The sequence below is a fragment of the Marmota marmota genome, unplaced genomic scaffold (assembly GCF_001458135.2).
Source record: "Marmota marmota marmota unplaced genomic scaffold, marMar, whole genome shotgun sequence".
Taxonomy (NCBI): Eukaryota; Metazoa; Chordata; class Mammalia; order Rodentia; family Sciuridae; genus Marmota; species Marmota marmota.
The window spans coordinates 423,112-495,200 of NW_026000316.1; the positions used below are offsets into that span (position 1 = coordinate 423,112).

The 72,089-nt window shown below is 35.4% G+C and overlaps 2 pseudogenes; one reads left to right on the plus strand and one right to left on the minus strand.

Annotated features, from left to right (window-relative positions):
- Positions 1–37,315: 37,315 nt before the first annotated feature.
- LOC107156216 lies at positions 37,316–37,942 on the plus strand (annotated as a pseudogene).
- A 3,564-nt stretch (positions 37,943–41,506) lies between these two features.
- LOC107156218 lies at positions 41,507–45,778 on the minus strand (annotated as a pseudogene).
- Positions 45,779–72,089: the final 26,311 nt, after the last annotated feature.

The following is a 72,089-nucleotide window of genomic DNA, read 5'->3' on the forward strand; positions in this document are numbered from 1 at the left end:
GAACTTTAGACTTGGCCGGTCAACTTCTTTTAAAGAAAATGTCTTTTTTTTATTTGAAGAGAATAGACATCTTAAAAACAATGAGTCATCCAGTTCATGACTATGTCATTCTGTTTATTTAGATTTGTAATCTCTCAGTAATATTTAGAAATATTCAGTGTATAAGTATTATACATCAGTGGGAAGACGTTCCTAATTATTTCATACTAACTGATGCTATTATATATAATGTTTTAAATTATAATTTTATGTATTTTATTTTCACTGAGATGTCAGCAGCAAAATTTTTGACAGTAGATGTTAAGAAATCTATGATGTTAAAATTTCAGGATACTTACTCTGAAGTTGCTTGTGTCACATTTTGATGTGATTGGCAATGTATTGAAACTAGGGAGCAAAATATCCTAGAGCTAATTCAACAGACAACTTCCAAAAGAAACCATTCCTAAAAGTAGTCACTTTAATTATATATGTGTGGCCAAAACTGAATGTGTTCAATTGTGTGGTTTCTCTTCTTTATCTTCCAGCAGTCTATCTCCACAAATTCCTGGGATTTGGGGTGATGGTGGTGGTAGGAGATAACGTGTGTATGTGGGTTTGTATGCATACATGAATATGTATATGGATGATGATTTTGGGAGTGCTTATTGTGAGGGGACCTGCATGAAGTTAATTACTGTGCAATTGGTTCCTAGAACATATTATAAACAAAATCAGGGTGGTGTTTTTTTTTTCCACCTTTCCTGACTAGCATGGTGACTCAATGACTGCTATAGATTCGGTACAAACTAAGCATCCATTTATGATTCTTACCTTAATCATTTATTACAGTGAAAATAGTACTGTTATACTTTGTATAATAATTGCCTGGAACTTTTATATAAAGCTTTCACTTTCCCCTTGTTTATTTAAAAATGTGATTATTAATGTGTTTGTCAGTATGACTCAGAGATTCACATTTTTCTCAAAGAGTTACTCTTATTCTCTTTTTATAATATTATGCTAAAATTGTTATAGAATTGGCCAGTGGAAACACCTTCAAGTTGGCCTCAGTATCCATTTGATAACTCCCTAGAATTCCCTGAGAAGATACTTTGATCTCTGAGCCTAACCATCTCCAGATCTGTAGAAAGGAAGTCATGATGCTTATCTCAAAGCATTGTTTTGAAGACTAGAAAATAAAAAGTGTGAAAATAACAGCCTATGGAGTGTGGCATCTAATAAGCCTTCACCAGAATGTTAGTTCCCTATTCTAACTTTACTTCCTTCATTCTGTCAGTAAGATACCTCTCACATTAACATAATACGATGACTACAGAGAGAATACCTGTAAATATAGCTGCAAGCAATAAGAAACCCATATATCCATTATGAGTGAGCTACAGTGTCACTGCTATGTGTAAGAGGGTTGTGGGATAAAGCTGGGGAAAAAAAAACAGTAAAGATAGGCAAGACATCATTCCTCTATCCCTTGCATTTTGTGTTTTTTCTCATCATCTTACTTTCCTTTATTCCATATGCTTTTTATCCCTAGTTTAACATCAGAGAAGCATGTGTACACATCCTAGAAAGAGGAGTGCCATTAACAATTCTCTATTGCTTTTCATTTCATGTTTATTGTAGTCTCTGCAGACAGCCAACTAAAGCTGAATTTCATAAAATGTTATAAAATGGTGATGTTCTAATTCTGATTTATTCTACATTCATCAGCTGGAAATCTGTAAAAGAAACTTCCCCTCATCAACTACCAGGATATACTAAGGTATGTATACAGGAAGGGTAGGGTGGATATATAATTTTTTTCAGTATCTTCACTTTTCAAAGCAATGAATAGTTTCCCTGGGACCCCTCAAAGATAATCAGTGAGTTAGATTTGTGTTTGGATTTTGGTAGAATGTCATTATGGACACATAGATGATCATATATTCAATGTACTTTAATACCCAGTAAGAATTAACCTTTTTGCTGTTCTTTGTCCTGTGGCAGCTCTTTCAGCTTGACTTTTGAGTCTTTTTGACATATTCTTTGGTATGATATTTTGGTCCATACTCATCTAGAACAATCCAGATCCCAGACTTAGAATCAGATATTTCTGAAAGGGAACTCACTTTTTTTAAAGATGATGAAATTTTAGAGGATTCAGTCTGAGTACTAGAGTATGTCAATGCTACTTTGCTGCTCATTGTTTTATCTTTTTAAATGTATGAATCCAGTAAATACGTATTATATTTTAAGGAGAATAGACATCATCCACTTCCATCCGGAGCTACTTCTCTATTGTTATTTTAGTATGCCAATGTAAACTATAACCAAATATAATATATATTATTTCTTTCCCATGTTCATAGCTAGAGTGTTACATATTGTACACCAACACTATCCAATAGAAATTTCTGTTGACACAAAAATATTCTGAATCATCAAATAAGGTAGCCACTAGCTGGTAAAGTATGGTGAATGTTAATGAAAAGCCAAGTTTGCAATTTAAATTTGATCAGTTTGAAATTACCAACTATGGCTAGTGGCTCCTATATCAGAGAGCCACAGCTAGCACTTCCTTCTGCACTTTCTTTTTCACTGAACAATCTATCCCAGAGATCACTCCATAGCAATATAGTGAGAGAGTCTTCATTGCTTGTTATAGTTGCATAGTACTCCTGGATATAGATATACTTTACATTACTCAAACAGTTCCTACTTAGTAGTCAACTGTGATATTTCCAGTCTTCTGCTGTTCCCCTAGGAAGGATCTTGTGTTATTCCATTTTTATTTTCACACTCTTTCTATTGTATCAATTCTTAGAGGAGATAGTGCTGGTTTCTAGTATAAATGCCTACATAATTTTTCCTGTGTAGCTTTACTAGATAGTATCAAATTCCCTCTAGAGGGGTTGTTCCATTAGATATTACTCCCAACAATGTCTAAAAATGCCGACTTCCTCACAGTTTCTAAGAGGAACTGAAGGAATGTAAGAAATCTGTGAAAATTATTCCATTAAGTAAGGAGGATTAGATGTTGGGACTAAGGCCTAGTCCTGTGCTTGTTTTTGAGAATTTGACCTTTATTCTTTTCTGTCTGTGTGGCTCTAGGCCCTTACCACCAACTCAGAGAGAGGGTCTTATGTGAATCAAAACTCCATGTCCCATCAGGAGATTCAATAGGAGGAACCTCCCTCCCAGGGAAAGACAGGTAAAAATACAGTTCAGAAATCCATCACTCTTACTTAACAAAAGGTTAAAGGGAAATGGAAAACCTGTAGATCTCTACCTATGAGAAAAACAGACAGTATTGGTTCCACAGAAGAGTTACCTCATCCTTTATTCTCTGTGAGTGAGGTCCCATGGGGAGAAGGTTGGCCATTAGCACCAGGTGCTTCAATTTCCCACAGTTCCACTTTTCTTGATTCAGCCATATCATTTCCTGTTTAGATGCTGAGTTCCCAGCACTCAGGATGACTGTTGGACTAAACTTGCCTAGAATGGAGTCAGTTTGAGGTCATATAGCATGGGTTGGGCTGCAACATCTGTTTCTCCCTTTGGACATCGCCAGTTGTGCAGGTCTAGAGATTTTGAAGGGATTGTGGGATATGCATACACAATTGGACTGACAGTGCTTGGAACACAGTAATAAGTAAATTACATGTAAGTAAATTAATTACATATAGATGTGGGAGTAAGTAGGAAATGAAACTAAGTATATGACATTTCATTCTTTTTATATACATATAACTTTTTCAAAGACAGTTGTAGTTACAATGTACTTATTCTTCAGTCATCTGCTTTGAGGAAAAATTGTCTTTTGATTATAAAAATTTTGCCTTTTTATTGAAAAAAAACGTGACCTGCAGAAAATGGAGGATGATGCCACTTGGATGAAAGTTTCAACCAGGGGGCTTCATAAGGGGTAGGGGATTTGGGAGAAGTAAAGGAGATGCCTGAATTCCTTTGTATAGTCCAAAGTTTTCTGGATTTTTCTACATACTGGTGGCAATCCTACTATCTTCACGTCTACTCTGTGATCTTTCTTCCCTGGGACTGTAAGTCCAGGCTGTATGTGAACTGAATAAAAAACCAAATGAGATGATGTACGAGTACTTACTCAAAGAAGGTTGAGACACAGAAGAAACAGACACCCCCCCCCCAGACACGCTGTCAAATAACTTGTTTTGATATGCTTCTTTTAAACATAAGACTATATACCATGAACATGTTTCCAAAGCAATGAATATATGAGCATCATGTTTGTAATCAATTCACAACTAGGTTTTCAACATTTTATATAATAAAGATCCTGTATATAAAACACTAGAGAAATATACCTTCATAAAAGTAACAAATCATCAGTCAGTGCCTACATACAAAATTATTGATTTTTAATGTGCTACTTTTACAAAGAGTATATGAACATGATACTTAGTCAACAAATATTTTTCTATACTGCATTTTGTAACTCAGTTTACACATTTTTCTCATTTACAAAATTTTATCTTAATTACTTTGTCACATTATTTGTTAATTCCTTTTGTTGTTTAAAATGTAACAAACATAACAAAAATTATTTTAGAAATAAAAAAATACTCGGCTTCTTATTTTGTTATCACTATCTAATCCTCTATAATACAATCTCTTTAATTTATTGCATCTGTTCTTCAATTTATTTTCTATTATATAGCATACTAACTTATATTTAGTCACCATATATACCCACAAAAACATTTTTATTTATATATTCCTTTGTATCAAGGGATTATAGTCTATATTATAGTTTATAATTGTATGATTGACTAAATATGATTCATTTTTATTTATTTACATTATTTTTTTATGCTTCTGAGAGGTTTTCAGGATTGTTTTATGTTTATTGTCTCTTAAAAAATTGGCCAATCTGTATTGTTTAAGAGTTTTTCATAATGTATAAAATCTGATTGAGTATCTGTTAAGAATAACTTTGCCCAAATTTCCACTCTTATATATATTTTTAATGACTTTTGGTGTTTAGAGAAAGGAATTTATTTTTCTGTTGTGGTGCCACAGATTGAACTCAGGGCCTTAGGCATACAAGGTAAGTCTTCTACCACTGAACTACATCTTCTGTCCAATGACTTTTGGCATTTAAAACTTTAAAAGGTGTCTTGATGATTTTCATTGGAGAGGCAGCATTTAAAATATTGATGATTGTCATTGTAGTTTGGAATCTAGGGAAAATATATGCTGTTATACTCATTCAATATCTTGTTTTCCTTCCTGAGCCTGAGAAACATTCCTAATGCTGAAAATGAATATCTTTTCTGTGATTAGAACTGCGAATGTTTATATTTCCCCGCCATTGTATAATTTTGTGTAATTTCAACACCAGTAGGGGTGTATTATAGTTAAAAAATAAATAACATAGGAAGAGAATAAAATAATGATTCCCTAAAACAGAGTACTCACATTTAAGTCTTGATAATGTCTTTTTTTGTGTAAGATTTTTTATAGAAAATTTCTCATGCAGTTATTTGTGCAGAAATGTATGCATTTATATATTTATATTCAAGAGGTAAAGTCTTGAGCTGGGCTGTGACTCAGTGACAGAGTGCTTGCCTAGCACATGAAAGGCACTGGGGTTTGATCCTTAGCAACACAAAAAATAAACAAATAAAGGCATGCTGTCCATCTATAACTGCAAAAAATAAAAATAGAAAAGATAAAGTCTCACTCTAAATTTAGTTTTGTAACCTTTCAAATGACATTCAGTGTGAATAAACATGAATCTACATTATAGGAATAGTAAAAATACTAATGGCTAATAACAATAGAGAAAAATAAACAAAAATAGCTAAAATGTAATGTACCAAATAATTTTAAAGCATTGAGTTATTTAATGCTAACAGCAACCTTACAATACAACTAATATTGCTAATATCCATTTTATTTATTTATTTATTTGTGTTATTGATTTTATTTTTTAAATACATGACAGTGGAATGCATTACAATTCTTATTACACATATAGAGTACAATTTTTCATATCTTTGTATATAGAGTATGTTCACGCCAATTCATGCCTTTATGCATGTACTTTGTTTTTTTTTTTGCATTACAATTCGTATTACACATATACCACAATTTTTCATATCTCTGTTTGTATATAAATATATATGTGTGAATAACTGAGGTATAATAAGGACATTGCCTAAGACTGCACAGTTAGGAACAAGGACAGCTTGGATTTGAGCCATGTATGTCATGCTTCAGAGCCTGGGAAACTGTCAAAGAAAGATGTCTTGTTAAGTGAAAGAAGCAGTCTGCATAGACATGCATATTTTAGGAGGTCATTAAAAGTAATTCTCAGTATGTTTTTGATACACACAATTGGACATAGTGACAGAAAGATAGTTTATGACCTTGGAGAACACTAATGTTGCAATCCTGGGGATAGAAGCTATAGTGCAGAAGGATGACTCAGTGGTAAGTAACAAATGTTAGTAGGAAATACCTGAAACTTTTTCAGAACTTTAAATGGGAAAAGGAAGAGAGAGACAGAATATTTATCTGGTGGAAGAATGGGTAAATGGGGCCAGGAGGGATTTTTTAAAACCTTCAGTTTCTTGAAACTTGAATAAGTATAAAATTTAAGTTGAAGGAACCATCTAATCTCAGACTTAACTTTTAAAATCACCCATGTATATATGTACCTTTCTGTCCTTTCATTTCCACATTAGAGAACATGAGATGCCTCCAATGAAATAGTATGGATTTAAGCACAATCGCTATTCTAATGAAAAATGGACAAATGTGTGTAAAAGAAATGCCAGTAACAATAGGATTTTTGTCTCTGTGAAAGATAAGATGGCTGAATAATGTGATAAAGTTAGATAACACATGATCTGAGGACATTGTGACTGTGGGACATTTCAAATTTTGTTCTGAATATATTATCATATTGAGCAGTCCAGAAACAGCCATTAGGCAAACTCACCCTATGTCCCAGGTATTATCTATCATTGAGCTCACCAGATGAGTTCAGACGTACCTGTCTTCCCATCACAGGGAATTGGAATTGAATCTGCTCAGATGAGTGATATGGAACCACTTTTGTAAGGTATGAAATGCCCAAGAATATAGAACAGCTTTTGTTTCTAAAACTTTGAATTCAAGCCATCTCAGAGATTTGCTTCCACTGTCTAGCTATCTGTGTTCTTATTAGCAGAAGCAATGAGAAATGACTTCACAATGCCTAATTTAGTTAGCCCTGAGGTTCCTAGTGCTATGTCCGAACATTTTAAAGGACATTGGAGTCCTGTTCTATGCCACACTCTGGGCAAGTGTTCTTAGTTACCTTTAAGTCAGCTGTGTAAAGATGGCATGGTCAGTCCCATTTAATGGATAACCAAACCAAGGCTCACAAAGCCTAAGTCACACTAGCAAGACTGGAATGAGCTTCTATCTTTTACTCTACCTAGAGGTCACAGAGCAGCTTTTTTTTTTTTTATAAGAAGATGGGCTTCCAGGGCTTGAGACATGGTCAGATTAACTCCCCTGCTATTACATGAGCCCCATAGAACAATCCCTCTCAGTAGTGAAAAGGGGAGAGGAGATGAAATACCAATCTATGTGCCAGGAGACCTGGGTATAGGGCTACATAAGGTGGTTGATCCCTGAATTGGTGAATAGGATCAGAAAGAAGATCAGCTATTGCCATTGAAGCAAGTAACCTAGAGAGAAAATAATATGTACTAAAATGCTTCGTGCTAATGCATTTTATATTTCACTCCTTTAATCCCAACATCTATCAAGTTACCAATTATTAGCACCATTATTCAGGTTAGAGTACTAACTTTAAAGGAGTTTAAATAAACCAGAAACAATCTTGTCTCTTGATCGTCAGCTACCCTTGGAATTACTGTAAAGTTTTTTTTTTTTTGTTTTTTTTTTTTGCCAATTTTTACTTCATTCTTCCTTGACTCTGAAGTCTAATCTCTAAGGCTGCTATTAAATGTTCCCTGGGGTATTGTTAATTTTTTAGAAAAATAAGGCCTCTATAGTTTTAAAGTAACAATATTATTGGAATTTTAAAACATTCTAAAGGAAACATATACTAAGAATTGTATGAAAATGAGGTAAAATATTTGTGAACTCATATATCGATGACTTCGGAAGCACACTTACTAATAAATAAAGATCTTAGCACTTCCAATGGATAACTCACATAAGATATATACCAAAAAGAAACATTGAAATGTGTTAAAAACACTGTAACTGGTGAAATGTAAAGATAAATTATGACATTAGATGAAAAAGAATAGTTTCAATAGAAGTCAAATACTGAGGTTTTACTTTTGGAAAAGATGTGTTTGTGTGTGTGTTTGTGTGTGTGTGTAAATATATATATATATATATATATATATATATATATATATATATGTATTCATGTACACTGTTCATAGGTGGACACTATGCACAATTGTTTGAACAGCAGACATTTGGGGGGTCATGAGGTAGGAGGGAAGCTAGTGAGAGATGCTGCTTAATTTCAATTTATAAGCATGCATTTGTGTATCATTTTAAATTTTATATTGCAAGAAAAACATTTTCATAAAAATCGAACACAGAATACTTTGGGAAAAATAGACAAAAGTAATGTGCACATATATTCCTTAATTTAGAAAAGCATTCCTTGCATTCAATTTAGTGTGGAAACAGAAGTATTGCTTATAGAATGTGGAAAATTTTAAAATATTCTACTTAATACCATTAAGCCAAGCTCCAAAACTCCATCCCTCTGGCTGCTGAGGCCCCTGGACTGAGATTCTCAGAGCTGCTCTTCTTAATCTAACCAACATGTAGCATCATATCCACTTTCTTTTTTAATGAAAAGAAATAAATAGATTTTCCAGAATATCAAATATGAAATGGTTTGTTTACTAAGATAGTAATTTTCTTTGGAAAACTCCCATGTACATTAAAGATATAGTTGCTGTTGACCCCAAGTCTACATGCCATGCACTGATTTATCTCTTCTCCCTTAACATAGGTTAAGATGTCCATACTGCAGAGGGGTCCCTTCCAGAGAGCAGAGGCCTTTACCCTCCATTACCCATACTTGCAGAGGCTCTCTAGACCCCCCACCCCCTTCTCAGTTATCCCTTCTCTAGAACACTATGGGCACAACTGTCCATACCCTGCTTTGGGAGGCCCATCCACTTAGTCACCTTCCACCTGCACTGCACTGCCTGATGCACACTGATAGTTCCAAGATGCACTAGAGCTACCTGGTATTTTATTGTTTGGATACCCTATGTATGTGTTTTTACAATCCTCTTTTGCACCTTCCAGGTTTTTTTTTCAGATACAATTAAAATCATTTTGTACATAAGTTCATAAACTGGGTTTTAAGAGATGGTAGAATAGTCCCTCCTTATCCTCAGGGGATATATTTCAAGAATTTCTGTGGCTCTATGAAACTGGGGATAGCACCAAATTCTATATATACTATACATTTTGCTTTAATATATCCCTATAATACATTTTGTAAATTAGGCACAGTAAGAGATTAACAAAAATTAATTAATAATAACAACATACATATATAGAACGATAATTATAACAATATATCATTACAAAACTTACATGAGTGTGCACTCTATATACTATACATTTTACTTTAATATATCCCTATATATTACATTGCACCATTATGTATTACATTGAACTATTACAGTATTTTCAGACCCAATTTGACCATCAATTACTGAAACCTGTGAAAGCAAAACATGAATGAAGAGGGATTAACTGTATTTTTTGGCCCCTTGCATACAGTTCTTTGCAGAGATGTTAGACAATGAAAGTACATTGAGGGCTGGGGCTATGCCTCAGCGATAACGCACTTACCTGGTATGTGTGAGGCACTGGGTTCAATTCTCAGCACCACATATAAATAAATAAAATAAAGGTCTACTAATTTATTAAAAAAAAAAAGAAAAGAAAAGAAAGAAAGTACATTGATGCCACCTTGTGACAGAAGCCTGAACTTCAGCTTGAAATGCTAATCAGGAAAGCGAGAGGGAGGGGCTGTGGCCAAACCTACCAGAGCCTTCTGGAAGTCCAGGAGGAAAAGGGGGCATTTCCAGTATACAGGGATTCTGAAGGCTTCAAACATAAAGTACAGACTATCATTATGATGGGAAGAACATTCTATGTGAGATGAATTTATTTAATTTTTATTTGTATTCTTTAAGACATCCTGATAGCTAGACCTATATAAGTAAAAATGGATCTGCCAAGAGTGGTGGTGCAATCCTGCAATTCCAGCAGTTTGGGAGGCTGCAACAAGAGGTTCTCAAGTTCAAGGCCAGCCTCAGCAACTTAGGCTCTCAGCAACTTAGTGAGACCCTGTCTCAAAATAAAAACATAAGAAGGATTGGGGATATGATTCAGTGGTTAAGCACCCCTGAGTTAAATCTCCTGTGCCCCCCTCAAAAAAAAAAGAAAAGAAAAGGATCTGTGCCATTTATGAATTTTGCAACCTACTTTTCCCCTACTTATGATGACCTTTCTATGTAAATATATTTTATAATGACATTTTCTATTACTTTACAACAAAATTTCATTTGTGTTTGTTTTTTTCTATATGTTGAGCATTTTATTATATATTTGGAGGCCCAAATAAATTTCATCAGTACCATAGTAAGGAAATTTAGACCCCTTACCTTATTTTCTATTACACACAACAGTGTAATTGACAGTGTTTCTCATATATATGCAGACATTTTTATGCATTTCTTATAAGTTCCTAAAATGTTTTTCAAAACTATATAATCTGTTAACTTTTATATTAACACATTAAATTCAAAATTCTATTACCAATTTATATTCCTAATCTTGTAGTATGAAAGTGTTTCTTTTTCTATACATTGGAGATAATAGGGATGGTTGCTTGCCCATCTGATAGACAAAATATCATCTTTCATTATGTTTTTTAATTAAGCATTATATTTTAATGTTTCAGAGTAAGAAAATTACAATATTGGCATAATTTTGTTCCATTATACAAAAGTACATATTCTTGCATCACTATAAAATTGCAAAATGTAGACAGTAAGATAGGTTTTTCTACATTTATTGAAATAGTCATTTATATAAATTTTTTGGTACTGTTAGGTGACAGATGATGATGGATGAACACATGGATGCTAAAATTAAAATCATGATATTATTTCTAATTACTCATAAAATGAAATACTTAGGTGTAAATACAACAAAACCAGCATAGGATCTGTATGCTAAAAACTGAAAAATGTTGAAAAAAGAAATAAAAGAAAACCCAAAGAAAAGGAGAGAGATTTTGTGTTCATAGATTAGAAATTTCAATACAGTAAAGGTATCAAATCTACCCAAATTGATCTATAAGTTTAATGAACATTCTTTCAAAAACCCAAGGATTTTTTTAGATATTGATAAGCTCATTTCATTTTGTGTGTGTGTGTGTGTGTGTGTGTATGTGGTGTACTGGGGATTAAACCCAGGGCCCTTTGCCTGCAAGGCAAGCACTCTACCAACTGAGCTATATCCCCAGCCTGCTAAAATCATTTTTAAAAAAGAAAAACAAAGCAGAAAGAATCAGTCTACCCAACTTCGATAACTATCATATATCCACAGTAGTCAAGACAGTGTGATACTGGTGAAAGAACAACATATATATTAAAGAAATAAAATGGGAAAACCTGAAAATAGATCTACACAAATATGCTCAGCTCATTTTGGACAAAGTTTTAAAGACAATATAATGTAGGAAAAAAAGATTTTTCAATAAATTGTGATGGAACAATGTATAGCATAAGCAAAAAATAAATAAAATTTAAAAAGTTAAAGTGCTCAGCCTAATCTACACTTATTATATAAAAATTAGTTCAAAATGGAACATGGACTTTATTTGTGAAACAGTTATAAGGCTCTGAGGGAAAAAGGAGAAGAAGCTTGAGGTTAGGCAAAAGTTCGAAATTTGACACCAAAATAACATTCATATAAAGAAAAATCAATAAATAAGACTTCATCAAATTTAAATGCTTTGCTCTGTAAAAGATTCTGTGAAGATGAAAAGACAAGCTACAGACTGGGAGAAAATATTTGCAAGCCACATAACAAATAAAAGACTATTATCTAAAATATAAGAAGCTTTCTAAAAACTCAACAAAAAACCAAACCAGTTGGAAAATGGGCAAAAGACATAAAGAGACATTTTATCAAAGGATATAAAGATAGCAAATGAGTACATGAAATGAGTCTAAAATCACTAGCCCTTAGGACATGCAAATGAAGGCTGTGAGGAGAAAGCACTGTGTCATCAGAGAATTTCACAGTACCATATGTCACTGGGAAATTTCAAATTAAAACAATGAGATACCACTACAGAACTATTAAAATAGCTAAATTTAAAAAATAGTGACATTGCCAAATGATGGCGAGGATGTGGAAAAACTCGATTACTCATGCATGCATATACAGCTATTTGGGAAAATACTTTGGCAGTTTTCTATATATGATCTAGTACTGGCACTGGTGACTATTTATCCTAGAGAAATGAATGCTTATATCCACATAAATGCTGTAAATAGGGATGAGGATATAGCTCAGTTGGTAGAATGCTTGCCTCACATGCCCTGGGTTCAATCTCTATCAACACACATACACATACACACACACACACACACACACACACACAAAACCCTGTAAATAGCCAAAACCTGGAAACAACTCAGATATCTTTCAATATGTACAATGATACCGTAGAACACTACACAGCACTATAAAAGAATGAATTATTGATGCATGTAACAACTTAAACAGACCTCCCAGGGAATTATGTTGTATGATCAAATGCAGATCCCAAGAGGTTACACATGGCATGATTATATATATATATATATATATATATGATTCTTTTGAAAAAAATGACAACTAACAAATAATACTGACCAAAATTTGACAAAGTTCTTTTGAGGGCAGTTTAGTGATTGTCCCAGATGAAGAAAGGGGAGAGAGGGACAGAGGGACCTGAGGGAAGGGCTGCAACTATAAAAGAATGATAGAAGGGATTCTTGTAGTGATGAAATTCTATATCTGTCAATTTCCTGTTTGTGATATCGTACTACAGTTTTCCAAGACCTTAACCATTGGGGAAAACTGGATAAGTGGTTCCTGAGATTTTTTTCTGTATTATTTCTTACAACTGCATTTACAGTCATGATCATCTCCAAAAAAGTTTAATTTTACAAAAATACTGTGCAGGTGCCTGGGAGAAAAAAAGTGCATGATTCAAATAATTCTTTTTCCCCATATGAGCTAATAACTGCTTTTCTGTTTTCTGGATGTTTAAAGAGTATCATGACATATATTTCATAATCAGTCTCTGTATGGATACAAATGAGAGCCCCTGAAAGAAAATCAGGCTGATCCAAGGATCTGTTTTTTAAACCCTTTACATATTTTTAAAAATTTTTAATTTTTAAAATTTTTTGAGGTAGGTCTCACTATTTTACCAAGGCTAGCTTTGAACTTGTGATCCTCCTGCTTCAGCCTCCCAAGTCACTGGGATTACAGGCTTGTGTCACCACACCTGGCTCTAAATATCTATTCTGATATTTAAGCATTAACAATGCATATTCAGAACTAAAATAAGAATTCAGATAATAGTTTGTACAAAAGACAACCCACTTATTTCCCACTCCTACCCACAGTGTAGTTGAGCTTATGTCCCAGCTACATAAATTTTGTGTTTTAACAATGTGAATGAAAGGTATAATAGAAGCCATGTGACAAAGCAATCTGAATGACTCACCAATATATTATTTGTCAAAAGAATCCTGGCACCAAAGAACATACATAATAAGATGTCAGTTACGTAAAGTTCAAAATCAGGCAGAACTAACCAATGTTGTTAGATGTTTAGGATGAACCAGTGGTGAGTGAAAGGGATCAAGAATGGCTTCTTGATTTGAATACAATATTGTGTTTTGTGATCCCGTTTCTTTTTATTTATTTGTTTATTTGTTCTTCTTAGTTATATATGACAGCACAATATTTTTTGACAAGCATGGAATATATCTTTTTTTGGTGTCACATTTTCTTTGTTTATTCATCTGTTGTTGGGCACCAATGTTGATTCCATATCTTAGCCTTTGTGAATAGTCTAAATTTTTATAAATCACTCTTTTAACATTCAATTAAAATTAGTCAAAAGGTTTGTTATGTATCTTTCACATTAAATTGTGAGAATGTTAAAGGTAAAAATTCTGTCTTTAAAAAATCGTGATATAGCATAGTACCTGCCATAGATTAAAATTGGAATATATCTTATTCTAGTTAGAGTCCCATTCTTTTGGATGTACATGATGGTGGGATTCACTGTGTTGTTTTCATATGTACATGGAAAATTATGCAAATTTATTCTTTCTTTGCTTATCTTCCCTCCCTACCCACCATTCCCCATTGTCTAGTCTACTACATTTCTCTTCTTCCCATCACCACCCCCCACCATATTGTAGGTTAGCTTCACATTTATAATTACACAGATGTATTCATTTTGTGAAATATGATTGAGCCATATTACTATGATTTGATCACTTTTCTATGTGTATTTTACATGTCAATAAAATTCATTCCAAAAGACCTCTATAAAGAGATGATCTGGGGCCGAGGTTGTGGTGAGTGGTAGAGTGTTCGCCTAGCATGTGTGAAGCCCTGGGTTCAATCCTCAGCACTACATAAAAAATAAATAAAATAAAGGTATTATGTCCAACTACAACTAAAAAATATTAAAAGATAATCTAAATGTATGGAAATCTCTACTATGTTTGTGATATTTTATTGATGTGTTATTTTGTGCTGCGGATCCAAGAAACTTGATTTCAAATGGCTAACATATTGAATGACAAGCATTTTTCAATTTCTAGTAGTTGTACAGCATATGAACTAAGAGAATGAATGTGTGTAAGTTTTGGAGATACCTAAAAGGATGAAAAACCTATGCAGGAGGACACACTTGAAAAGTATTAATGTTTACCTCCTTTCCCTTTGTTTTTCTCTCCTCCTATCCCTATTCCAGTAGGAAATTTAGGAGTTTGTGGTAGGGCTAGAAGCAGAAATGCTTTTAGTTGTTAACTCATCCTTTTATCTGTTCCTCATTGAATAAATTAAGATAGGTTATCTCTGGACAGCAAGAGAAAATCTTGAACTCTCTGCAAAGATTTCCTAACCTGCAGTGTGGGATTGAAGAGTCGGGTCACATGGCCTGAAGACATTATGCTAGATAGGACAAAGTTTATCTCATTCCTAAGTTATGTGGTGAGATAACCAATAACTGCAGAGGAATTGACAGGATTTGGTGCTAGATAAAGCCATCAGTAGTGACAGATCAGCTTGACAGGAATGAGTCTCAAACAATTTCATTTTAAAGTCTTCTCTGATGTCTTCAAGCCCTATCATTTGGAAGCAAGTGTACTTACCTCCAGTTTTCCACAGCATTGCATTTTTTTTGCCATGGAAGATATATTTTATACTATGTGGCTAAGATGTATTTTCTACTCCCATGGCATGTGAATGGGTGTACACTAGTGCAAGCCTGTGTCATGCATACATTTATGTGAGTGAGAGAGAATATGTGAATTGAGTGTTTTAGATTTTATCCTTTGAGGATTTGAATAGAAAGATAAACCAATGTTTACAATTCCTATATAGATAAAATATTAGTGCATTTATATTAATAATTATATTGTTATATTAAAATGCTTATTTTATTATTACACTGGTAATAATGTATATACATTTTGTCATTCTGCTCTTATTCCTGTAGAGTATATGGCATAAAGAAGGGATTCTATACATCATATTCTGATGACTAAGAATAGTGTATCGTGTTACCCTGTTTCACAGATGAGAATATCAATGTGAGAGAGACTTACCCAAACTATGAGAGTCAGAAATGGTTCAGGCACTAATACAAAGACGTTTTGACTCCTCCTCTAGTGCTGTGACCAATAGCTCAATTATGATTGTTTCTTTCCTAAGACCCTCTCATATAGGATGTTTTTATCTTTCAGGGCTCAAAGTTATTTATAGACATGCAATTCACTCATTTTTCTGATGTTAATCAAAAGCAAAAAAACAAATCAGAAAAGCACAATAATTAAATGGTAGGATTACTCATCAAACCATCCAGGAAAATCACAAGAGTGGTTACTATTTTGGGTCCTGCCACTCTTTCAGCTGCTAATTGATTTTGCCTCTCTGAGCTTCAGATTCATTGTCTGTAAACTGAAGTTGGTGGATTGGGTAACCTCTAAGATCGTTACATCTGTTACAATAATAAAGAAGATGAAGGGAAATCTATATGCAGCAAAGTGAAATTAAGCTCCTATCTCCCACCATGCACAAAACTCAATGTGGATCAAGGACCAATTATTTGATTTTAATGTATAAAATACAAGTAGTTTGTATATAAAAAAGAAGATGAAGGATTTGGATATTAACACATTTTTGTCATCTACAAGGTAAGTGAAAATTGTCTGTAATAATAGATAGGAACCATATTCACCATGTGTTTGATGAGACATAAGGCTGACCTTATGAACTCTCACATATGGCTCCATGTTAGTCACAGACATTTTAATCATGTAGATAATAAATATAGGTGTGCCCTAATCATCCACTCAATGTTAAATAGGGTATGAGGTGAGGGAGGAACTGATATCAGCTGTATGCCCTAGGTGATAACTGCTGTATTTGGCACTTTAAATACTTGATTCCTTGGTTATCCACAATAATTCACTAATGTAAGAATCATTGCTCACACTTTAAAAATGGGGAATTGGGAACAAATAGGTTAAGGTCATTTTTAGGATAACAACTAATATAAAGGATTATAGGAATTCTAGCTCACATTTGTCTGATACCCAAGCTGAAACTGTCCTCTGTCTACCAATCTTTCTCACAGATTACATAAAACTAAAACAATTACCTGAGTGCTTTTATTCAAGATGATCATTCTGCTTTTATATGTAGAAAACACTTTATATAAAGTTTTGACTTCATCACACAGTATTAAAAGTACATATTCTCAAGTGTTGTGATCTAATAAAATGAATTGTATTTATACTGCTTCACAGAGGACATTTGCAAGGTAAACTTTTTTTTCCCTCTCTTCCTCACTTTCTTTTTTTGTCAGACTGTGCAAGTAAAGAATTTAAGTAACACTATTAAAATTTGGTGCCAAAACCTTGATTCATGCTTATGTGTCTTTTATACTCTGTTGAAACTTACATTGATAATGCAAATATGGTTGTTGTTAAAAAATCATATTGCCAATAAATTTGGCAACTTATGTCAAATGAGAAAAATCCCTGGAAAATAGAGCTATACAGATGGGTCCAAGAAGAAATAGAAAACTTGAATAGTCCCATATTTGTTAAAGAAATTAAATCCACAGTTAAAATCCTATCCAAAAACTAAATCTGCAAAACAAGATGACTTCACTAGTGAATACTTCCAAACATTTTAAGATGAAATTACACAGATAATACACAAGTTCTTTAAGATAACAGAAAACAGAAAATGATTCTCAATTTGTTTCATGAGTCAGATTATTCATTTTCTTTGTTTTCAATCAATGGAAGCTTATTTTAAGGAGAAACCCTCCCCCAGTAAAACATATTCAAGAAAGTGTGTGCTTAAAAAAAAAAAAAAAAATGGAGAGAGTTTACGGATTGCCCTATTTGGTCCACCAACTTCCCCTCATCAATAGGTAAACAAGCTCAAATTTACATCCAGGTAATTAAAATTTCCCCTTCATATTTACACACTTTTCCTCAATTATTATTCTCTTCCAGATGAAGTCACTTCCTATTTTCCATCTTAACAACCAAGCTTCTCTAAAGAGTAACCTATAGTCTAACTTTTTCACCTCCTACTCACTCCTTAGGCTACTCCATCTGCCTTCTGTCCTTGCAGCTCTACTAAACCATTCTTGACAAGATCACCAGTGATATTATTGACTTACAATTCAAAGGGATATTTTTCATCCCCATCTCTAGTCTCAGCCTGTGATTATTTCTTCCTGATTATACTATATGCTTCTTTTTTAAAAAACTAAAAATATTTGGAATAGCAAATGATGTCTTTTTAGCTCTCTACTTCCAGAAATCAACATTGTTAACAATTCTTTGTATATAGGTATATTTTAATATAATTGATGAAATGATTATGCTTTAAAAATGTGTCATAATAGATATAATGTTCGTCAGCTTTAATTTTTCAATTATCAATAATACCCACTGGTTTATTATCTGAATTTTCCTCCCTAAACTCACAACAAAAAAAAACCCTCAAACAAAAAGTCAAAATATTAAAGGAAAACATGTTAAACAAAATCTATTAATATAACATGAAAACATTCTGAGGACTGTTATTCATTGTTTTTCCCTCTTGAGACAAATAAAGACATGACATAAATCAAAAAGTAAACTAAAAAACATAAATTCTACTAATAATAGAAAAATATGAATGGATTAAGATCCAATTCAAAAGGAGCGATTGTCATATTTGATTAGAAAAAGTCAACTATTGGGCTAGGAATTTAGCTTTGTGGAGCACTTGCCTCACATCTGCGAGGCCCTGGGTTCAGTCCACACCATAGCAAAAACGAACATACAAAAAAAACCCACCAATTGTATGCTCTCTGTGGGAGACACAATTCTAATTAAATATTACAAGTAAATTTATGTAAAATAATGACAAAATATGTACCATGTAAATAGCAACTGTAAGAGAGCTAATGTGGCTTTACAAATATGAGGATATATATATATATATANTATATATATATATATATATATATATATATATATATATATATATGACTTTAAAACACACACAAATGTTATAGAGATAAAAAGTGGCATTTTATAATGAAAAAAGTGTCAGTCTAAGTCATAAGAATTAAGAAGGTTGTGCATATAACAATAGAGCCCCAAATATTTTCATGTGTAGAACAATGACTTCCCAAAGTTGCTCACATTCTAATCCCTGTACCATTTTATGTATGATAATATACAAATGTAATATACTTACATATATATACACATTATTTATTCATTTCTTTTTTTAAAAGAGAGAGAGAGAGTTTTTAAATATTTATTTTTCAGTTTTCGGTGGACACAACATCTTTATTTGTATGTGGTGTTGAGGATCGAACCCGGGCCGCGCACATGCCAGGCGAGCGCGCTACCACTTGAGCCACATCCCCAGCCCATTTATTCACTTCTTATGACTACAATTTTACACACACACACACACACACACACACACACACACACACCTTGTATCTTTTCGTTTGTAACATAAAATTATATTGTATGAGGAAAGTATCTAACTTTTCTTTTGGGGGAAGAGTATACAATTGACCCAGCCCCATTTAAAACAAATTATAGCTTTTATTGGGATGTATTATAATTGTTCATAATAGTGGAATTTATTTTGACAAACTCATTATTAAACTATATGTATTTGATAGTATATAGCATCACACATTGCACATATGCATGTAGTACAGTAAATTTGCCTGTATTATGATCCTTGTTGATAATAATACCAATATTGGTAAAAAGGAATGAATATTTACTTATTGCAAAGTATCAAGTACCATATTGAATGTTTTACAAGTTTAATCTCATTTATTTTTCACTATAAGCATATGAGGTAAGTATCATTCCCATTTTAGAAATTAAGATAAGGAGACTTAGAACAAAAGGAGATCTTGTGCAACACCATGCAACCAGAAATTAATGGTGTTTAGATTTAAACTCCAGTTTATCTGACTCTAAAGTCACCATCCCTAACCATAGGATTATATCAAGTATGATTCTGTGTTAGGATTGAGGCCAGCACAGAAGTGACTCACCCAAGGTCCTGTGGTCACTAATGGTTCTGATAATTGAAGCTCACTTCCCCTGATGCCAACCTTCAGTCCAACATATCCTTTATTAGCTGTTGTTCCCCTGGAATATCTGTTCTATCTAGATTTCAATGGTAATCTGCATTTCTCACATTCAATCTAAAAAGTAAAGAAACAATGAAAGGTATACAGGTGGGATTAGATAAAAAGACATGATGATTTTCTTCCACTATTTCAACTCAGTCAGGGATATATAAAGAAAAACAGAAATGACACGAAATCCATATGTTTCATAGAAGTATATTTGTTTCACCTGGATGCTACATTCCAGATGCTATCTATGGCAGCTAAACCCTTTGTTTTAGACCATAGTCTTCTCTTTCATGACAGTGAGGAGGCAGAATGGGGACTGGACAAGTATTTGTTAAATCCTATTGTGTATTACCCATACCTCCTAAATTTTAACATTTGTATAAGAGGATAATAATATCATTTCTGCTTCACATATGATCAAACTCAAGCTCTGAAAGGAACATACTCTTCCAGGGTCAAATATCTGGGTGACAGGAATGGATATCTATTTCTTGTCTATCCTACAGAACACTGAGCAACTAGAGCTTCCTGGCATGAGGACTATTAATTTTAAACACCATCTTGGTGATTAGGAAGGAATGTCATCTAAAAAGACAAGAAATTTTGCCTTTTAGGTCAAAAGACTCAGATGAGGGGTTGTGTGGGACTCAGGCACAAGCAAGCATATAGTTTATTCCTGAAAGAAAACCAGAAACCAGAAAAAAGTCAGTGTATTTCTTTAAGCAAGAGTTGCTTTACATTTTATTTTCTTTAATCTTAGTGCATGTGGTTATCCCTATTATTCAGATCACATTACGTGAATTAAGTGATGGTTAAATAAATCAGGGAAATAGTTTTGTATGACTGTGCAATCATTAAATCTGGAATTACTCTATAAAGCTTTTCCCATTGTATTTTGAAACCTCAGAGCTATGAATGCTCTAATCTCCCTTGGCAATTGATGCTGGCCATGGTATTGCTCAATTTCAATATGTGTTGTTTTAAAATCAAAATACTATTGAAAAATTTTAAATATTATCTATTTGGAAAAATAAAAGTTGGCTGAGAAACCAACAGAAAACATCAGCAAACAATGTAAAACTGATAACCATAATTTTTAAAGCTTGTTATATTTATTTTATTTTATTTTTTAAAGAGAGAGAGAGAATTTTTTTAATGTTTATTTTTTAGTTTTTGGCAGACACAACATCTTTGTTTGTATGTGGTGCTGAGGATCGAACCTGGGCCGCACGCATGCCAGGCGAGCGCGCTACCACTTGAGCCACATCCCAGCCCCAAAGCTTGTTATATTTAAATAGGAGATTATGGGTAGATGATTGCAATAGAATATTCATATAATTAATATGCATGTCCAGTAAATATCTGATTATATGCCAAAGCATATTAACTGACAAAATACAAATTAAAATTCTGAGAAGAATTTGGATAATAAGATTCCAATATTGAAGAATACATGATTGTAAATACATATTTGTTTTTATTTAAATACAAGTTAACATATAATTTATAGAAAAACATATCTGGGGAATATGCCCTAACCCATAGACAGTAGACAATTTTAGGCCAGGGGTAAAGATGAGGCAGATGGATGATACAGGATAATTTTATTTTATTAATATCTAATTTTATATTGCTTGACACATATTGTAACTAGGAAAATTATTGAGATAAAATTTTTTAAAAGAAACACTTTAAAAGAAATATATCCATGGTGCTATTAATCTGGAAATAAATTGAAAATAAGTTTTATAGAGGAAAGAAGCAAAATTAATAATTTTATTAGAAAGCAGATATTTATGTCTAATTATCAGTAATTGTTTCAATGAGATTTGACAATGATCGTGTGTGTGTATGTGTGTGTGTGTTGGCATATGTATGTATATAAATCTCAAACTCTTTCACCTCTAATACTAAAATGCAGCTTTCTCTTTAGGATTATATTTCAGATATTGTAGTTAAGCATGTCAAGAAGTCAAGGATTCAGAGTAATTGCTGCCAATGGGTAGAAGTTTCTAAAAAGTTCTGCTGATATCATGAAGTTCAGACCCTTCGTTTATTCCCACACTACTCACTGGACCCTTGGTCTGACACTTTGTGAGCTGCAATTCTGACTTTGACTGCCAGATGGCATCAATTTCCTTTTCCTCCATTTTTTTTTTTAAACTTTTTTTTTTTTTTTGTATTGTTTTGTTTTGTCCAGTGAAAGGTCAGAACCTAAATTTTCACACAGTACTTAGTATTTCCAATTTTTAAAACAAATACTGACCTGTTACCTTCTCTGATAGGATGGAGTTACATGCTGAATAAAGGATGAGGCAATCCTTGGAGTGTTTGATTCTTGAAGGCAGGAAGGAGGAGTTTTAGACACACTTTCATTTAGACTTGCTCACAGTGAGAGCATTCTTGCATTGACTTTGTGCTGTTTTTGTTTCTTGAAGGGTGACTCCTTCCACTTAATCCTCCCATTTTACTATGGTACTGTGTCTGAACCATCACCTTTGAATTGGCAGGGAGTTGCTTTTTCATATACCACCTCTTTCTCTAGTCACAGGGCCCTGGGAGAAAATAAGTTCTGAATGGTTGGCTGAAAAGACAATAGGGCAGTGACAACAGTTCAGTTGAGCCCATTACTGATGGTGCACATTTGTACTAGATTATTGTGTCCAGCTTTCACCTCACAGCTGTAAAGAGCTTCCTTTGCTGAGGTTCTAAGCTGTATTCTCTATAGGTTATCAACAGGGAAAAATGTTCTGGAACTCAGTCTACCATCCCAAGGTTTTAGTACTTCTTCCATTACCAATAAAATTTGATCATGCTGTACACATGAGTTCATGTTTATGATATAGGTTCCTATTCTATCCAATGGAAATCAGTGACTTTCAGCTCTCTCCAAGATGGGCTTTCAAAGATTCATTCTGAACCATTTTTCTGCTAATGGAATAAAATTGTCACCTGCTAAGTCCCCCATCATACAGTGAGATAACACTGAGATATCTACTTTTGAGTTTTTTCATCAGTTTCTTGAGAGATATTTCCTAATAGGATCAATGCCCAGAAGGAGGGTAGGGTTATGGTTGCATTCTTTTCAGGAGCTTGGTTCTGGATCTACATGGGAGAGAATGAGAATTCCTGAAATATGTTGCCCTTTGACTTAGGAGCAGATGATACCCAGCTGCCATGGAACAGAGGTTCTCAGACCCTGCATCTTTGCAAGTCCATGCACAAGAATGTGGGTGCTCATGCAGAGATTTAACCCAGGAGTCATATTCATTATTTCATCTGTAACTATATGCTGAGTGGTCTGGTATGTGCCAGATGGATGCTATGGAGGATAAAACGTCAATGTTAGCTCAGAAGCTCAGCCAGCCCCTGTTGCTTTGTTTCAACATTTCAAGGGCAATTAAAGTGCAACTACATGCTATAGACTCTGGACAGGTTTTCCTATTTAATCCTCGGGGCAGATTAGTAAGGAATGGCTTTAAGTTCCTTTTCACTGATGACCAAGTTCAGGTTTACAGAGCCTATGTCACCTCTGAAGATAAGTGTTGGGATTGAAATGAAGTTCCACTCCTGGCCCTCCCTCAGGGTAACTGTGCAGCCTCCCTGGTAGAAGATAGACTTCCAGAATTTGAGATGTGATCAGATTATACTTCCCTGCTATTGTGGTCCCAAGGGCCCCACTCAACAACCCCTTTCCATGACAAAAATAGAGAATAAATCCCAACCTCTTGCCAGGAGACCTGGGAATAGGACCACATGAGGTGGCTGGTCCCTGAAGTGGCAAGTGAGGCCAGGAATCAGTTTAGATGTTGCCCTTGAGACAAATAAACTAGAGAGAAAGAAAATAATAAGCACTGAATGCTTTGTGGTTATGCACATTATATTTTGTTTCCTTTAATCCCAATAGCTGTTCAAGTTACTCATTATTCCCATTATTCAGATTAGGGAACTAACTTTAAGGGAGTTTAAACAAATCAGAAACAACTTTGTTATTTCCTGATCAGAAAACCCTGGAATAATTATAAACATTCCCTTCCCCAGATAATGTCTTTATTGTCTTTTATCTTTCTGGGCTTTCAATAGGCTTTGAATAGTCTAATTTGGAGTCTCTGAGGGCTACTAATAAATGTTCCCTGGAGTGTTTTCAATGTGTGTGTGTGTGTGTTTAATTCTGTCCTGTATAGCTTTTTTGTTGTTGTTTGGGGAGGGTACTGGGCAATGAACCCAGGGATAGTCAACCACTGAACCACATCCCCAGCCCTATTTTGTATTATATTCAGAGACACAGTCTCACTGAGTGGCTTAGCACCTCGCTTTTGCTGAGGCTGGCTTTGAACTCACGATCCTCCTGCCTCAGGCTCCCAAGCCACTGGGGTTACAGGCATATGCCACTGCTTCTGGCTCCTGTATAGCTGTTAAGACACAATAGTATTGAAAGTTAAAATCATGTTCCCATAGAATAAAAACACCAAGAATTGTGTGAAAACCAGGGAGAATACATTGGCAAACTCATATAATGGGTTAGTATCCAGGATTTGTGAAACACAGTTACTAGCAAAAAGGTTAAGAAACAATTTAAACAGGTAATTCATATAAAATATACATGAACAATAAACATATTAAAGTATACGCAAACACAAGAACTAATAAAATACAAAGATGAATTCTGAGAATATTAAGTGAAAAAGAATACTTCAAATAGAAGAGGATTACTGTGATTTTGCTTTTAGAAAATGCTATGGGTATGTGTGTGTATTCTTCACCTTCAGGGACACATCAGAAGAATATGTTCTATTCTAAGGGCAACATATTTTTGACTCAAGAAACAGAAGTCGGACCAATGGAAATGTAAATTAATTTTTAATTTATGAATATGCTTTTGTCCACTGTTTCAAATTTTTAATCAATAAAACAGTTTTTCATAAAAAGTTGAACAAAAACATACTTATGATCAGGTTAACAAAAGTAATTTACATATATATTCCTTACTTTGGAAATTATTCATTGTATATGATCTTATGGGGAAACAAAATAGATTAAAAAAATTGTTTTGGTAGTGTCTGTGTATGCGTGTGCATGTACACATGACATTACACAATCACAAGTGCAACTTTACCAGTTTTACCTTCACTTCAACAGTGTCTAGACTTCCAATTTTAAGATAGAGGTCCAGGAACTAATGGACACAGAGTGACTATTTATCAGTAGATAAAAAATACCAGAAAACTCTGGTTGATATCATTAAACCAAGCATCCAACCTCATTCTCTCCTTGTCTGCAAGCTGGATCTGGCCACTAGCAGACATCACAGCTATTTCTGTTTTTGTCATTTAATGAAAAGGAGTATACTTTGTAAAGAGTAACAGATGTCTTGGAATGGTTTGTTTACTATGACATCAATTCTGTTTGGGAGGTTCATATGTAGGTTAGAGCAGTTCTAAGTCATGTTCATTGATTTATTTCTTCCATCCTTAATGTAGGTTAAGGTGTCCACATTGTAGAGAGGCCCTTCCCAGGGAACAGGGCATTAATCCTCCATTACTCTACTGAATGTGTTCCTAGTCCCTTCGTGGTTGATGGTCACTCGGCTACCTTGTCGTGGGGGGTAGAGATGCAGAATCAACACGCAGACTCTGGGAGCTGGTGAGAGAACTGGCTGGAGACCCGCCTCAGGTCGTCGTCCAGGAGCTCAGTTTCTTTTTGGAATGCACACAATTGTTATAGGCTTGGAGTGGGGCGTGCCTGTCAATCATACATAAGCAAGGCAATATCCATAAGCCAATCATCTTCTGCCTAACGTAACCGCACTGTGAGGAAACTCTAAATATCGCTGTCGTGGCAGAAAGCAATCTGGAAGGGTCTTTAGCCCTTACTGAGTCAGGGGTTTCATGCCCTGAAGCCCCTGACTCTCGGTTTCCTGGCCGGGCAGTTTGGCAATGCTAACCACAAGTGCTGAGGATGTGGTTTCACCCCATCCTGCAGGCGCTCCTGTCAGGCCTGAAGGAAGGTGGATATTTCAGGCACTTCCGAGCTGCTAGTAGCTGCTAGCTGAGACTGAAAGTTATTCCAACACTCTATCCCTACACAGGCTTCTGAAATCTTCTCCCACTATCTCTCATTCATCTCCTCTCCAAACAGTCTAGAAACTACCCTCTCACTGACTTCTTGCCTGTCCTGTGCTGCATTATGCCTGCTGGTTACTACCAAGGCATACTAGAGTTACCTTGATGTTTTATCCTATGGATGCCCCAGAACATATGTTTGCTATAGTTTGGATCTTGAGGGTCCCTCAAAGGTCCAAATGTTAAAGGGTTGTTCCCAGGGTGGCACTATTGGGAGGTGGTGGGACCTTTCATAGGTGAAGCCCTGTGGAAGGTTCTTAAGTTATTGGGGGTGTGTCCCTAAAGGGGATTGTGGAATCCTGGCTTCTTCCTTTTTCTTTTTGCTTCCTGGCCACAGGGTGAGTGATTTTGTTCTGTCATGCACTCTCAACATGATGTGCTACCTTGCCAAAGACCCAAAGCAACGGAGTCAACTAACTGATGATGGCCTGGAACTTCCAAAACTATGATCTAAAATAAACATTTTTTTTCTTTATAAGTTGATTACCTTAGGTATTTTATTATGGTTATGGAAAGCTAACTAACAACCTTCTTTAACATCTTTCAGTATTCTTCAGAAGAATTACAAACATTCTGTACACAAGTTCATAAACTAAATTTTTTAATACCAGAGATTGAATCCAGGGGTGCTTAACCACTTGAGCCATATCCCTAGCCCTTTTTACTATTTTATTTTGAGACAGGGTCTTGGTAATTTGCTTAGGAACTTGTTAATTTGCTGGGGCTGTCTTTTGAACCTGCGATCCTCCTGCTTCAGCCTCCCCAGTTGCTGTGATAACAGGTATGTGCCACTGTGCCCAGCTCATAAATTAATTTTAAGGGAAGTATACTTTTTTGCTCCTTGCATAACTGTGTAGAAAAGTTTGAAAATATTGTTACATTACTGTTGCCCTGTGACATAATCCTGCCCTGCAGCTTGAACATCCTGAGAAGGAAGGTGGATGGGGGGCTGTGTTTCAAACCATCCAGATATAGCTTCATGGAAGTATGGGTGGAAAACTGGGTATTCTTAGGCTAAAGGGACACTGATGGTCTCTAGGCAGAATGTGAATTTTCTATGCTAAAGAGAAATTTCTGAGTGAAAGTAGAAGTTCATTTTTATTTTTATTCTGAGAACTCTAGATAGAGATATATATGTATAACAAAAGTGAATTTGTGTCATTTTTAACCTTGTTAGTCTTTTTATAACCATCTTTCCATGTAAATACATCTATATGATAACATTTTAAATTTCATTACAACAGAATTTGTTTTTTGTTTCTACATTGATGTAGTGTTGTGTGATATGAAAGTCTCAAAATGCTTTTCATCACTACCCTAGTTGAATTTAGTTCCTTTACCATGTTTTCTAATACAAGGAATGGTACACTTTGTAAGAATTCATGTATAATAGAATCCTGAAAGTGTTCTTTCAAATCCATAAAAGCTGTATTTTATATTAACACTTTGTACTATTACTAATTTATATTTCCAATAACAAAATATTAAAGTGTCTGCCTTTCCATGCATTGGAAATAATGTGAGTCTTTGCTGTTCTGATAGGCAACAAATCATCTCTTAATTGTTTTCTTTTAAAAATATTTTTTTTATTTTTAAAAATATTTTTTTAAAAAGAGTGAGATGAAATCTTAGAGTACTTTAGTTATACATGGATGCAGTTATCTTTATTTTGTTTATTTACTTTTTCTGTGGTGCTGAGGATCAAACCCAGTGCCTCACAAGTGGGAGGCTAGCACTTTACCACTGTGCCACACCCCAGCCACCTCAATTGTTTTCTTTATAACTCATTTTTATTCTCTGCCTAGAGTTTCATCAGTTTTCACAATGTTGTTTTAGAGTGTTCTGATATTCCCTATTATCTACACTTTGTGAGGGACATCTTTTCTGAGTCTGTATACTACTTAAGGGCACAGTTCAGTACAGAGTTCACATGGCTATTTGCACTGATGATCTGAATGTGTCCTCTTTGAGCCCAGCACACTGTCTTAGGAGAATACCAGTATTGTGATAACAGAACCTGGCTCTTGTATGAGTGTGTGTGTGAGAGTGTATGCATGCATGCACTGAAAAACCACATTTTCCTGTTTCTTTCTGCTTTCTTTGCTAATAAATACTGTATTTTATTATATGAGAATCAATAACTTCTTCCTCATATCCACTACCACCTTTTATATTTTAATTTATTCTCTTGGAAAACCATCAGCATACCTCCACATGAAAATTTTAAAATTAAAAAAATTTAATTTGTTCTAATTAGTTATACATGACAGTAAATGCATTTTGACACACTGTATACAAATAGAACATATCTTCTCATTCCTCTGGCGTACATGGTGCACAGTCACACCAGTAGTGTAGTCATACATGTATATAGGGTAATAATGTCTATCTCATTCCACTATCCCACCCATCCTTATATCTTCTCCCCTCCCCTCATTCCCTTCTGCACAATCCAAAGTTTTTGCATTCTTCCCTACCTGCCCCCCCCCATTATGGATCAGCATCTGCTTATCAGAGAAAACATTCTGCCTTTTGTTTTTAGGGTTTGGCTTATTTCACTTAGCATGATATTCTCCAACTCCACCATTTACCTGCAAATGCCATAATTTCATTCTTCTTTAAGGCTGAGTAATATGCCATTGTATAAATGTACCACACTTTCTTTATCTGTTCATCTGTTAAAGGGCATCTAGTTTCTTCCATAGTTTAGCTATTGTGAATTCAGCTGCTTTAAACATTGATGTGGCTGTGTCAGTTTAGTATGCTGATTGAAGTTCTTTGTGTATAAACCAAGGAGTGGGATAACTGGGTGAAACGGTGGTTCCATTCTAAGTGTTCTGAGGAATCTCCATACTGTTTTCCATTTTGCAGTCCCACCAGCAATGTATGAGTATGCCTTTTCCCCCACATCCTTGCCGATGCTTATTGTTGCTAGTATTCTTGATAATTGCCATTCTGACTGTAGTGAGATGAAATCTTAGAGTACTTTTGATTTGCATTTCTTTAATCACTAGAGATTATGAACATTTTTTTTTTCATGTTTGTCGATCAATTGTATTTCTTCTTCTGTGAAGTGTCTGTTGAGTTCCTTAGCCCATTTATTGATTGGGTTGTTTAGGTTATTTATTTATTTATTTTTGGTGTTAAGTTTTTTGAGTTCTTTATATATCCTGGAGATTAGTGCTCTATCTGATGTGCATGTAGTAAAGATTTTCTCCTATTCTACGGAATGGAAAATGGGAATGAAAAATGTAGGCTCTCTCTTGACATTATTGATTGTTTCCTTTGCTGAGAAGATGCTTTTTAGTTTAATTTCATCCCATTTATTGATTCTTGATTTTACTTCTTGCACTTTAGGAGTCTTGTTAAGGAAGTCAGGTCCTAAGTCAATATGATGAAGATTTCGGCCTACTTTTTCTTCTATTAGGCAGGGGTTCTCTGTTCTAGTGCCTAAGTCTTTGATCCACTATGAGTTGATTTTCATGCAGGGTGAGAGATAGGGGTTTAATTTCAATTTTCTACATATAAATTTCCAGTTTTCCCAGCACCATTTGTTGAATAGGCTATCTTTTCTCCAATGTATGTTTTTGGCACCTTTGTCTAGTATGAGATAAATGTATTTATGTGGGTTTGTGTCTGTGTCTTCTATTTTGTACCATTGGTCTACATATCTATTTTGGTGCCAATACCATGCCATTTTTGTTAATATTGTTCTGTAGTGTAGTTTAAGATCTGGTATTGTGGTGCCTCCTGCTTCACTCTTCTTGCTAAGGATTGCTTTGGCTGTTCTAGGTCTCTTATTTTTCCAAACGAATTTCATGATTGCATTTCTAGTTCTGTGAAGAATGTCATTGGAATTTTAATAGGAATCGCATTAAATATGTATAACAGTTTGGTAGTATGGTCATTTTGACAATATTAATTCTGCCTATCATAGAATATGAGAGATGTTTCCATTTTCTAAGGTCTTTTTAGTTCTTTCTTTAGTGTTCTGTAGTTTTCATTGTAGAAGTCTTTCACCTCTCCCATCAGAGTGATTCCAAAGTATTTTATTTTCTTTTTTGAGGCTATTGTGAATGGGGTAGTTTTCCTAATTTCTCTTGCAGTGGATTCACCATTTATATACAGAAGTGCATTTGGTTTATAGGTATTGATTTTATATCCTGATACTTTGCTGAATTCATTTATTAGTTATAGAAGTTTTCTGGTGAAATTTTTTTCAGTCTTCTAAATATAGAATCATGTTGTTGGCAAATAGTGATAGTTTGAGTTCTTGTTTTCCCATTTGAATCCCTTTAATTTCTTTTGTCTCTCTGATTGCTCTGGCTAGAGTTTCAAGGACTATGTTGAATAGAAGTGATGAAGGGGGGCATCCCTGTCTTGTTCCAGTTTTTATGGGGAATGCTTTCAATTTTTCTCCATTTAAAATGATGTTGGCATTGGATTTCGCATAGCTTTTACAAAATATTGAAGTATGTTCCTATTATCCCCAGTTTTTCTAGGGTCTTGAACATGAAGAGGTGTTGAATTTTGTCAAATGCTTTTTCTGCATCTATTGAGATGATCATATGATTCTCGTCTTTAAGTCTATTTATGTGATGGATTACATTTTTTGATTTCCCTATGTTGAACCAAACTTGTATCCCTGGGATGAACCTCACTTGATTGTGGTGCACTATCTTTTTAATATGTTTTTGTATTCAATTTGCCAGAACTTTATTGATAATATTTGCATCTAAGTTCATCAGAGATATTGGTCTGAAGTTTTTTTTCCAAGATATAACTTTGTCTGGTTTTGGTATCAGGGTGATACTAGCCTCATAGAATGAGTTTGGAAGGGTTCCCTCCTTTTCTATTTCATGGGATAATTTGAGGAGTATTGGTGTTCATTCTTACTTGAAGGTTTTGTAGAACTCGGCTGAGAATCCATCCATCTGGTTCTGGGCTTATTTTGGTTGGTAGGCTTTTTAAAAAAATAATTTTAGTTCAGATGGATACAATACCTTTATTTTGTTTATTTAGTTTTATATGGTGCTGGGGACTTAACCCAGGGTCTCTCACATGCTAGGCAAGTGCTCTATTACTGAGCCACAGCCTCAGCCCATTTGGTAGGCTTTTGATACTGTCTTCTGTTTCCTTGCTTGAAATTAACCTGTTTAAATTGTGTATGTCCTCCTGATTCAGTTTTGGTAGATCATATGTCTCTAGAAATTTGTCAATGTATTTGAAATTTTCTATTTTGAGTATAAATTTTCAAAATAGTTTCTAATTATCTTCTGTATTTCAGTGGTGTCCATCATGATATTTCCTTTTGCATCACAAATTTTAGTAATTTGAGTTTCTCTTTTCTCTCTCTCTTCATTCATGTAGCTAAGCATTTATCAATTTTATTTATTTTTTTCAATGAACCAACTTTTTGTTTTGTCAATTTTTGAATTGTCTCTTTTGTTTCAATGAAATTTCCTCTTAGCATGGCCTTCATAGTGTCCCAGAGATTTTGATGTATTGTTTCGGTGTTCTCATTTACCTCTAAGTATTTTTTTATTTCCTCCGTGATTTCTTCTGCTATCCATTTGACTTTAAATAGCATGCTAATTAGTCTCCAGGTGTTGGAGTAGCTTCTACTTTTTATTTTATCATTGATTTTTAGCTTTAATCCATTATGTTCTGATAGAATGCAGGGTAGTATTTCTATTCTTTTGTATTTGCTAAGAGTTGCTTTGTGGCATATTAGTTCTATAGTTTCTTTGTTTAGTTTTTTTTATGTCTTTGTGTGTGTGTGTGTGTGTGTGTGTGTGGTGCTGGGGATTGAACCCAGGGCCTTGTGCATGCGAGGCAAGCACTCTACCAACTGAGCTATATCCCCAGTCCTCTTTATTTAGTTTTTGTTTGAAAGATCTATCCAGTGGTGAGAGAGGTGTGTTAAAGTCACCCAGTATTATTGTGCTGTGCTCTATTTGAATTTTGAAGTTGAGAAGGATTTGTTTGATGTATGTAGATGTTCCATTATTTGGGGCATAAATATTTATGATTGTTATGTCTTGTTGATATATGATTCCATTAAGCAGTAATGAAATGTCATTTTTTATCCCTTCTGAATAACTTTGGCTTGAAGTCCACTTTATCTGATATGAGGATGGAAACCCCTGCTTGTTTACACAGTCCATGTGAACGATATGTTTTTTCCAAACCTTTCACCTTCAGTCTGTGGATGACTTTTCCTAGGAGGTGAGTCTCTTGAAGACAGCATATTGTTGGGTATTTTTTAAAAATCCAGTCTGCCAGTCTATGTCTTTTCATTATTGGAGTTTAGGTCATTAACATTCAGGGTTATTATTGAGATATGATTTGTATCCCCAGTCATTTTGTTTACTTTTGGTTTTTAACTTAACTTAGTTTCTCCTTTGACTGACTTTTCCTTTAGTGTAGTTCCTCCCTTTGGTTGTTTTCATTGTTTTTTTTTTTTTCATTTCCTCCTCATGGAATATTTTGCTGAGAATGTTCTGTAGTGCAAGCTATTCTGCTGTGAATTCTTATAGCTTTTGTTTATCATGGAAGGTTTTTATTTCATCTTCAAGTATGAAGCTTAGTTTTGCTGGATATATAATTCTTGGTTGCCACCCATTTTTGTCAGAATTTGTTATTTCAGGACCTCCTGGCAGTGAGGGTCTAGGTTGAGAAATCAGGTGCGACCTGAATTGGTTTCCCCCTATATGTAATTTGATTTTTTTTCTCTCACAGCTTTTAAAATTTTATACTTATTCTATATATTAGTCATTCTCATTATAGTTTGTCTTGGTGTGGGTCTTCTGTAATTTTGTACATTTGGGTTCCTGTAAGCCTCTTTTAGTTGAGTTTCCATTTCATTCTTTAGATTTGGGAAAATTTTTTTATATTATATCATTGAAAATATTGTGTATTCCTTTGGTTTGTATGTCCATGCCTTCATCTATTCTGATATATCTCAAATTTGGTCTTTTCATATTATCCCATATTTCTTGGAAGTTCTGTTCATGGTTTTTTATCATCTTCTTTATTTTCAAGAGCATATATTTTGTCTTCAAATATATGAGAGATATAAAATTCATTTTCTGGGATTCTGTCTTCTAAATGGTTTAGTCTTTTGGTAATAATTTTCATTGAATCTTTAATTTGGTTTATTGTTTCCTTCATTTTGAGGATTTCTGCTTGATTCCTTTTTATAATCTCTGCCTCTTTATTGAAGTGATCTTTCACTGCCTTTATTTTGTCTCTGATACCATCCTTCATTTTGAAAATCAGTCTATGTACCTTCTAAACTCCTTCTCTGACGTTTCGTCCACTGTGTTGTCTATGGATTCTATTGTTGGAGCATCTTGGGTTTTTTTGAGGTGCTTTGTTCCCTTGTTTTTTCACGTTGATTGTGTGTCTTCCCATCTAGTGGTATGGATCTGAGACAGTACATTTTCTACCCTATAGTCCTATAGTGTCCTTGTAGGCTTCCAGTACCTCACCATTAAGGGGGAAACCAATATTAACAGCACCCAATGCAAACAATATATGACCTTAAACCAAATAGCTCCTATTAAGGCATCTACAGTTTTGTCACAATAAACAGAAATGATATGTTCAATTATTGTCTATAATATAAACAGTAATTTTGCTAAAAGAGTTTACTGTATCAGATGATGGACAAAGAGGGAACAGAAGTAGTGTAGGATGATGCTTATGAGGGAGAAGGAGAGAAGATAGAGAAAAAAATTATAGTAAGAGCAAATGAGGAATTAATAGAGGTTGGCTGTTGGCATGAGAAGTGAGAAAGAGAATCCAGGAAGTTAGGTAAATGAGAGAAAAAATATATGCAGACTTTTAAAAAGGTAAATATATAATAATATACAACAAAACTGTAATATACTGTTCAGGCATCCCATTCCTCAATAAATTGATGCATGAAAAATATTTAGATTAAAAGATGGTACAGATGTTAAGAGAGAGTGGGGAAAAGGGGGGAAAGTCTCAATGGAAAATTGAATGATTGCTTCAGTTGGCTTTCAAAAATATTTTCAGTTTCCCTTCTCTACCTATAGGTGGAGTTGTCAGAAGTTTGATGGTAGCTCCAGTCTGGTGGGTGTGGGACCAGTTGGGTGGGTGAGCTGATAGTAAGATGCCCTCCCAACCTCTTCTAGTCTTCCCACCTGTGGTAGCTGGCCCCTTTCATCCCTGCACACTTCAGGACTTATGAGATGGAAAGAGCCCAGTTTTCTACAGATTCTCCAACCAGTGCTCCTGGGGGTAACTGCCTCCCCTCTCCATCTCTGGCTTTACACAAACTTCTCTGGTCCATATTGGCTCACACAGACCCAGCCACAATCTGATGGATCTGGGCTTCAGATTCCCTAGGGTCTGTCTTATTGCAATCCCAAGATCTCAATGCCATTTCAGCTTGCAGACAGACCACCAGGGTGGCACTCACACAAAGAACCAATCTTTCAAAGAGGCAACCAGATGGCAGCCACTGGCATACCCAGCAGGAAGACCTCAGGGGCAACCAGACCTTCAGGTAACCCAATAATATATCTCCAGGCCCCAGTCAGTGTCCCCAGACTGAGACAACTGCCCCCTAGGATGGCACCCATGGTATTGGCAAACCTGCAGGCTTCTTGGCCCTGGATTCTCAGGCCCTGGACAGTGTCCCAAGATGGTGGCCAAGGCGTGTATTCAAGCCTGCAGGTACCCTGACAATGGACTTCAGGCAGCAGTGGGCCGCAGGTGATCTGTATGCAGTCTGCGGTCAAATGGCAGATGATTGGTGGGTGGACATAAGGCGGGCAGGCAATGACAGGCAAAGGGGAAACAATGGGCAGTCAGCATCAGTCAGCAAGAGATCAGGTGGTATGCTGGCAAAGGGCAGATGGTCATGGTGGACAAACGGAGCAAAGAGCAGGGACCAGAGAGCAGCAAGGGCTGCCTCCCAGAGACAGTCTTTTCTTTCCTGAATCCCAAGTCATGGAGTGACAAGGAATGCAGCCTTCCTTTAGGTTGCCATCTTGGAACCCCCTCTCTTTCTGCTTCTTTATGATATTGTGTCCCTATTCTTCTGAGGAACCACTGTGGCTGGCATCAAGACGAAGTGCTTTATTGTCTGAGCCTTTGGACCATGCACTGTGTGCTGTTTTGATTGGTCCTTTCCATATTTTCAGTGTTCTTTTTCCATACTACAGGTCATAAAACACTTGACAGTAACAGTATATTAATAAAAGAAAAAAAAAGAGATACAATAGGAGAGAAAATAAAATAATAGACTAAAATGCAATAAATTAGAAGATTAATCTAAGAATTCATCAGTCATATTAAAGTTCATTTTGTTTCAATATTTTGGTTAGGTATTTTTATGTATTGTGTATTTCTTTGTGTTATCTAGGTCTTTTGAAAAATATATATTTTAATGTGCATATTGCTAAATAAAAGCATGAAATTATCTTAATAAAACCTATTAAATCTAGGTGTTATAGGTGGAGTCTTTTCAAAGTACATGTTCTGAAGGTCATTTTCCACTACTTTGTTGATTAAGGGCCTGTTTATCTCACATTGGTTGATGGCCAATAGGACTATCCAATCAGAATTGGGCTGGAATATATCATTTACAAAAATTCCTATGTTGCTTTTACTTCACTCAGGCTTTGAGATTGCCCAAAATCTCATCTGAATATTTGTCATGATTCCAGAACCAATCCTTTTTTCCAGGCAATCTCAAGTCTGGTTTATCGCAATAGAGCTTCATAAATCATGAGCCTAAATCGAGAAGCAGAAAGGTGAGACGAGAAAATGATGCAGTATGCACAGCTGTGGTAGCTACTTCTATAAGTTTCAAAATCAAGTTCACCTCAGGGATAGCTTTTCCAAGGCTATGTGCCTGGATTTTTTTCTTGGCCCTTTATGTAAAGCAGACACTTAATGATTCTGGAAAAGCCAGGTGTCTGTGGACCTGCTGCTGCCAAGGAGCTAGCCAAAATCACATTTTCCAAGAGCACTAACAACAACACGAAAGCTCCTAGAAAACCTGAGAGATAGATACTTGTTTGCAGAAACCAAAGGCACTTTTCCAAGCCATGAAAAATAAGGTGTGGCCAATTAAAGTATTTTGACCATTTTGAAAGTCCCTCGCTTGTTCTCTTTGGGGATTGTTTTGTTTGTAAAATTTTTTTCTGTCATTTTTGACAGTAAACATTTTATTCCTTGCATTTCCTATATCAATAAGGATGAAATCTGCTTACAGTTGCTTTTGTGGTTGAAGTCTGCATAAGCTTATGTTATATGCACATTTTACCACACAGACCTTTACTAAATTATTAAACAATCAGGATTTGCCTCAATGGTATTGTCGATTATCATTTTGTATATCTGTCTATCCTTTTTCTTTGTACTAACAAAATTTTCATTATGTTCTAAAGCCCATTTAAATTTGTTTCTGAGTGGACAGTGAAATTTACTCTTCAAATATCAAGGCTTTTTTTACTCTTATTTATCTCTAGATTATCACTGAAACACACATATATGCAATGCCCAGTACTCTGTGGAAAATTGTACTTGAATTAGATTAAATTTCTAAACAATTTGTGTTTAACTTGGTCTTTTTTTTTGTCCTGAGTTTTCTTCTCTCAATAGGCAGGTACATATGTTTGAAACTGTTATATTCCTTTTTAGATATTAATATTTTCATGACTACATGTTTTATGCAATTTTTCATCCAAATTGTGTGTAGAGTTGAAGTTATTAACTCTGACAAGTAATATTTTATTGATCTATATCTGCTATTCTGCTTTTCTTTCTCCAGGATTTTTTAGGTATGCAGTCTATTCAGCTTGAAAAAGCGATTTTGTGTCATCATTTCTGTAATTATTGGTCATGCTTAGATGCACTGTCTAAAATTCCTGAGTAATAATTAATATTGAGTCTCACAGGATCCCTTGCCTTGCTCCTAATAGCAGGGACACTATATGTGACTATGGATGCTAGAACTCCTCTTCCCTTTAAAGCTGATTACTCATGTTAAAGAAATATTGAGAGAACATGCCTTGAAAGTCAGTGCATGGTGGGATCAATGTCACTGTGGCTGCTGACAACCCCCATCCAATTACCTGCCCCCACAGACCTACCTTCCCCATGCAGTGGGAACCTGTAATCCCCAAGGAATATGGCCGGGGGAGAGGGTGGTGGTTGGCTGCTTGAGCTCTGGCTCCCAGTACCCAATTTGTATCCTCACCTCTGGGGTGGGTGGCAGCTGCACCCCAGGACGGTTTTGACAGGCAGTGGCATGGAAGAGATAGGCCTGTAGGTGCTAACCCCACTGAAGCTGGTTTCCATTGTGTACATCTTCCAGGCACTGTGTCTGGACATGAAGCACTATTGAGCCTAGCTTGGACCACCACTGACCACCAATTCTTGTGGGAATCTTGCCAGAAACCTGCTAGCTTAGACATTTGGCATTTCAAGTCCACATTCAGCAGTGTTTGGCAGATTGCTATTCTGGCTCTGCTCTTGGGAGGCATTGCCATCACTCACTGCATTCTTGGTGGGTTTGATTTATATCTATGTGGGATATTGAAGGTGCTTCTACAGACTTGTTGCTGTCATGCTTTTTGCAGCAGTTGTTTTACAGGTTTGAGACCTGGTCTTTTACTGAATCAAGTTGATTGAAATTGTAAGCTTGAAATTTTATCATGAGTTCAAATGGGTTATGGTGTGTGGGGTGCAACTATTTTCATTTGAGGGTGCCATCTTTTATTGCCTGAACCTTAAGAACTATGAAGACTACTACTAAAACCAAGTCCAAAATTTTTTTAAAAAAGAAAGAAAAAGCAGCCATTCAACAAAAGATGTACTTCTCCATCTTTTTAAACTCACTGTTTTCTAAAACACTTGTGCAGCATCAGTTTGCTCAATTCATTTAATATACTTTGTCTTTTGCCTGTCAACATCATAACCAGCTTTTATAGCCACTTGAGTGACCTGCACAGATTAAGATATGGATTAGACATAGGCAAAAGCTGCAAACTTCCAATATGTTCATGTCATTTTTCTTGACAAGTGAAATGGTGTATGAACCAGCAACAATTGTGAGAAACTAGTTGGAATGAGAATTACCTGAATCTCTTATTGTCTGCAGGGGAGCAGCTGACATAAACAACATTTAAAAGCTCCTTTGTGGGCTGGGGTTATGACTCAGTGTTAGAGTTCTCGAGTAGCATGCATGAGGCACTTGGTTCGATCCTCAGTACCACATTAAAAAATGAAATAAAGATAGTGTGTCTGCCTAAAAAGCAAAGTTTCTTTGCCCTAACAAGGATTCCACTGTTCAAGTTCTTATCCCACCCAACCATTTAGAATGAGTGCTGTTTTTTTGCTTAAGTGAGCTCTTGAAAAGTGAATGCCCTTCAGCACCTAATGTGAGTTGTGAATATAATTGGTTAATGTTACACATTCCACCTTCAAGAATTCTCTTTTTAATGGGAGATTATGCTTTGGCAATCAGCATCTCCTGGGGAAGGAAGTTTAGAGGTAGAGACATGTGCTTTTCATTATGTAGTTAGAAATTGTGCCTCAGACCCATCTAGAATGAGGGAAATTGAAAGTCTCTGTTTTCCCTGGGGCAATCAGAAAGAAATATGCATGAGTTCGTTTTGAGCACTATAAATCATTTACCAAACATTGCAGCAAACAATTGTGCATAAATTTTTATAGAAAAAAAGTGAATCATTAGTATAAAATGGTAAAAAGTTGTTTCATAATCCTCCATATACATTTACCAATTATACATAAAATTATTATTTGCTCTAGTGAAGTGGACTGAACACTAATCTTACACATATTCTTAAGAGGCTTATATTGGTATTCAGACTTATTTACCATACAGAAGTACATTTACCTTAAAGATTCTGGTCTATTTTCCATACTCTTCCACTGGAAAATATTAATGGAATTGCCTAAGAAGAAAAGTTGAAAATGTGTTAATCTCAGTATTAATGATTGTTCTGTAAGCACTGTAGTTCCAAAGACAGTAGCAATTAGGATGATCACTTTGTGTGAAATTCATTAAAATAGAAAGCTGCTATATTTGAAAGTATTTTAAATGTCTTCATTAAAAAAACAAATAGCCTTAGATTTATATACATTTCCTGAGAGAGGAGTAGGATTCATGTGACATCACCTGGTCCAGTAAATTCAACTAATGGGCTGATTTGTGCACAGAATTTTAATGTATTTATGTTAGGGCAATCATTAACTGACCATGTAACAGTGGACTACCTTATGCATTGACTATAACCCTTGCTGCTCTGACACTGAGGTTTATTTTTAAATGGACATGTTTTCTTTTCCTCTTCTCTTTCTCCCCCTTCCTAACCTGGGGATGGGGAACAGGATTACCCTTTTTCCATCCTAGGCCGAGTTATCTGTTTTTGAGCACAAACCAAGTAACTCATACTTCAGGGATGGCTCCAGAAGATCTAAGAAATGGCTATCTCCCAAATTCACTTGTTAGTAAATCACAACCCACTGCCCCTCCCCCACAGGGAACACCTTGAATGAATCTTAACCCTCTGTACTCCCTGATGGGCAGAATCACAGCCTCTGCAACAGGAGTCCCCTGTGCTTCTACTTTGCTAGCAAAGCAATAAACCTTCCTTTTCCTTTTTCTCAAACCCATGTCCTTGTAATTATGGTTTGCTTAATGCTTTTGAATACAGTCCTTGCTTCTCTGCCACTGCAAGTCATTTTTCAAACAGATATTTTTCTTTCTCTTCCTCTCTCCCGCCCTGTTTCAGGGGAAACAGGATTATCTTTCTTCCCAATCCAGATAGACTTATCTGTTCTTGAGAACACACTCACCACAGGAAAAAGTAATTCAGACTTTGAGCATGTTACCAGAATATCTCGGAAATGACTATCTCCCAAATTAACAAGTGAATTAGAACTCTGGCAGAGAACAAGTGGAATGTAGCCTTTGAATCATTTCTTTTAAAAATTCCTTGTTCCCCTTGATGGACAGATCCACAGCCTCTGGGAGAGGAGTCCCCTGTGCTTCTCCTTTGCTAGCAAAGCAATAAAACTTCTTTTTCCTTTTCCTCAAAACCATGTCCTCATTATTGGATTAGCATCAAGGACAAGGACCCAGCTTTCAGTACTGTTTTTTGTAAAGCTTTGTAAAAAGCTTTCAGTCAGCTTTTTGCTGCAGTGACTACAATATCTGACCAGAACAATTGTAGAGGAGGAAAAGTTTATTTCAGGGATCATGATTTTTTAGTCCATAGAAGGTCACCTCCCTTCCTTGTATTTATGAGGCAGAAATCATGGCAGAAGAGTGTGGCAGAGGGAAGCAGCTCACATGATCATCAGAAAGCAGAGAGATAGATAGATCTCCATTTGCCAGATACAAATATATACCCCAAAGCCATGCCCCCAATGTTCCACCTGTCTTCAATTACCACTCAGGTGATTAATTCACTAATTGGGTTAAGGCTCTCACAACCCAATCATTTCCCCTCTGAATCCTCTCACATTGTCTCACATGTGAGCTTTTGGGAGACACCTCATATCCAAACCATAACAAGTATCAAGGGAACTATTTCAAGGGAAGGAAATGTTCATAGTAGGGAATAAGTTTGCAACTAATCTCTCATTGAAAGCTTGAGTTAATTCTGTTTAATATACAAATTTGGAAGTTTAATTATGAACCTATTTTTGTATAAAATATACAATTTTTCCCTTTTTTTTAGTAACTACTTATCTTCATTTTTCATATGGAACAGCCAAAAGTCCAGTCTTTAAAGGCATGCTACACAGAACATCTTGATATACAAAGGATAGAATGATTCAAATTATATTCAGGCCAACCTATTGGGAAACTAGACCAGAGCTGGCCAAGATCAAGCTGGTTGTCAAAGAAAAGTGTTTACACTTTGAAAACTTACTCTGTGGATTAAAAAATCCCAGTTCATGTCACTAAGAAACCAAGTAAAAAATATTGCATATGGAGCTCACCAATTGTGCTGAGGTCTTCCATCAGAACATGAAGGTAGAGTTAAGTGTAAGGGTTAAAATCTTTTGATATTTTAAAAATAAATTACTTAGTAATAAGAAATTAGACATACCACACTCTTCCATTTGGTATAAAATCAAATTGACAATGAAGACTATTTAAAAGAAATTCTCAATGTAAATAGGGAAGTAGTGGTAACACTTTATACTACAGCAAACTTCCTGCATTCCCAATTAGTAACATTGCTATTCCCCCATGATATATATTCATGTGGGAAAACTTGTTGAGCTTTTGCCAGGGACAGGAGATGAAAAACATCATGTCCTGATCAGCCAATTAAGCTCAGTGAACATTCTTGGAATGGCCCCATAAACTCTAGCTATTGTTTTGTTAAACATCTGAAAAATGCAGGATTCCTCAGTCTTTAGCCCTAGTTTCTGCTCAAAATCTTAAAGATGGGTACAGTCTCATTGTGACCCTTCTCAGTGCTTAAGTGAGTGCTAATCATCAAAGTTTGGAATGACATCATAAGAGTAACTCTTGTAGCCTTTGGATACATAGTGGGCCATATTCTGATGGTAAAATCCTGGCAGGAACACCAGAATGCCAATGATCAGGACAGGAACTGCTTGGTCTGACCCCACTTTGCTGATGTAGCCTGATAGCAGGACAGAGCCTGAAATAATGGGAAAGGCACCAATCAAAAACAGCACAGTGGCAAGTGCAATGACCTTGTAAGGAATCTTAGGAGGTTTTTCTTAAACTGAAGGTCAATATAGCCATTGTCTGTGCTGGATAGCCTTGAGTTTTTACTTTACTACTGGGGATTCCAGTAGCTAGGTTACCCTGACACAACTATAGTACTATTTTCCTGCCCATCTCCAGTCATTTTCCACATGGAGAAGAACTGTTGCAAATTTAGACCAAAATCAAACAAAACTAGTTTCTGGAAAGCAGCCAACCATTTCAAACCCAGAACTATGCTGTGCTTGCTTCAGGCAATAGCCCTGGCTCATGACAAAGAGGGCATGTTGCTCCCACCCTGCCTCAGGCATGTATTACCAGAGCATTCTACCAAGCTGCCTTCTTGCAGGGAACTTGCCCACAACTAGTGGCCTAGAGGTCCCAGGCTGCATGGCATAGCCAGCCTTACTGATACTCCTAAAATATGCAATTCTACTATAAAAGTTATAAATAATTATTTTGTTGACAAAACACTAAAACAGTATGTTCTGGTTTGGCCCTCCTGCAAAAATAAGCATAAGAAGAATAAAATTTTCCTATGTGCTATTGTATTGCAACATCCATTAAAATTAGGATGTCAATAATAGTACTAATAATTTGCTTTACTGTCCAGAACAGAGTTCTGTTTTCAGCTTGTCTTAAGAATAGTTGCCAAGAACAATAGCCTCCTCCTCTCAAATAAAACTAATTTATTATTCAAATGCCAAAGGCTAGATCTTGTGAATTTTCTATAGAATCACAAAGCAAATATGAAGTACCAGGTTTATTATTACCAGGTTTAGTTGTGATAGACAAAAGTGATTAAATGTATCCTAGAGAGAAACCTTTATAAAAGTGTATGATTCTATAAAGAATCATTAGAAACTGTGAGTGGAAAATTTCCAGAATGTTAGCAGTATTATAGAATATTTTGAAGCAATTCTTGAGAAATAGTAAAATCTGGGGCAGACTGCATTGCAGTTAATTGCCTATTGTCAGAACAGCATGAGAACTATATTTGAGTAGGGATTTCAGCTACCAAATACACTCTACTGTGAGATCTCTTTATTCCTGAAAAATGAAAGTACAGTACTATGGTGCTGACATTAATGAGGCACTTTTCTTAGACCTAGTGGGGGATGCAGTATGCTGTTAGACCAATATATTTTCTAGAGTCTTATCAAGTTTTTATTTTCTGTCAGTATGACAAGCTGGGAAGTGGCAGAATATGCTACAGATTGAGGCATACACGTATTTGCCATTTATTGAAAAGTAGATTTCTTCTGTAGCATTCCCCCCTTCCCAATAAAGAGCCATACACTATATTTCTTCCATCAATAATATTTTAGAGTGTTTCGTACCTAACAAGGCTCAGCACAACAGGAAAATTGTTGTTCATCTGAATTTTTTGTCTATTGGAATAAACATGAGTGAAGTTTTCACTTACATTAACGTTACATATTTGAAGTTTTAGATTTGTTTGATGATTTCATAAGCAAAGTTGTTAACCACAAACCCATTGTTTGTCTTAGATAAATAATACACACACAGAGCATAAAAGTACTCAAAAAGTACTCAGCAGGGTTAGTTGTTCAGATATCTTGCACAAGTATTTAGCTTTTTGTAATTTCAATGTGTAAGTTTTAAAGAAAGAAATATAGAGAGATTTATGTGTTTGAAATATAAATGATATACCTGGATTAAGATGTATCTGTATATTATTAAATATTCAATGAATTGACTGGTAAGTGATATCTAATTGTATAGCCTGAAATGTAACTTATTTAAGACTATATTTTTGTACAGAGCAGTGCACGCTAAGGTATAACTCTGTGTCCCCTTTAATGACTAAAACTGTGTCTAGAAATTTCATCTGTCTTAAAAATACATGTCAGGCTCTTTGTGCTGGTAATTTCCCCTCTGCTATACTGTATTTATTATTTCTCAATATATGATGTGTTTAATACTTAAATATGAACTTATGATATCCTGGTTACTTATAACAGTGGGGAATCCTGTTTATCACTCCAATGATTTGGGGTTTGCAGTTCATGATCAGTTCTTCATTTCATGATTTTTGTAGTTGACATGAAGTTAGTTATGTGGAAAATATAAAAATAAAAGTGGTTTCACTGAAAAAAAAGAAATATTAAAAACTTCCTGCTTTCTAAGAATATTTTATTAATATGAAATATCACATAATAGAAAATATATTTTTCACAACTGAGACATGTTTTTCAGCTTTTTAAAAATATTTCCACAAGTGTATTTATTCATAACATTATGAGGTGTACTCTGATACACTGATTTATTGAAATTTATAACACATGGAAATGTATGGCATACTGTTATTTTTTTGACATATCATACATTTGAATCAGATGGGATATAATTTTTGAGTAAAATGGACAGATAAAATTTATATAAATTCAAAGTTTCTTATGTGATTTATATATATAAATGAGGGTGGAGCCCCTATGACATAATTACCTTCTACTATGTATGTAATGTGAAATGTATGTAATGTGAAATGATCGCTACAACCAAACTATTAACATATTATTATCTCAGGTGGTTGCTTTTTGGTTGAAAATATTTATGATCTTCACTTTTAGAAAACTTGAAGTGTATGATACATTATTAACTATTGTTACCATGCTGAATATTACTCTCCAGAACTGGCCTCCAGAACTTATTCATCTTAAAACTGTAAGTTTTTGTCCTTCAACTAACATCTACCCATTCTCTTCACCCCTCACCCTGAAAACTAGGATTCTGCACATTATGAGTTCAACTTTTAAAATTTCATATATAAATGGGATCATATAGTACTTATCTTTCTGTGACTAGCTGATTTCAATTAGCATAATGTCTTCTAGGTTCATCCATGTTGTTGCAAATAGCACATTTTCCATCTCTTCCCAGACTGAATAAATATCCCACTGTGTGTGTGTGTGTGTGTGTGTGTGTGTGTGGGTGTGTGACATTTTCTCTAACCGTTCTTCTGTCGATGGACAATTAAGTTGATTCCATGCCTTGGCTTTTATAAATAATACTGGATAAATAAGGGAAGGCAGATATCTCTTCAAAATAGAGATTTTATTCCCTTTGGATAAAATACAATATACAATGAGTAGTGGGATTGTTGGATTATGTGGCTTCAAAAAATTCCATTCCCTCTGATAATTAATTTATAAGAGTTCCTTCTTCTACATTCTGACCAATACCTGTCATCTTTTGACTTTTGATTAATAACCACCCTAACAGGTTTGTGGTTATATCTTGTGGTTGTGATTTGCATTTTCCTGATGATTAATGATGTTAAGAAACTTTTTATGTGCCTGTTGGCCATTTATGTGACTTTCTAGGCAAACTGTCTATTCAAGTCTATATAGTTACATAAATAGGATTATGATGATGATGATGATTATTATTATTATTTGCTAGTGAGGTGTATGAGATCCTTATGTTTTGAATATTAACATCTATTATGGTTTGTCTCCCAGAGTTTCATGTGCTGGAAGCTTGGTTCCCAGTGTGGCAGTGTTGAGATGGTGGGCACTTTAAGAAGTGGGACATAGTAGAAAGTAATTATGTCATAGGGGCCCCACCCTCATGCATAGATTAATGCTGTGCCATGGGTTGGTTGGAGATTTCTTCCCCAAGGGCATATATATTGTAAGCTTGCTCATCAGTCACAATGTTAAGAGGTAGTGGGACCTTTAAGATATGGGGCATAGTGGGAGGTCCTTAGCTCATTGGAATCATACCCTTGGGATGGATTAAGATACTTCTTATGAGGCTCCAGAAAGTCCCCAGTATATAACTGGCTTTCTATCTTACCATATGACCTTTCCCTCTTTCACAAGTTTTCACCATTGTGATGCTATCTGTCATGAGGCCCTCACCAGAATCGAGACAATATCAATACCATGCCCTTGATCCTCCAGAATTTTAAGCTAAATAAACTTATTTTCTTTAGAAGTTATCCAGCCTCTAGTGTTTTATTATTTAGACGAATACATGCTGTCTTATGAGAGTGGGTCAGGTCTGGTAGGAGTGGATTAATTCACATGAAAGCAGATTGCTATGAAAAGAGTGATCCTAGCCTGTCCCCAGTCTCTAATTTCCATGTAAACTCTTCCACATGTGGTCCTGCCATTTTGATGCCATCTGCCATGAGGTCTACATCAGACCCAAGAAGATGTCTTGCTCTAACTCTTTATAAAATTCCCATCTTCAGACATTTTGTTACAGTAACACAAAATGAACTAAGATGCCTCTTATCAGATATATAATTTGCAAATATTTCTCCCATTTCCTAGATTGCCTTATCATTTTGTTGATTCCTTTTCTCAATCCAGCAAAGCCAATTTGAGTCAAGATCTTCACATTTGTTTCCCCTAGGATAGTGCCCTGAAATGCTCAAGTTAGTGTGCCTTCTCCCAATCTTGCAAAGTCAGCTGGCTGACTGTATTGCACACTTATACTCACAGCCCACAGATGTGTACTTGCAGAGCTAATCTGGTGGAGAGCATAAAGCACACAGTGTGTTTGGAATGTTTTGTGGTCCACATGGAGGTGTGTTCTACAGGGGAAGCATCCCAAGCAGCTCAGAGGCAATCATCCTGATGGAATCTGCAGAGTGATTACTAGATTTTTGGGGGCTACTTTTCCCTGTTCCCATCCTCTTCCAACTATTCAGCTGTGCCAATTACCTCAGTATTAGGTGGGATGAGGAAGAGCTGGGCCTCTTGGCTGTGTTTCACACTCAATATGCCCTGATTGTGGGAAAATGTTTTCTTTCTTGTGATTTACTGTCAGTGAATTGCCAAACAAACCAAAAACCAATTAGGTATAACACATGATGCCTGTAATTTCTATTTTCTGCACTTGTAGCTTGACATTTTAGTAAACATAAGCTTACTCTCTGATGAACCAGGTTTAATTTAAATTATTTCTGTCTTCTAGAAGCTTACTGATATTGACTTTCTACTTGTCTAAGGACTGGAATTAAACATGTGCTTTTATGCCAAGGTTCATTTCATCAGCTCCTGAAGGAGCACTTACTGTGCAATTGTAACATTTTTTATTAAGTCTTCTAGGAATTACCCCATAGATTGAAATTAAGAATAGCCAAAGGGAAAGTGTCTCAGTCTATTTATGCTGCTATAACAAAATTTATAAAGAACAGAAATTTATTTCTTACTGTTCTATAGACTAGAAAATCCAAGATCAAGCTACTGGCATTCAGTTTCTGGTAAGGGCCGTTTTGCTGCATCATCACCTAGGGGAAGAATGGAAGAACAAAAAGGGACCTAGCTAGTCTCCTTGAACCCTTTTATAAGGCACTAAAGGTTCCACCTCTTAATATTATTGCATTAGGAATCAAGTTTTAATAAGTTTTGGAGGGAACATAAATATACAAACCATAGCATTCTTCCCTTGGCTCCCTCCAAATTCATTTCTCACAAAATGCATTCATTCAGTGCCAATATCCCAAAAAGTCTCAATTCATTCCAGCATCAACTTTGAAGTCAAATTCTGAAGTATAATCTAAATATTAATTAAATCATTTATGTATGAGGCTTAAGGTGTGATTCATCCTGAGGCAATTTTTTTCCTCACTGTTGAGTCTGTAGAATCAAACAAGTTAGGTGTTTCCAAAATACAATAGTGGGAAAAGCATAAGGGAGACATAGGTGAGAAGAAAGGGACAATGGGTCCCAAGTAAGACCCAAAACCAACAAGGTAAATATTAAATCTTGAAGCTTGAGACTAACTTCATGTCCTGCCTTCTGGACACACAGGACAGGGGTTGGGTGCACATGGCTCCAGGTGGGCCTGTACCCATGATTTTGCTGGGTCCAGCGCATGAACACTTTTCATGTGTTGGAATCAGATACTGGAAGCTCTCCCAGGCTGGTGTTCCATGCTAGTAGCTCCACAGGTATGGGATTTTGCTAGGTAGTCCATCCACTACAACTCCACTAGGCATTGCACTTGTGGGAACTCTCTGAAGTGGTCTTGACCCTCAGCTCTGCTGAGCATTTCCCTAGTGGAGACTCTCTACAGTGGTCCTGACCCTATGGCTCCACCTGGGCATTTCCATAGTGGAGTCTTTCTGCAGCAGTCCTGCTCCACTTGGAAATCTTTGTCTAAGTCCCAAGGCTCTCCAGGACATTCTTTGAAACTAGGATGAGATAACCATACATCCACAGATTGTGCACTCTGCATGATTATATCATGTGGATGCTGCCAAGCTTTAACCCTTTTGCTCTCTGGAGCTTGGGCCCAAATGAGTCACAGCTATCTGATCTCTCACAAGAAATACTCTTAATGCCCCATTTATAGCAATGTAGGCTTTTCTAGCATGCACCTCCAAACTCTTTAAATCTCTACCCATTACCTAGTTTCAAAGCTACTTCCATACTTTCAGGAATTTGTTATAGCAATGCCCTACTTTTCAGTACCAATTTCTGTCTCAGTCTGTGTCTGATGCTATAACAAAAATGCCTTAGGTTGGGTAGTTTATAAAGAATAGAAATTTATTTCTCACAGTTTGGGATATTGTGAGGTCCAAGATCAAGACAACAGCATTTAGTGTCTTGTGAGGTCCTTTTTCTTGTACTCTCACATAGGTGAAGAGTAGAAGGACAAAAGAAGAACCAACTAGTTCTCTTGAGCCCTTTCATACAGCACTAATTCTATCCATGAAGGCTGAGCCCTTGTAGCCTAATCACCTCTTAAAGACCCCAACTCTTAGTACTGTTGCATTGGGGATTGTCAACATGAAATTTGGAGGGGACACAAACATTCAACCCATAAGAGACAATAATCTTCATTGGAAATTCTATAAGTGTCCCCACTTTGCCTAAGTGGACTTGTAATCAGTGACATTCTATTTAGTATGAGCGGAATGTCTTTGTGACTATATTTGCATTTTTGAGATGAAGAACAGAATGTCTCATTCACTACTGAGAGATAAGGATTTCAGAGTTCAAAGCACGGAGGACATTGGGAAAGTCAAACTTTTTATAATTTTTTTATTTATTTTAATTAGTTACACATGACAGTACAATGATCTTGACATATCATACATTTGAATCAGATGGGATATAATTTCTCATTTTTCTGGGAAAGTCAAACTTTAATCAGGTTTCGCTTCATGTCTAGCCAGGTATACTTAGGAGCAGAAGTACGACTCACAGCCTAGTCAACTCCACTCAGGATTTTTTTTTTTTTATTTGAGGCATCAAAAAAGTACAGATGGTACATCCCTTTGTGTCACAGATGAATGATTTGTTGAGGGCAGGCTAATTTATGTAGTTTCAGTGGCCCCTCCTTGCCCCCACTTTCAATAGTATCCTTATGCTACTTAGAACTGAACACCACAATCTGAACCTTATTTCTGGCCAAAACTCATCATGTTCATTGATTTAGTCTTGTAGCAATTTATCCTCCTTACATCATTCAAACTTCAATACCAGGTAGAAGACTGCCACTAGTGTTGCCCTGCACATAGATAAATATCTCACTCTGCACCAAAGTCTGACTCATAGAGTTACAGCCACTGCTCTCTTTTTTTAAAAAAATATTTTTTTAGTGTTGATAGACCTTTATTTTATTTATTTATATGCAGTACTGAGAATTGAACCCAGTGCCTCAAGTGCACTACGGCTGAGCCCCAGCCCCAGCAGACACTGATGCCACTGCTGCCTTTGTACTGATACTCTTGGTAATCCACTCATATTTCTTTTTACTGGTCCTGTTTAGTTATATATAACATTAGGATTTATTTTGACATAGTCCAATTTTTATCAAGTTAGTTTTGTTAGTTTATGTCTCACTAGGAATTTACCCATTTTTAGGTTACCTTATTAGTTGGTAAACAATTGTTTATAATCTTCCATTAAAATCCCCTTTTTCCCCTGTATATTCTACAGTCATATTTCCAGTTTCAATTTTGATTTAGTAATTTGAATCTTCTCTCATTTTTTCTTGACAAGTCTAGTCAAAGATTTATGAATTTTGTTATCTTTTCAAAGAACCAATTTTTTGTTTCTTTGATTCTCTCCATTACGTTTTTTATTCTCTATTTTATTTTCACTCTAATCATTGTTTTTTTTCCCTTATTGCTTTCCTTTTTCAGTTACTTAAGGTATAAATTTATGTTATTAATTTAGAATAATTCTTCTTTTCTAATTTAAGCATTTATGACTATAAATTTCTCTCTGAACACTCTTTTTACTCCATCCCATGTGTTTTATTTGGTTTTCATCTTTATTTATTTCAAAGTATTTTCTAATTTTACTAGTAATATCATTTTTTGATTCATTAGTTTTTTAAGGATGTGTTATTCTGTATTTGTATATATTTGTGAATTTTTCCATTATTTTCTATTAAGGATTTCCAGTTTTATTCCATTATACTCAGAGAATATACCTTGTATGATTTCAATATTTAAACACATTCTATGCTGAGTAAAAGTGGCAAAAGTGGACGCACTTTTTTTGTTCTAGATTGTAGAAAGCTTTCAGTTTTTCCAATTTCTTATTACATTAGCTGTTAGCATACTATAAATGGCTTTTTCATGTTGAGGCAGATTCTTTGTATATCTTACTTGTTCAGTATTTTTACCATAAATTGATGTTGAATTTTATCAAATGCCTTTTCTCCATCTATTGAGGTGATCATTTGTTGTGTCCTTCATTCTATTGATGTATATACATTTACTGACTTATATAAGTTGAACTATCCTTGCACCCCTGGGATGAATTCACATGATAATGGTGAATAATCTTTTCAATGAGCTGTTGGATTTGGTTTATTAGTATTTTTGTTGAGAATTTTATGTCTATGTTCATTAAGGATATTTTCCTTCAGTTTTTGTTTCTTGTTTTGTCCTTGTCTGGTTTTAGTATAAAGGTAATGCTGGTCTTACAGGATGTATTTGAAACAATTGACACCTCTCCGTTTTTTTTTTGTTTTTTTTTTTTTTCCAGTTTCTTGAAGCAGGTAATTGGTTATTTGAAATCATTCTACTTGTTTGTTGTAGATGCAGATTGTTATAAACCACCTTCTTAGTACTGGGTTTGTTGTACTGTTGTAGGACAGATGAGGCTGGATATGGAGAAATTAGCAGATTTATTGGCTACAGCCAGGTCCAGCAGGGGGTGGGTGGATGTTCATCACAATCAATCAATCCCTCTGAACCCTGAGTTCAGAAAGTTTTAGAACTTTATACCCAGTGTGTAGGGGGAGGAGCTCAGAGGTTTACAATCTGCAGAAGTCCACATAAAAGTAGGGTTTTTTCCTATTGTTCTGGGCAACCAACTCAGGTCAGGTTTTACAATAACCCCAAGGATGATCTCTGAATCAGTGCCTGTGAGAAGGAGAGTTCCCCTCTACTTTTCCCACCAGCTATTTTCCCTGGACCTAATTCACCATTTACTCTCATCTTTTGAATTGTAAAGCACTTTCCCTAGGATCTAACTATTGTCCTTTGAAATGGAAATACCTCTGTGAAGGCCTTGAGTTAGTCTTTCTTATTGCACTCTGCTTCTGCAAACATACCCCCCCACACAACTCTCTTACAGAAATTCTTGCTGACAGTCTAAGAACAATTATGGTGAGGGTCTCTGGAAGCTTAATTAAGATTTTCTATGGAGGAGGGGGTGCCACTACAGTATCCTATAGGTTTTGGCATGCTATGTTTGCAATGTTCTTTGGTTTCAAGAAATTTAAAAATTTTATTCTTGATTTCTTCTTTATTTCATTGGTTATTCAAGACCAAATTTTAGACTTTTTAATGTATTTTAGATTTTTCCAAATTTTAAAATTATTTATTTCTTGTTTTATTTCAATGTGGTCAAATCATATTCCATGATTTGAATTTTTTTAAATTGATTGAGTCTTGTTTTGTGGCCTACCATATGATCTATCATAGATAATATTCCTACCATATGGTCTATCATAGATAATACCCCATGTGCTAATGAGAAGAATAAGCATTTTACAGCTATTGATTAAAATGCTAGTTAGATGTTTATAATTCCATTTGGTCTACTATGTAATTTAACTTTGCTGTTTCTTTGTTGATTTTGCTGTCTGGATGACCTGTCCATTGCTGAATGTAGGATGTTAAAAGTCCCCCTACTATTATTGTACTGAAGTCTATATATCCCTTTAGATTTAAAAATATTTGCTTTATATATACATATAGGATGCTTATATATTTAGAATTGTTATTTCCTCTTGTTGAATTGACCACTTCACCATTATATAAGGAACTTCCTTGTCTTCTTTTTACTGCTTTTGATTTAAGGTATATTTTAATTGGTATATATAGGGCTACTCCTGCTTTCTTTTGGTTTTACTTTTACATGAAATGTTCCTATTCCTTTCTTCACTTTCAGTCAAATGTGTGTCCTTAGAGGTAAAATGAATTTCTTATAAACAGTTTACACTTGGTTCTTATTTTTATCTATTCCATCACTCTATATCTTTAAATTGGGAAATTTAATCCATTTATGACATTTATTGATAGGTAAAGTCTTACCACCATCATTTTGTAACTTTTTACTAATTTTATTATAGAATTTTATTCCTTCCTTCCTTCCTTCCTTCTTCCTCTTTCAGTGCCTCTCTTTGTGCTTAAATGACTTACTTTAGAAGTTTTTATTTCTTGTTTATTATTTTTGGTATGTCTATTATACATTGTCTGCTTTGTGGTCACTTTGAGGATTACATAAACATCTTTTGATTATAACACTATATTTTTAAATGATAGCAACTCATCATGACTGAAATAATAACAAAAGAAACAAAAGAAATAGAATATATTCATGAAAAAGTTTACACATGCCCTCTATTCCTTCCCACAGTTTGAATTTTAAATGTTTTATTGTACATGTTTATATATTGTCTCTCTTCATTTGTTAATGCGGTTATTTTAATTGTTTTCTTTTAATTCTTCATACTAAAGAAATGAATGGTTTGCAATATTTGAGCATTCTGAAATTGAATAGTCTTACCAGTGAGCATTAGATCTTCTGATATTTTCTTTTTACTCATTAACATATCTTTCAGTTTGAAAAACTTCCTTTAGCATTTCTTGTAGGATAGCCCTGGTGGTGACAAATTCTCTCAGTTCTGTTTGCCTGAAAATATCTTTATCTCTTCTTTACTTGTGAAGGATGGTATTACTGGGTACAGTATGCTTGGTTGGCAGTTTTCCTTCAGTACTGTGAAAATCTCATGTCATTCTTTCCTGTAAGGATATTGCTGAGAAGACTGCCACCCTACTATCTTATTTCTTTTCCCCTACAGCCCTGTGGATCTTCTCTTTGTTTCATGTTGAGAGCTTAATTTTAATGTGCCTTGGGGGTAGGCTTAGTTAATTTAAATTTGGCTGATTACCTTTGACCTTCCCATCCTCATCATTTGTATCCCTCTTTAGGTTTGGAAAAATTTCCAATTATCAGTTTAATCAAGCTTTCTACGCCTTTGGCATTCTCAAGAACTTTGAATCCTAACAATCCAAATATACGTTCTTTTAATGCTGTCCTCAAAGCTCTGTAAGCTTTCTTCATTCCTCTGCATTTTAATTTTATTTTTATTATTTTATTTTCCTCCTCTAACTGTATTTTCAAAAAACATGTCTTGAGAACACTAATTCTTTCTTCTGTAAGACCTTCTTGGCAATTGATACTTTCTATCATGTTTTTAATTTTGCTTAGTGTATTTTCAGGTCAAGTTATTTTTGTTTAACATTTTTTAATTGCTTCCATCTTTCTGTTAATTTTCTTTGTCAGAGTATTGGATCATTTCTCTTGTGTTTTCTTGAAGCTTGTTGATTTTCCTTAAGACAGCTGTTTTAAATTCTCTGTTGGAGAGATTATCCATACCGGTAATCATCTGGTCAGTTTCTGGAGACTTATGTTGGTGCCTAATGAGTGAAGATATGGTTCTCTGAAAGTTCTTGATGCTTAATGTATGATGAAATATGCACATTGAAGAATTAGGCATTTATTTCAGTCTTTGTTATATGGCTTTTTAAAATGCCTGTCTTTTCTGTAATTTTACGTAGCCTCCTCATTTTCTCTGAGTATTCACTTCCACTACTTTCACACTGGATGGTGCTCAGGTCCAGGTTTGCCTACAATCTGTTATTGGTGTGTTGTCACTATCTTACCACTAGAGGGCAATCCAAGCCCAGGTTTTCCCCAAAGGTACAGTTAGTATGTTGCTGAGAATGAATCAAAGTACCTAAACAGATAATCTATCCCCACAATTTTCTCCCTGGAGTTGGGGTGGGCCTAGATACCTTCTAAATAGTCACTGGCTTCTGGTCAGGCATTGCAAAATTCTACCTTGCCCTGAGCAGTTTTACCACGGAGGAACCAGTGCCAGGCTTCTATGCCAACATGTACATACTGATACCAGAGAGCCAAATCACACCCTGAGCCGTCAGCCCACCTACAGCACTGGGTAGGACAAAGATCCACACATCTATTGGCTGCCTATTCCTGAGAGGGAACAGTGACCCAAGATGGCTACAACCAGTCATGAGTGATGCTGACTAGAATGGAAGTCTGATATATTAGGGCCACATGTCTTCTTCTTGCACTAGAGTTATTCCAGAGGCTCTGCCTACAGGCAGGCCTGGAGAGTAAAGTTATTAGGATCTGCCCAGTGTTAGGTTTTCCCAGTCCAATACTCAGTTCCAGAGAAAAGTTTGTGCTTACTACCTTGGCCTACCCCTCAATGAATGGGGTCTTGGCCATACAGACTGATACTAAATTGGTTCATGCCAGAGTCTCATAGCCACAAAAGCCTGCACATTCTCAAGGGGACACTGAGGCCCATGCCACAACCAGCAGTGATACAGGCTGAAACATGGGTCTGTTGCACTGGGGCACAAGTCTCTTCCTGGTCCTGGAGGCAGATCTAGAGGCTCCTTCAGCCAACCCTGGCCGGAAGATAGCCGTACTATCCCAGGTTAGGGAATAGTTTGTAGAGATACTCCCTTGGCTACCAAGGCTATAACACTAAGCTGAGTAGCATCTGAGTCTCGCCCACAGGATCAGTGTGCAGTCCTGTGTGTATGTATATGTGTGTGTTTGGGGTTTGTGTCAGGTTCATTGAAATTCTGGCAATATGCAGGCTGAAAGTTGAATCTGGCTAACCAACACATAGGTTGGTTAACCTGACACTGGTGCAGGTCTAGAGTCTCAGTTTATGAGTTCAGGGCCTGGCCATGGAGAGTTTGGTTTGTACCAGGTGCTCACCATGGCAGGCCTGGCACTTAGCTCCAAGACAAAGTTCTGTGCTAGATTTTGTGCACTCCCCATTTGGTATAGTTTTGCTTCTTCCTCCGTTGCATGAGGTTGGGGAGGCAGTAGTAGAGGTATAGTTAATGCCATTCTAGGAGTTAAGTCCATGGGCATTTTATTAGACAAAATAAATGATTCTGATATGGCAAGACTTTTAGCATTTGGAAAACGTGCCTCTAAGCCATGGTACTCACATGCTAGGGCCTGTGAAGTCTTTAGGGTGAGCCTGAGAAAGGGTTGGGAGCAGGTCTTAATGAAAGACAAGTCATCTTGTTGTATGGAAATACCTTAGTTTATTTATCCATTCATCAGTTGATAGACATTTCCAACTTGAGGTGATTATAAATAGAGTTATTATAAACTTTGGTGTATAAGTTTTGTGTGAAAAATGTGTTTGCATTTCCCTTGAATATACCTTCCCAAAAAAGAGCCATCACACATAGTATTAATTTAAGAGATGCATTAGGAAAAAGATACTGAAAGTGGCAACCGAAGGGGATTATTCATTCTTCCTCCTAGGCAAAGTAAAAGTACTGGAAGTAAATCTATGTTTAGTGTTTTGAGGAACCGCCAAAATATTTTCCAACTATCAATATGTGAGGGTTTCAATTCCACTACATCCTTGTATAAACTTGGTATAAACTGTATTTTTTATTACAGCCATTTTAGTGGCTAGGAAGTGATTATCTCTTTGTGGTTTTGATTTAGAGTTCCCTGATGAATACCGATGTTGAGTATATGTTCTTCTGCTCACTGGTCATGTGTGCACCTTTTTTTGTAGCAATATGTATTAAAGTCTTTTGCCCGTTTTTAAATTTGATTATATTTTAATTGATGAGTTATAGAGATCCTTTTTGTTGGTTCCTTTTAGTTATACATGAAGTAGAATCAATTTTGACAAATACACAAGCATGAAACACATCTTGTTCTATCTGATTCAGTCCCTGGTACTTCCCCTTCTCTTCACCTCCCCCAAACCCCTGCTCCCTTTGGTCTACTGATCTTTCTGCTATTCACCCATAGTTATTTTAAAAATTAATTTATTGTGAATGTACACAATGGTGTGACACACTGTAGTATATTCATGTATGTACATAGGAAAGTTATGTCAGATTCATTCCATTATCTTTCCTTTTTCCATTCCTCCTCCCTTCCCTTCATTTTCCTTTGTCTAATCCACTGAACTCCTATTCTCATTTTTATACCCCCTTTATTGTGGGTTAGCTTCTACATATCAGAGAAAACATTCAACCTTTGACTTTTTTGGGACTGTCTTATTTCACTTAGCATGATAGTCTCCAGATCCATCCATTTACTGGCAAATGTCATTCTTTATGGCTGAGTAATATCCCATTGTGTATATATACAACATTTTCTTTACCCATTCATCTGCTGAAGTGCACAATGTTGGCTCCATATCTTAACTATTGTGAATTGTGCTGCTATAAACATTGATGTGGCTGCATCACTATCATATGCTGATTTTAAATCCTTTGGATATATATTGAGGAGATAGATAACTGGATCAAATAGTGGTTTTATTCCTAGATTTTGGGGGAATCTCCATATTGCTTTCCAGAGTGGTTGGACCAATTTTCAGTCCCACCAGCAATGTATGAGTGTTCATTTCCCCCCATATCCTTGTCAACATTTATTGTTACTTTTATTCTTGATAATTGCCATTCTGACTGCAGTGAGATGGAATCTCAGTGTAGTTTTTCATTTGCATTTCTCTAATTGTTAGAGATGTTAAACATTTTTTCATATATTTGTTGAATGTTCATATTTATTCTTTTGAGAAATGTTTTAGTTCCTTTGCCCATTTATTGATTGGGTTGATTTTTGGTGTTAAGTTTTTTGAATTCTTTGTATATTCTCCGTATGAATGTCCTATCTGAAGAGCAGGTGTCAAAGATATTCTCCCATTCTGTAGGTTCTCTCTTTATGCTTTTAATTGTTTCCTCTGCTGTGAAGTAGTTTTTTAATTTGATGTGATCTCATTTATTATTATTATTTTTAATTTTACTGGTTGAGCTTAAGGAATCTTGTTAAGGAAGCTGGTTTCTGAGCCAATATGTTGGAGTGTTGGGCCTACATTTTATTCTAGCAGGTGCAGGGTTTCTGGTTTAATTCCTAGGTCTTTGATCCACTTTGAGTCTTGTGCAGAGTAGAGATGGGGTTTAATTTCATTTTGTTACATATGGATTTCCAATTTTCCCAGCACCCTTTGTTGAAGAGGCTATCTTTTCTACAATGTATGTTTTGGCACCTTTGCCAAGTAGGACAAGTGGGTTTGTCTCTGTGTCTTCTATTCTGTTCCCTTGGTCTTCATGCCTGTTTTGGTGCCAATATCATGCTGTATTGGTATTGTGATACCTCCTGCTTTGCTTTTATCAGTAAGCACTGCTTTGGCTATTCTAGGCCTCTTATTTTTTTCAAATGAATTTCGTGGCTACATTTTCTATTTCTATGAAGAATGTCATTGGTATTTTGATGGGAATTTCTTTGAATCTATATAGTGCTTTTAGTAGTATGTGCATTGTGATAATATTAATTCTACCTATCCAAGAACATAAATATAAGTACATAATGATCTATATGTTTATTGTTCTGCTGGTAGCATACAAATATTTCTTATTGTAGCTTTTGAAATTGGGAAGGGTAAATACTCCAATTTTGTTATTTTTCAATGTTGTTTTTGACCATCTCTGATCTCTTTTTATTCCCAAGTGAATCTTGGTGTTATCTTGGCAATTTCTACGAAGTGTTCAACCAATGCTGATAAGCAGGAACTTCCTCTACCAAGCTCCCACAGTTCCACTGTTAGTACTGCTTAAATCCATTACTTCCAATGCTCCTAGAGGGATCCAAAGTGCTTTATTTACTACCAAATATACAGTCCTCTTACATATATCCTATGACCTATTTTTCTTTGGTTGCCTCATTTTAATGTTTCACTATTTCACATTATATACTTTCTTTATGCTATCTCTGTTTTCTGTTGTTTATTGTCAACCTCCATCTATAATCACATGGGAATAGGCTGTTGTGTATAGCAACTTTATATATTTCATTCAAATGCTGCTTTATCCCCATGCCTAGATAAGTCTTCACACAAATGAGACTGAGAATAATTTTGAATGAACAAATAAAAAATCTTTTTAAATTGACTTCTGGATTCCAGAGAGAATGGACACATAACTTTCTTGTAGCAAGTTAATACATTATGTATACTATTTATTAGGAGACTGAAACCAAATAGTCTTTCCCATAAAACCTCCTGACAAATGGGCTGGTTGAAGGTATTAATTCAGACAGCCGCCTATAGGCGACAAAAAACAATTTGAGCTGGTGTTATCAGAGTATACACTCTCACAGTTCCAGCTTGAGGGGCTTGCCAATGTTCATTTGAGTATCCAAAGTTCAAGGCTACTTCTCACAACCTTGCTAATGTCAAAGCTTCCCACGTGATCTTAGAATTGTCGTATGGTCTCTTGGACAAAGCTCTTTCATTAACATTTAGATGGACAGAAGCAAAGGCAGTTGGCTAACAAAAGTGCTTGTTTTGCATGGTGCATTCCTATGAAGCCCCTCAGGGCCTCTTTTGCAGACCATGACAAGTCTCTACTTGGATAAAAACCAGCAAGTCGATGGCAAGAATTCTTATCCAACGCCATGAGTGACAATTAATTTCATTAAATAAATATGATTCAATAGATCAAAGCAGAAAAAATCATCCTTTTTTACCTACACTTAACCTTTAAATATAATTAAAAGAATTATTTTCCTGTTTCTTAGGAAATCTTGGTCATATCTAGCAGCTTTTGGGGTTCTTTTCACATGTGAGAATAGTCTGGTTTTTTTTTTTGTCATTTTAAAGTTACATTAAATGTAATGTCAAATCAAATCCTTAATTAGTTTGAAAGTTCTTTTTTTCCCCATCTAAATGAAATTTTGTACCATTTTATCAACATTTTCCCATATCAGTCTGGATGCCTCAGGCAAAGAACTCCACAGTTTAGAGGAAGGATAAAATTGTCTTCTTTACTCTTTTCTTTCTCTATCTTCTTCCCTAGTCACTATTCCTCCTGGAAATTACATGAATAGAAGGAAGAGAGGAAGAAGAGTTAAGGAACAAAACAGGCCATGGTAACTGGCAGTTGTCATCAAAAACCAGGACCTTCAATATAGCAGATAAAATATTGAGGATTCATCTGTTAGGGTGCTTAAGCAGGTTTCTTGGTGATCCTTCTCTGGGAATATCTGACTATGAACTTTGCCCCCTTCATCTGTTGCTTTTAAGATCCCATTTAACCCCTAAGATTCTGATGGATTCCTGTCCTCTGGGGTCTTGGTGTTCTCTAGACAGTCTTCTTGATGTGGTTCATTTTAATATTACCCCAGAAGAGCCCCCTTCTCTTGGAATTGCACGTAGTATGCAGGATAACTCATACATTTGTTATGCTTTTAGTGAAACTTCAGTATGTTTAAAAACAGAACTGTAGTATAATTTTATCAGTGGGCTAGGGCCACCTTAGCCACAGCTTATTCCCTTCAGTCTTCTATGGGCAGGACTGAAACACTGATCCCTTTCAGCCCTTCAAGTGCAAGATATGAATTATTTTTTTCAAGTATACCTTATGAAAGCCTACTTGGGAGTGAAGCCTGGATGTCTAGAACACTGAGAACTCTCCCCCCACAAGCCCTCCATCCAGGCCTCTTTTTCTTTTCTTTTTTTCTTTTTTTCGTATTTGTAAAGATTTGTTTTTAACTAAAAATCCCAGGGAATGGATATTACCACCTGTCAGCATATCTTACACTGGTGTCTAGACTCTCCTAAGGGGGTGATTCTCAAAAGACTATGCATGGAACCACCATATGACTCAACAATACCACTACTCAGTATGTATCCTAAAGAATGAAATTCATCATACTACAGTGATACATGCATACTCATGTTTATAGCAGCACAATTCAAAATAGCCGAATCACAGGACCAGCTTAGTTGTCCATCAACAAATGAGTGGCATTTTATTTATCCATAAAGAAAAATTATCTGGGGGTGGTGGCACACACCTGTAATCCCAGTGGCTTGGGAGGCTGAGGCAGGAGGATTGCAAGTTGAAAGCCAGCCTCAGCACTCAGTGAGATCCTGTCTCTAAATAAAATTCAAAATAGGGCTGGAGATATGGATCAGGAATTGAGTGCCCCTGATTTCAATCCCCAGTACCACCCAAAAAAGAAAAAAATGAAATTTTCATTTGCAGGAAAATGAATGGAACTTGAGAACATTATATTAAGCAAGATAAGCCAAACTCAAAATATGAGGGGTTGTAGGTTGTCTCTTGTTTGTGGAAGCTAGAGAAGAAAACAGAAAAGAAAGGCGATGGTGATTGTAAGGGTCCCGTGAAACGTCGGAGAAAGAGACCACCAAGTGACCACTCATGCAATTGGCAGAAGGGGGATTTATTGAACCAGCATGCTGGGGCTCCGTGCCCACTCAAGAAGGGAAAGCAGCCCAGAGCCCCGAGCAGGGGCTGAGCACTGCTTAAGTACATTTTTTGGGGAGGGCGGAGGGCTTTGTATACATCAGAACAAATCATCATTAGGCACGGGAAAATTGAATAACAACTCCTAAACATGATTGGTTCATTCATTGGCGGGAACAGGTCAGGCTGGAGTGATAGGTCATTCCTAAGGAGGGGGTTACATTTAAACTGATTGGTCCAGGCCCTGCAATGCCTACGTGCGACCACACAGAGCCCTTATTAAACAACCAATAGTCAGGGGAAATATTTACTGGGCAGTTCCAAGCATTGTCTCAACAGCTACAGAAATTTCAGGTTTTGCAGGTAGCATAGAAACCTAACAATACCTAATCCTTTACATTTTAACTCAGACCTTGCAGCTTAGAAACTTTACAACACCCGGTCTTTTACCCTTTAAATTTTACGCTTTAACTTCAATTTCTTTTACCCTTACAGTGATCACATGAAAAGCAATGGGAGATCAGTAGAGTGGAGGCAAGGGACAAGGGGGTAAGAGGAGGAGAGGGAGGCAGGAAGTGATAGGAAGGAATATTAGTCACATTATATTGTTATATGTGTGCATGTACTAACATATAATGACAGTTGCCACCACTGTGTTCATAATGAACCAATAAAAATGTGGAGAAAAACATATCTCCAGAAAAGAACAGTCTTGTGCACACCTTGATTTCAGCTCTGTGAGATCCTGAGCAAAACACCCAGTTAAACAGTGTTTCAGACTTCTGACAAAGAGAAATAGAAAGATAATAAATATATATGTTCTTTTAAGCTGTTTTTAACTATTTGTTAAGCAGCAATTGAAAACCAATAGTAGTTTTATACAGATCATAGAGTATGCACATTTTCCATTTTAATAGTTACTACCAACTTTCTCTCTTATGTGACAATACACAAGAGTTCCTATTTTCCAACAACCTTGTTCACACTTGATTATATAACTGAAATTATTACTTCTGTGTACTACATTTCAGCCATCACACACACACACATACACACACACACAAAATTTACATTTCTATATTTCCTGAAACAAAATTTGGAAAGAAATGAATGGCACATACATAGTCTTTATCAAGACCTTCAAGTTATCTAGGCTGTGTGATTCATTTATTGTAAGTTACTTATATGTGTTCAGTGGACTAGCTTAGGGTGCCAATAAAATTAGTTATTAGGACAAAAACTAGAAACCCTTGGATCATGATGACACTGACATCTCTTGTCACTTCCATTTCCTCAGGAACCAATATAACAAATCACTTTCCCTTGTGATGATGTTTGAATTTAGATGGCTTTTTTTATCATAAACTAAAATGTAGTTAACTTAGAAAATATAGAAAGAGGGGGCTGGGGTGGTGGCTCAGTGGTAGAGTGCCTGGCCTAGCATGTGTGAGGCATGGGGTTTGATTCTCAGCACCGCATAAAATAAATAAAATAAAGCTCCATTAACAACTAAAAAAATTAACGCAAAAAAACAAAAAGAAAATATAGGAAGAAAGAAAAATCACAAAGGTAGGTGCCTTTAACATTTCGGTTTACTTTAAAGTCACAGTTTAATATGTTCATACTACAGAGTTAGAATTGTTAAACAAACAAATTTGGTCCAAACCAGCCTCCATAAAGTTTAGCCTAAAACAGCTTCTAGACATAGTTTGATGGGTTAAAAAAAAAAATCGTAGCTTAATCAAGAGTAGACCTTTGTAACCAAGCAACAAAGTTTCAGCCAATCACAGCAGTGGAGCTTCAGCCAATCACAGGCTGCCAGCTGACCAGACCATGCCCATATTAGGTAAATGCAAACTTCCAATCAGGTTAGTTTTGTATGTCACTTCCTTTTCTTCAGCTATAAATATAACCTGCACGGAGGGCAGGGGGACAGGGGAATTCTGAACCTTGTTTGGTCTCTAATGCTACCTGAGCATATTCTTGCTCAAGTACGCTTTGTTAAACTCAACTGCCTTTAGCTTTTCTTTTAACAGGATCTTGTGATAAGAGTATTACTTTTTTTTCCACTTAACATTTTAGATATCTTCTATGCTATTAAACCTTGTTTATGAATATAGAATTTAAAGTCTGCATATTAAATATGTATATTTACTTAGGGGTGACCACTTTGTCATTGTGGTTTAATTGCATGTTAGTTTTTTTAAAGTTACTACCACAGATCTTTTGTTTATTTCATGGAATGACTACAGAATTTTTAAAATATTACATTGCAAGCACAAATATTACCTAAAACATTAATACAGTACTACTAATAATGGTGATTGTGGCTTAGGTGAATAATATATAATGTGAAAAAGTCTAAAACATCCACTTTTTCCTTTTTATTATTTTGCCAACTTTTTGGAAGTATGATTGACAAATGAAAAGTGTATATAAAGTGCAAAACATGATGTTTTGATATATATGTGCATATACATATATATTCTTTATTTAAAAATAATTTCTCAAACTGGCTACTGCACAGGCAAGTAACTGCTATTTCTTTGGAAGTACTTGAGATAATATAGAGCGGCATCAAATAAAAGCTGATTTCTTTGTTCTTGCTCACATTTTAGGATCACGGTAAAAAATAGCTTCTATAAATGAGAACTAAAATGAACTCCAGAAAAATGAGTAGGAGAATCAAAAAGAATGAAAAACTGAGTAAAAAGTTTTATGAAAGTTTATCTATTAGTTTATCTAAAAGTTTATCTATTAGTTACTCTAAAAAGTGGCAATGTTTTATAACAGCTTCATTTAAATATAATTCATGTACTGTAAAATTCAACCTTTAAAAGTATTTGATTCACCAGTTTTAGTATATTCACGATTGTACAACCATGACCATTATCTAATGTTAGAAAAATTTCACCTTAAAATAAATTTTAGATCCATTTGCCATCACCCCCCATTCCCCAGTCCCTTGTAATTCATGATATTTTGAGTCATACATTTCTGCAAACAGAATGAATATTCTTGTTCTTATGTTGTGGGAATTTCATCAGTTAGAATGTTATAAGACTATCAACTGCTTTTAAAAGTTAAACATTTATGTAACTTAGGGCCCAGTAATTCACTCCTGGGTATTCATCCAAGAGAAATTAAAACATATCCAGAAATATTTGTACAAAGATGTTCATGGCAGATTTCATCCATAATAACCAAAAACTGGAAACAGCCTAGATATTTATCAGTGAGAGACTCTATAAACTATTTATGCTCCAATAATGTAATGAAATACTACTCAGGAACAAAAAAGAATTCACTGTTGATATTTCAATTAATATTGCAACAATATTGAATATACCTCAAAAGCATTATTCTGAATAAAAGTAGATATGTTCATAAATGCTGTACAATTCAATCTATATGTGTCACAATGATTTCCTCTAGTTTCAGAGGTTGGCTAATTGTTTGCAAAAAGCAATAGGATGCTTTCCTAGGTGATGGAGGAGTTGACTTGATATTGGTGTTAGGTTATAGTAATGCATGCCCTTGACAAAACCGATTCAGTGGTATATTTAAGATTTTAGCATTTCATTTTATGTATATTTTATTTATTTTTATTTTGGGGTTATTATTTTGGGTTATTTATTTTGGAATTGAACCCAGGGGCACTCTACCAATAAGCCACATCCAAAGCCCTTTTTATTTTTTATTTTAGACTGGTATCTAAGTTTCTGAAGCTGGCCTAGAACTTGTGATCCTCTTATCTTGGCCTCCACAGTTGCCAGGATTGCAGGCATGCACCACTGCACCCAGTTGTACATTTAATCTTAAAAACAGGATGAATTTAAGGCAATTTATTATGCAATTGTCTACACATACTATAGGTAATATGCATAAATAAATGTTTATGTATTTATATAATTATGAGGCATAACTATAAAATGAGCACCTGTGAATCTGCCATCTGATTTAACTAGACCATTACAATATGTTATAACTTCCCCTTTTTTCCCTAGAGGTAATTGTTATCCTGATTTTTGTATTGTGTCTTTTAAAAAACATTCTATCATGTATCTATCCATAATGTTATATTATTTAGCTTTATTATTTTTAAGCCTTATATAAAATTGCGTGATCATGCTGCGGTTGTGGCTCAGTGGTGGAGCACTTGCCTTGCACACTGGGCTCCATCCTCAGCACCACATAAAAATAAATAAATAAATAAAAGTATTGTGTTCATCTACAACTAAAAAAAATTTAAAAACGAATATTATTTGAATAACATCAAATAAAACAATATTGAGATTATAAATCTTAAATACATGTGGTCTTCTGTGACTTGTTTCTTTCACTCAGTAGTATATTTGTTTCTATGAGTCATCCATATTATCTTGTGCAGCTAATAAAATGAATAAACTGCATGTGAATATACCACAATTAAGGATATTGGAGCAAGAATTTGGATCCAAGCCTAATTTCAGAGGCCATACTCCTTCTATTATATTTGTCCTTTCACTGATAAGCAGAGATTAAAACCAGGAGATCTGCTGAAGTCTCATGCCATCCTTTTCCACACTTTCTATAACCTCCTAAAGCCATGTTATGATCACATTTATTTTCAATTCTCAATTTTTAAAATTTTGACATTTTTTACAAACAAAGGAAAATACAGAAAATTTTCACATGTATTTCACCCAGCAAATTTTCCAAACACTGCCATCTTTCATAATCAAAGAAAAATTATCTGATCTAGGCAATGAACATTGATGCAAACCTCTTTAGGGGCAGCTAAGATTATTCTATTATATCCAATTAACAATTAGATTTTATAGTGTAATGGCTAGAAGTAGAAGCTCCTCTATCACCAGACAGTCCTGGTTTCTAGTCAATTTCCTCTTACTGGCTAATGGTGTGATATTTGGCAGTTCATGTAACCTCATGAAATTCTGTTTTCTGTTCCAAAAAGTACAAATATTAACATCACTGTACTGAACTATTATAAGAATTAAATTAGATAACATGGGAATCACAAACACATGGGGGAAACTCAGTAAATGTTAGTTGTTATTATTGTCATAACAATCTCCCTGTTTCAGCATAGTCATTGGCATTAAGAGGAGCATCCTATCCTGCCTACATGAAGGCACCACTACCACATATCAAATTACACCTTTATACTCCTTGCCCATTGCCTACAATGTAAGGGATGATAGAGGACCTGGTATTGCAGCCCCACCATGAAACTTTGGCTCTTATTTCCCTGATTCCCAATACCCTTCAGTTACCAAGATGTTCTTGGCCACCTGTTTCAATCTGGGAAAAGGAAGACTCATTCCAAATTGACTATCCACACGGATTATATAGATTCCTTATGGGAAGAGAAGTCACTTCTCAGAGCATGGAAAGTTTCAGGACTTTTAACTAAGAAGCAGCTGAAACCTTCAAAAAGGAGTTGAGAAGAAGGGAGAAAAAAGATAAAGAAAAAAGCAGGGATGGGTGAAATGATGAGGGTGGGAAGTCAACAGGAGCATTACAGCAGCAGAAACACACCTAATTACAGGTTCTTTAACTGCCCTTGGTCATGACATTCAAAAATTATGGTTTCCTGAATGGTGCATAACAGTCCAGATATAATGCCATCAACTTCTCTTGCATCTGGACCATACCTTTCTTTTTAGCTCTTGTGCATATTAGCTTCTTCAGCAAAGCTTCATACTAATTTTAGATTGTGTTGCAAATATAGTCAATTAAAATATTTAGGTATTGCTGGATATTCAATCACATGCTGCTGCTTAGTGAGAGCTTTCCTTGGTTTTCTATATTGCAAATAAAAAATAATCTGCAGTCAGATTTTCACCTTTAATATTGTCTAGTTACTTAAATCTAGCACACAAAATTTCAAGGTAATTTGATTTTTGATCATTCCATCTTTATATTTCTAGGCCAAGTTTTGAGTTATCTGAAAACATGAAAGTATGTCATAAGTCAATAAAGGGAAGATTGATGTGTACACTCTGGGTGTCAGGAGCCAGACCTGGAGGGAAGGAAGAAAAAGATGAGGGTCAGAAATAGTCTGAAGGGGGGAGCAAGCATGATCATAATAGTTATCACTTTCGCTACCTCCCCTCCATCTGCTTCAAAGATGCTGGTTAGGGAACAATCCCACAATGAAATAGCTCTAATGTTTTATATCCAAAACTATATTTTTAGAACACTTCTAGTATAATACTTAATATTCTCCAGGAACCATGGGCACAAAATTGTTACCATTTCCATATAAAGTTTTTCTTTTTATTGTTCAAGGGTTCACTAGGAGACCTATGGTTCTTAAGTAGAATTTCCCCATCTTTTCTCAGAGCAAGATACTATTTCTATACTGGACTTTATCATGCTGGATCTCATCACTTAATACATGTTCAATCAGTCCTGATTCTCTAATAATTCACCTGGCATTAACTATAGCTGTATTACACCTGTAAGACAAATTTTTCTTATGGAGAAAAATAGCCTTTGGGACAGGAGTCCCCTGTGCTTCTCCTTTGCTAGTAAAAAAAATAGGACTTGTTTTTTCTCAAACCATTGGCAATACAATGGTAATATTATGAAATATTTTACAATCTTGGTTTCTTTATTATTATGTGATTTTTCTCATTTCCAATGCACTGCAAATCCAAGAGCAAAGAGAAAAAAGTCAGGCAACAATGTTATAATGTAGTGAAACAAATAGAATTAGAATGTTAGATTTGTCACCAAAGTATCAAGCAACTTTGGCAAACTTTCTTCGTGTTTGATTTTACTGTGAAAGAAGAAATAGTGACTTGGTTATAGGTTTGTGTTAATTAGTTTACTTGTTTACTCTAAGTGGTCACTTAAGTTGCCTAGGCCTGTGTGTTGATGTCATTTATCCGTTGCTTACTCAGTTGTTACCTCAATGCACATGGACGGGGGCTGCCTTTGACTAAGATACCTGTAGTAATGGAATCCTGCTTTGTGTTTCTCATTGTGTCTAATTTAGTCTGTCTGTGAAGTTAAAAAGAAAGCCGTCTAAATCTTTGTGGATACTTTCAACATCCCTCTCGTACTGTCATTCACTGGGTAAATATTCATCCCTGGTCAGTGAGGCCTCAATATCCTGAACAGACACTCGACATGAGGATCAAACTTCAAAGGATAACATTTTATTTTATTTAGCTGTCTGGGCATTTGGACATCTGGGAAGTTGTATATCTGGGAGGTCCACAGACTGGTTTCCATCTTGTTTGGCTTAACTTTATATTAATTATGTAATGGTCTTTGTCTTCCATATATGTATAAAAGAAAATCTTCAAACAAAATGAATTTAACAGAGTTAATTTGAGCAAAGAATAATTCATGAAGCAAACAGCACTCTGAAAAATAAGAGGTTCAGAGATTTCACTAAGCAGCTTTAGTTTATAGGCCAAACACGGAAGCAAAGTAAAGAAATCATCTGTTTGGCTACAACTAGGTGTTTGCCATATTTAGGCACGATGTGATGAGAAATTTGCCTTAACTTGGCATAGTATGATCATTTGGCTGCATTTGATTGGCTGAAATCCAGATTTTTGTTATAAAATATACTCCTAAATTAGGTTTCAGTTGGTTTATTGCCGCAGTCCGGCTGCAGCAAAATAATCGGGGGGTGACGAATAACTTGTGTACGTTGATACAGCAGGAGTAGGAGCCATTTATTGCAGGACATGAGCAGTATTTATACATTCCACACAGCTTATCTAATTAGCATAAACTAGATACATCAGTCAACCAATAAGGAATCTCTACACTTAATGGCTCTCTTTTGTTACTTTTCAAACCACTCCCTCTGGCATTTTGCCAGGCACCATCCAGACTTGTTTACAAACTCTAATATTCCCCTGGCAAAATGCCAGGTGTTATTTTTGACTTGTTTACAGACTCTCACAGTTTATTATATAGGAGCTCAAAATATGGAGACAGCTTCAGGTCAATGGCCTCCTGCTTTTTACTTTTAATACATGGTTAGGCTTGTGGTTAGAGAATTTGGACTTTGCTTATAAGCCAGGAAAATTTTAATCCTGAAAGTCACCTTCAACCAGAAGATAAGACTCCCAACAAGCACAAAACTGAATAATCTAACATGCTAATATAGCCAATCTTTTTATGTCTTCAATTATTTATATTAATTGTAATATTTCTCATTACAGTTAGGCCTGGATCACTAGATCTAGAGACAAGAATTCTAAAGTTAAAGGTTAGATATAGTATGGGCTAAATTGTGGGTGATTAAGTGTATGTTTCTGAGAAAGTTTCCCCCTAAGTGATTCAGAATGTTTTTTATCATCTCTCATTTGGAGTTGTTCATCCTGTTATTTCTCACTTCCTGATAACCAAATGTTAAATGTATAATTATAAGCAGTTGATCATATCAAGCCACCCTTTTATCAGGAAGATAATATTTACAAGGCAGCAAGCCCTTCCTCTATATTCATGGCTCTAGAAATTCAGTTTATAACCAGCTCTTAGTATCAATTTTTAAGGATGGCAGAACCCCATTTCCCTTCCCATCCAAAATTAAATAGAACAAACTTGGTTTCTCAAAGCTTTTCATGTTTCTATTATAACTGCTATTGGTAACGAATGTGTTAGCTTTAATTCCTTTCCCTTCACCCAAATATTCCATTAGTTGATGACAATATAACCAACTCTTCTGGTCGGAGCTACAATGTAGGCATTCCTCTGATACGACAGATTGTTTATCTATGTTTGAATTCTTCCAGATTCAAAGTTGTGAACTTCTAGTTTTTTTAAATATCAAATAGATAAATTTATTAAAAAGCCAAACTTAAAAAGTGAGCATAAAAAATTTTAAAAACTTAAAAAATTCAAGCACATTATAAAAATATTAAAGTCCTGGCTTTGGGCATATGTCTGAGTTTTGGCAAATCTCTTCAGATTCCATGTGTATTCAGTTGCCATAGGCATTCCTTTTATGATTTCACTAGTACCTTGGAAACCTCAGTTTTCTCATTCATAAAAGGAGAGAGTTGAACTAACTGATTATTTATTCCTTCAAGTAGTGACACTCTATCATTTCACTGGTTGATTTTCTTCTTCATTCTTTTGATTTTCCCCAGCCTGATAATCCCCCACTTTCAGACTCACCCGAAATCTCAAATTGGCATCATTTTTTCTGATCTTCTTTATACATGCATGTAACTATGTATGTGGTAAATAGTTTAATTTTATGTGACAATTTACTTTTTTTTCTGTGTTTAGCATCCACCCATGAAATTCACAACAGAGATATTTTCCAACTCTTCAAAGTTGAAACTCAACTTTCCTTTTTCTCCTCCTTTCTTCCTCCTTCTATGGCTCCTCCCCTATTGTCCCCTTGATCCTTGTGGCCCACCTCCCTGTTTTCCTTCTATTATTTTTAAGGCTCCTGGAGCAGGTCTGATCTATCACTCTACTGGGCCTTAAATCATGTCTGTGCACCAGGGAAGACTTTATCCCTTATCCGAGTTCAAACGTGGAACAAATTAGAGGAGTGAGAACTCTTTCAGAGGAAACTTTTTGGTATAATCTACATAATGTGTTTTTGTTAATCTATGAATAACAGTCACTCAACTAGATTATTTTGAAAACCTTGGCAATTGATTTCTTTTAAAATTGTTATTGATATTCACTAGATATGTCACTAGATATTCTTTTTTTAAGTTTTTTTAAATATTTTTTAGGTGTAGATGGACACAACAAAATACCTTTATTTTTATGTGGTGCTGAGGATCGAACCCGGATCACGCCTGTGCTAGGCAAGTGCTCTACTGCTGAGCCACAATCCCAGCCCTAGATATTCTCTCGCAACAAATTTGAGTAAAATCTATATTAGTGTCCGAGTGCTTTGCATTCTCTATATAAGCCATAAGGTTTATTGAGTATTTTAAAATTTGAATATCATGAGATTAGAGATCAGAAATAATAATAATAAAAAGTGGTTTGTGAGATCTAGCACTTGAGATATAAGGAAATATTGTATTAAGCTAAAAATAAAGGCTAACAAGTGTGTGTGTGTGTAGTACCAATCATAGCACTCTGCGTGAACCAACTGATAGATATATGGACCTCTTCTGACAAATGGTTTTGATTCAAATGTATTTAGGAAAGCAAAAGCATCTGCTGAAATTACTTTTCTGAAACAAAGAAATGATGTAAGTTAACAAAAGCACCATAATGAGTAAACTTACTATTTTGCTCTTCTTTGGATGCTAACTGGTTTCTAGTATTTGGTTGCCAGCATTCATGCCTGATCAGCATGGACCGATTCTTCCATATTGATGGAAAGTAGACATCTCTTAAACTTTTGGGTCTCTAGGATACCAGTAAAGAACTTAGGAGCAATTCAATATCTTTCTAGTGCTCCTGAGATAAGATCAGACAGAAAGATAAGATTTCCAAGTCATTTCAGATCTGTGGGTGTATTTCTTGCTGCATGTTAGGCAGCTTGCACAACTGCTCTTTGGGGCTAAAGCACCACTGTTGTCAATGACAGAGCAAACAAAATGATGGTGTCTGTTTGTAAAGGGCAAATAGAGCATTTCCTCTCCTCTTCCAAGAGCCATTCTTCAGGAAACCTAATTAACCATGGGTCCTTACTCTAACCTTTTGGAATGTAAATAACTTTCTCTGAGAGTCTGGACTTCATCCTTTTTGAAATATAAACAACAGGGAAGTCTCTTTGGCACCTTGGGAAATTAACTCAAGTTTCTATCTCAGGCTGTAACCGTTTAAGATGAGGCTAGAAAGGTTCTCTTATACTTTGGATGAAAGAAATTAAGTAGAACAGTGATAGCAATTTGATAACGAATTTAGGATGAACTATAATGAAAACAACATGCAAATTGTGCTGTTAGGTTCTTTTATAAGAAAAACATACAATAAATTTGAAGGACATGTGTTTTGTATTAGCTACAAATTATCTATATAAATGTATGTGAAAATGCCCTACTTTATAACATTAAATACAAATTATCGGCCATTGTTTTGAATTCTAAGTTCTTCTGTGAGGCCACTACAGACCAGACTAAAAATAAAAATGATGTTATTCATACTTAAGTTCCACCAAACTGAAACTTAGTTGTTATTTGACCTTCTAAAGATAAGGAGAAAGAAATAATGGCCAATTTTCCCAAACAGCCCAGTTTTTTTAATTTTTTTTTCAGAGAGAGAGAGAGAATTTTTTAATATTTATTTTTTAGTTTTCGGTGGACACAACATCTTTATTTATTTTTTTTAATGTGGTGCTGAGGATGGAACCCAGTGCCCTGCGCATGCCAGGCGAGCACTCTACCACTTGAGCCACATCCCCAGCCCCAAACAGCCCAGTTTTAATCAGCA